The sequence below is a fragment of the Arachis hypogaea genome, chromosome 18 (genome assembly GCF_003086295.3).
Source record: "Arachis hypogaea cultivar Tifrunner chromosome 18, arahy.Tifrunner.gnm2.J5K5, whole genome shotgun sequence".
Taxonomy (NCBI): domain Eukaryota; kingdom Viridiplantae; phylum Streptophyta; class Magnoliopsida; order Fabales; family Fabaceae; genus Arachis; species Arachis hypogaea.
In genome coordinates, this window is record NC_092053.1 from 40,184,677 (window position 1) to 40,256,765 (window position 72,089).

The following is a 72,089-nucleotide window of genomic DNA, read 5'->3' on the forward strand; positions in this document are numbered from 1 at the left end:
ACCACTATTTCATGGTTTATCTTGTGCTCAATTGAGTGATTTTTATCAACTCTTTACCCACTTATTCATACTATTTGCATGGTTTTACATTTGCCTTCCTAATTATGTGCTTTGATTGAAAACATGCTTCTTTGAGCTTTAAATTGATAATTATTAATCCTCTCTTATTACCATTAGATGCCTTGATATGTGTGTTAAGTGATTTCAGATATTATAGGGAAGGAAAGGTTCATAGGATGGAAAGGAAGCATGCAAAAGTGGAAGGAATACAAGAAGTTGGAGAAATGGCTAAGTTGTCCAACCTGACCTCTTCGCACTCAAACGGCTATAACTTTAGCTACAGAGGTCCAAATGACGCGGTTTCAGTTGCGTTGAAAAGCTAACGTCCAGGGCTTCGATTTGATATATAATATGCTATGGTTCCCCTGACGCTAGGCTACGCGACCGCGTGATCCATGCGGCCGCGTCGCAGTGACGGAAATCCAGCGTGGCAAAATTCGAAACCAGCGAATTCTGGACTGTTTTTGACCCAGTTTGCGGCCCAGAAAACACAGATTAGAGGCTATAAAGTGGGGGAATACATCCATTCATAATAAAGCTTTCATATTCACAATTTTAGGAGTAGATGTAGTTTTTAGAGAGAGAGGTTCTCTCCTCTCTCTTAGGATTTAGAATTAGGATTCTTTTCACTTCATGATTATTTCATCTTTTGCGATCACAGGTTCAATGTTCCTTTTATTTATTTTTCTAATTTAATTTATGAACTCTTCCATGTTACATTTGATGTCTTCATTAGTGCTAATTTGAGGTATTTTAAGATCTATGATTGCTTTCCTTTATTTAAATAATTTAGATTTTTCCCTTTTGGCTTTGGTTGATTTATTAGTAACGCTTGAGCGCTTGAGCTGTCAAATAAAGCAGTGGTTGAAATTGGGAGTTGCTCCAATAACTCTAGTCTTTCCATAGGAATTGACTAGGACCTGAGGATTAAGCTAATTAATCCACTTGATTTACCTTCATAGTTAGAGGTTAACAAAGTGGGATTAAAACCTAATTCTCATCGCAATTGATAAGGATTGGACTTCCGGTTCTCATACATTGCCAAGAGATTTTATTTTTATTATTATTATTTTATTTTACTTGTCATATAACATATTCCCACCTTACTTCCTAAACCCCAATTTACAAACTCATAACCAATAATAAGAACATACTTCCCTGCAATTCCTTGAGAAGACGACCCGAGGTTTAATACTCGGTTATCAATTTAAAAAGGGGTTTGTTACTTGTGACAACCACAACTTTTGTAAGAAAGGTTGATTGCTTGGTTTAGTAACTATACTTACAACGAGAGTTTCAATAACCTCTAAACCATCAATCTTCAATTCTTCAACGCTACAATGGAAATGGAAATGGAAATAAAAATGAAACCCTAAGAGAGCAAAGCTACACTACTCCTACTTCTACTCCTAATTACTCTCTAAAATTCTCTAAGTGAGCTCTCCAATCTCTCCCCTTCATAAGTGTTGAATTATACTTCATATAGCACTCCAAAACAGCATTCCAACCTTTCAAAATGGGCCAAGAGGCCTCCAAATTCGCGCAGCACATATTTCATTAATGCAATCACGTGCAGGGACCTGTGCAGACGCACAGACGTGTGCGTCCGCACATTCGACTGAAAGTTGACCCGTGCGTACGCACAGGTGCTCGTGCGCACGCACACTTCGCTGTGTGTGCTTTTTCTTGTTTTCTTCATGTTTTCTCCCTTGTACGTGCTTTCTTCTACTTTTAGCCATCCATTCTTGCCTCTAAGGCCTGAAATCACTCACAAACCATATCACGGAATCGAATGACATAAAAGTGGGATTAAAAATCACTAATCTAAGCATTAAAATGCATGTTTTTACATTTAGAATCAAATTAGGGATCAAACACAAAAGTATGCTATTTTGGTGCTTAAGTGTGAGTTCATATGCTACAATCCATCCCAATCAAGCCAAAATACATCGAAAAATATGGACTCATCAATATGACCACCGATGTATTTGTCTAAATGGCCATGCCAAGCTAATCGCTCAAGTAGGTCTTTGGCGATGACACATTTATCGGTGGTTTGCCCGTATTTCTGGTGGAAGGCACAGTATTTTAATTTATCAACATTCTTTATATCCTGATAAGAGCCCGCTTTCCAAGGAGGTTTAATTAACTTTGAGTTCAGTATTTCCTTGATGATGTCTTCTCGTTTGGCATTGAATTGTGTATAGGATTTATAACGTGATACTAATCGGGAAGTCTTCTTGCTATCCCGGCCTTTGTCCTCCTCTTTACCGTACGATGTTCTCTCCAATTTCTGTGCTTGCCTTAATTCCTCAATTTCCATTTGGCCCTTGGCCTTCTCGCAAAATTCATCTAGGGTTTTCGGCTTCGCTATTGTGATGGTTTTCTGAAACTTTTTAGGACGGAGGCTGCTTTTTATGGCGTGTAGGTGTACTTCTGGGTGGAGATCTGGAATGCTCATCACGACCTTGTTGAAACGAGTGATGTAATCTTTCAAGCTTTCGTGTTGTCCTTGCTTTATAGTGTTTAGATATTCGGAATCGTGGAGGTAGATTAAGAAAGTAGCAAACTGATCTTCAAACTGCTTGGCGAGTTCTTGAAAGCGAGAGATGGAATCTGCAGACAAAGAAGAAAATCAGTCAAGTGCTGGACCATCTAAAAAAGCAAAAAAACATCGGCATAAAATAGAATCAGAAGCACCGTTAACGATCATCATATATCAAAATTTCTTGATGTGTTTTTTCGAATCTCCCATGCCATCATCGGGGGTCAGTGTGAGTGGTAGAGTAAAATTTTTGGGTAACTTGAAGTTCATAACATCAGACGTAAAAGGTCTCACAATGTTGTCCAATTTATCTTCGTCATTATTTTGTTGGTCCTCTTCCAGCCTTTTAGTCTCAGAAAAAATGAGTTGGGTTAGAATTGCCCTCCTCATCTCCTATTCTCTTTGTTGTCTGCTGTTACTGTGGTTATTTTCGATCCGAGCGTTGGTTAGCATGGCTATTTGGTTTGCCATGATCTTAGAAGAATAATATCGGGGCCTACAAAAAGAAGGGTTTTATCTTCGGGATTTCACGGTGGGTGCCAATTGTTCTTGCGGAATTTTACTGAAGTATAGCTCGTCCGATGATGTACACTCGCGAACTCTGGATGAGGTATACATCGGTAGTAAAAGAAACAGGAGTAGGTACCTGCAAAGGCACTCCGACGCTCAAGTAAAAAGTAAGTGAATAGTAAAAAGTAAGTGAATATGTAAGGGATTACTGAAGAGAATGTCATACCTTCAATGTTTTCCTTGTCGTTCTTTTATACTCGATTGATGAAGTTAACGGTTGTTTCTTCGAGCAGTGATGCTCCGACTGAGGAGGAATTGTATATCTGGCGTTATGATATTTTGGTCGAATATTAGTTATGATCGGATGTCGGTTACGATTGGCCGATCTTTATGGTCTTTATGCGAGTTATAGCTGGTAACCGACGTGTACTAGGCATATCAGTCCTAAATGGAAGATGGAGGTGACAAAGCTTATTGATAGGTTCAAAGAGGGAGTATTTATCAACGCAGAAGACATGAATTGAGCACGCAAAATGATGAATTTTACACTTGCAGGGAGAAGATGGAAGGACATAGAACAACGAACACACTCTGTTCGTAGTTAGTCTTCCAGGAAACATCAACAGGAAAACTTTATTTAGCTATTTGGTGGGCAGGGGACGTGGTTGATGTATATGTCTCAAGAAAGAAACGAAATAATAGCAAATAGACCTTTTGCCTTTGTCAATTTCGACAACAACAAGGAGGCGCGAAGAGAGCAATCAGAGATATGAATGGAACAGTGATGAATGGTAGGAGGGTGATGGTCACAGTAGCGAAGTTCAGGAGAGACATTTCCCATATTCAAGACGATCATAATAGGAATCAGAGGGAGTGGAGGCAAAAGGAAATTCAGAAGCAAGTTCAGATTGATAACGAGGTGAAAGAGCCGCTTGTATGGGATCCCGTGGCAGATGAATTAATGTCAAAAGAATGGGGAGGAGTGAAGTATGATTTTGACTATAGTGCATGGGGCGAATACACTTAATTTTTCCGAGAATGATCGAGTGAAAATATTATTTAATAGAACTTATAGCGTGGAGGACGTTAATCATGGGAAAGATTTGAACTTGGAGTGGATAATGATTAGAGACATTGGGTCTGGGATTCATTTGGCCGAACAAGAATTTATGGGGGGAAGGAGGAAGTTTACGGATAGAATGGGCTTGAGGAAAGATGCTTTTGTTTGTTAGTTGTCAAGTGGGTCGACTAATTCTTGCTCCTATCCACTTAGGTTTGGGCCATGTACATGATAAAATCATGTACACAACTTGGGAGATGAGAAAAATAAGAAAGCAAGGATTGAAGAATATGAAACTGATAACACGTAGAAAGTGAGAGTCTTTTGAATACACAACAACAGAGGTTGAGTGGATGACATTTGGTTGTGGAGTAGCAGCGTACACTGATCCTGCGAGTGCAGAAGCGGAGAAGTTTGACGCATCTTTTGTTGCCAGGGTCGTCGGAAAGGCGGATTTAGACGCGGAGATAGTTTCGGAGACTGCCGAGAATTGCGATTATGTAGATCCGGTGACTGGAAGGCTGGTGGCAGGGAGTGGGAGTCACGAGTGCAGGGAGACGGAACTGGGGACGTTGAGGGGTTAGGTAATGACGCTGCAAATGACAGGGATCAGGTCAGGGAGCTTGTGGAGGAAGGGAATGATACCATTGAGTTTTTATGATATAAGGAAAAGGAGACAGCTGAAAATAGAGTACTTTGGGATCTTGCTGTTGAGTGTGGGGCCGCGGCTTATGATGATGAGGAAGATATTATGTCAATTTTACAAGAGCAGAATGAGGCTCAAGCATTGAGAAGAAGACAAGCGAAACAAAAGAAGAAGGCGCTAGGAACAGATCGAAAGGAACATGACAGAGATACAATAAGGTGGGGTAATGATTCTTGACATGGAATGTAAGGAGGTTGAGGGGAGTGGGAAGAAAAGCATGATAAAGAGCTTAAAGTTAATAATAAAGTTGAAATATTGGGCGTAGAAGGAAACGATCACGAAGTTTGATGTGGTGAGGTTATAGGAAAATGGTAGTGTTGGTTGGGCTTTTTGTAGGATCAGCACTTGGATTATTGATTGGTTAGCTCAAGTTTGTGTGCTGGATAGGACACACAATGAACATGTATTGTGTGATACACCGTGAATTCATGTTTCAACTTTTATTCTGTTTTTTGTTGTGTTTTGTTTGTGATTGTTTCTTGCAACACACTCCACGTATTGTGTTAATCTCTCGCTTTGAAAAAAAATTTTCATATCTCAAAAATAGTAATACCCTTTACCTCATTGAACTTGCCTTTGAGGTTAAATTAGACCCTCAATCTTAATTCTACACGATGAAAAAAAGACTCATTGGGTGAAATTGCAGCTAAAATTTTAACAAAGCATATTCCATTAATGATTTTAATATATTACGTTAGAAATAAAAGTAAAACTAATTTTAAATATTATAGATAAAATTAGGTTAAATTAAATATTAAGAATAATTTTAAAATATTTCACAAATATTAATAACAGTTACACTTTACCTGTTTTAAATTTCACAATCCTTATAGTATTTCTTATTACCAAATCTAGGGTTTTTTTCTTTTAAGTTCGTCTTATTTATCAAATCTGTAATAATGAAAAAGATTATTTAACAATCCTTATATATATTTTTTATGATCGTCGGGGCCAAAGAACCATAGTGTTGACTGTTGATATATTTTGTATGTATGTAAAGGGAGAAAAAAGAAAATGAAAACCCACATAACATGTTAAAAGAGTACTGAACTACTGATATATGTACATCAAAGTCTGAAACATGCACATGGTCCATTACGAACATTCCATCGCATTGGAGCTGTTTGTGAATAAGAGCCACTGCTGCATCCCAAACCCTATTCACAATCGAAAATCAGAAACACTTAGTAAAGGAACAACTATTTAGACAATAGTTTGCATAAGAATCAAGTCAAATAATATTCAATCAAGAGGATGAATTTTAATTGGAAGATAAGAGAGCAAGGATAGTATTAGCATTGGTGTCTAGAGCTGGATTTCTAAACACACAACACTTGGTGGCCCTTGACAAAATACCAATCTAACAGGTGTGCAAAACAGTTGAACCAGTCACAAGATAAAACTACTTTAACCGTTATAACTGACAATCACTTCAACTGCTAGCCCATGTGATAGTCATCGGTCCATGCTGGCATTCTCCTGTTTCTGCTCCCATGCTGCCTCGGGTTTGTATCAACTAGTGAAGGAAAAACATGAAATATTAACCCACATTTGAGAAAATATAGGGAACCAACTTTTAGTTAGCCAAAATTAGTTTTTAGTATTTAGATTTATAATTTAGTATTTAGGGTTAAGAGTTTATGATTTAGGATCTAGAATTTAAGATAAACAAAAAAAATTAAAAAAAGTTGGCTGATGTTGGCCAAAACAAGTTGGTTTCCTAGCATTACTCAACGAGTTTACATGCAACAAGAGTTATTGTCCTCCGAAGAGATCAATTACCTGGATTGGCAGGTTCATTGTTAAGGCCAAGCTGATTTGATAGTTGTCCATGGCGTCCCTGGGATGTAGTCTCCATTGTAAGCATCTTTAAAGATATTTTTCTAAGGTAATCACTCTGAAATAAGGCGATACCACAGCCAATCAATCTTCCATCATCAATATCTGTGTTTGCATAGGTAACGATAAACAAAAACAGGCAACTTATGAGGCCACTGATACTTGTAAGTATATACCTGGCTGGTTGCAGCTATAAAAATCTTCTCCTCAAACCTTCGGGCAATCCTCCAAAGTTCTTGTGATCCCTCCGGGCCACTAACAGGAAGATGTCTTCTTAATGTTTCCGTTCTGAAAGAAAACCAGAGTAGCTTCAGAGTTAGATCAAAGTGACTTATACTTTAAGATCCACAAAGGAGAGAACATGATTGTCAAAAAATCAATGAAACATGCTCGTCATCCACTATAGACTAGGAGCAGCACTAGCTTGCTAAAGCTCATATAGAGATTATGAATGAATTGGTAAGATTGTTACCCTCAACGGTCAGTATAGGTTACAAAAATATAGAATATTGGTATGTCAAAACTCAAACGAGAATGAAGATTTAACAATACTTTGTGATCTATCAAACTAGAATTTTATATAGTTTATCAGTGTTACAGTTTTCACTAGAAGACATCTATTCAGGCAAAGGGAAGAAAAATACAAAGGGAACAGAGGATAATAAATCCTCCTAAAAGTTAAATAAAAGAAAACGCATATAAGGAACAGAATAAATTGATGTAACAAAGCCACCCAAACCATAACCATTAAAGAAAGAGGAATGCTAGAGGACCATCAAAATTTGTTATTTTTGGCCATCACTTAGCCATCAATGTTTAAAAGTATGGGATAAAATATGTTGTTAGATTACTAGACTAAAGAAACCAGACTGAAGGAATTGAATTGATGACTAAGTGATGGCCAAAAACAATAAATTTTTATGGCCCCCTAGCATTTCTCTTAAAGGAATAATGGACATCTCTTTTAAAAGATCAAGTGCTTTAGACCAAATAGAAGCCGAATGCATAATCTTATCCTAAAGTAGCTGCTTATTTCATGCAATATCTACAGGATTGCAGAAGCAAACCTTCAGCAAAACAATCCAAAGTTAAGGAAATATTGTATATTTTAGCAAATATTTGTCTTCCTTATTGTTTATCAGCTGGTTGATTATAATCTATAGTGCTTTATAACTTCTTCACTTCCTCAACTAAAGTGCATGCTTTGTGATCAAGTAGTTCCACATAACAAACCTCATGGAAATATGATTTATGACTACTTTTTCTTTTGAAGTGCAAATGCAGGCAAAACAAAAGCAATTGGATTACTGGATACAACATAAGATGAAATTTACATTTTGTTGACAATTCTTTGTCGGCAATCAGGGCGAAGCTGATATCTCCATTCTCTTTCTCTTGCTTCTGTAAAGGGATGACCAACATGAATAGATTCCAGTTCATGGTATAAGTAAATTTACAATATCTGAGGTACAAATTATACATGTAAATCATTCCAAACTGTAAGGGAGGAGGGATGGGAGGGCCGGGGGGGGGGGGGGGGGGGGGATTTAAACCACTAGAACCATGTGAACGAAACAGTATCCAGATAATCAACAGACTCATGTATTTGCCATGGACATGAAGTAAAGACTCACTATTTTGTAAATTAATCTATGCACAAACGAACAAAATTTAGCATACCAGTCAAATCTTTGTGCAAAAGATGATGATGGTCAAAACGGGTATGCAGCATTTACACGATACGTTATGAAATAGAATAAAACAATAAAAATTGAAGATGGAGAATCCTCCCAAAAACTGATATGGGCTAGTGCTAGTGCCTAGTAACTGAAGAGAATTTCTTTCGTGAAGACTGAAATAGGATGAAGGGCTAAGATTATACTTAAAATTTTTAGGAAATGTGCATGACTGACTACATGCACATAATATCTTTATTTTTCAATATTTTTTCCTATAATAAAAGGAACAGTCTTCGCTCTTCACCCAACTTCACTATTCTCCATAGTATTACCCGTAATTGAACTCGACATAGAAGTAGAAAGCAATGTTCTGAAACTTACTCTCCAACAAAAGAATCTTGGAAGCTATTTTCTCAAAATAATCAGCCTGAAGTTAAGCAGAACAAAAGAAATTAGAGTAAAAGATAAAGGGTGAATAAAAAGGGGCAACCAAATTATGAGCCTACCGGGGTTGTAGCACCACCATAACTTTTCTGCTCAATACTATGAGCAATTTTTTGAAGTTCAAGGTCTTCATCAACATCCCCAGGAAGATGACAGAACTTTAACTTGCCCATTCTGTGAAATTGAAGGATAGCAGCATGAATTGAAGAGAAGACACAAAAAAGCATTGCAACATAGAAAAGAAAACAAACCCTAAAGCTCACATATTGTTGAGAATGATTTGGCGGGTTTCAGGCTGCAGTTGATCCCTCCAGTTAGTCGTTGTTGTTGTGTCCATCACTGATGAATGAAGGGTTCGCTCTTCAAAATTAAAGCATGCAAATCAAAAAAGACTTCTAATGAAAGAATTTCATAGCTACAAACACCTCCAAAGCTTTGATCATCAAACGGAAAAGGGGGATGATCTATGCTGGAAAGTAAACTAATGGGTAGCAGTAACTAAAAGGGAAATAGAATGAATGGTAAATCAAACCTGAAATAGTAGCCGATGATGATAATGAAAATGATTATGGATGGTGCAAGCTGAGCTGCCACGAGAATAGAATTTTGTAAATTGTAAACCCAAAACCAAAGCCTGATTTCTACGGCACACACGCTTGGGCATTTGGTATGCACCTTTTCTCTTTTTATTTTTGGGTAACTACCCAAATCCGTCCTAAGATTTTAAAAATCGAACATTTTACTCTTCAAGAAAACTTAATATACAGATCAATTTTTAATAATTACTTAGATCAGTCCCCAAAAATTTTAAAAATGGACATTTTAGTCCCCAAGAAAAATTAATGTACAAATCAATCCTAACGTTTCTCTCTATTAGACATAACAGTTCTCCGTCCAAAAATAAAATAAAATAAAATTATTATTATTATTATTAATTGTACAATAATACTATACTATATTTTTTACATTTTTTAGACAAAAATAATAATAAATTTATTCATTAGATTCTTATTTATATATATATATATATATATATATATATATATATATATATATATATATTCACTCAATAATAATAATAATAACATTAATAATAATAATTAAAATTATTAGAGATTATTCTACAAAAAATTTAAGGTTAAAACCATTTGATATTTTTGTATTTAATATAATTAAAAGATGTGCTATGTAAAAAAAATATGTTTGTATTAAAAAATATGTATTAAAAGAAAATATTTTAATTTAGATTTATATTAAATACATTTTTTTTAATATAAACATATTTTTTAAAATAGTACATCTTTTGATTATATTAAATACAAAAATATCAAATGGTTTTAATCTTGAATTTCTTGTAAAATAATCTCTAATAATTTTATTTATTTATTTATTTATTTATTTATTTATTTATTTATTTATTATTATTATTATTATTATTATTATTATTATTATTATTATTATTATTATTGAGTGACTATATACACACACACATATATATATATATAAAAGAATGAATAAATTTATCATTATTTTTATCTAAAAAATACAAAAAATTATGGTACAATATTATTATGTAATAATAATAATAATAATAATAATAATAATAATAATAATAATAATAATAATAATAATAATAATAATAATAATAATAATAATAATAATAATAATAATAATAAAATTATTAGAGATTATTTTACAAGAAATTCAAGGTTAAAATCATTTGATATTTTTGTATTTAATATAATCAAAAGATGTACTATTTTAAAAAAATATGTTTGTATTAAAAAAATATGTATTTAATATATATCCAAATTAAAATATTTTCTTTTAATACATATTTTTTAATACAAACATATATTTTTTTTTACATAGGACATCTTTTAATTATATTAAATACAAAAATATCAAATGATTTTAACCTTAAATTTCTTGTAAAATAATTTCTAATAAATTTATTATTATTATTATTATTATTATTATTGAATGACTATATATATATATATATATATATATATATATATATATAAGAATTTAATGAATACATTTATTATTATTTTTGTCCAAAAAATACGAAAAATATATTACAACATTATTGTGCAATTAATGATAATAATTATTTTATTTTATTTTATTTTTAGACGTAGGACTATTATGTCTAACAGAGAAAAATGTTGGAGATTGATTTGTACATTAGTTTTTCTTGGGGACTAAAATGTCCGTTTTTAAAATCTTTGGGGACTGATCTGGGTAATTACTTTGCCAAAAAATGAACTGGGACTGATTTATCTACCAGAATAAAACCTTGGGGATTGATCTGTGTGTTAATTTTCCTTGGGGGACTAGAATGTCCAATTCTAAAATCCTTAGGGACTGATTTGGGTAATTACTCTTTATTTTTTTTTTAGTAAATTATTTTTTTTTCTAAAATTTTGTAAAAATTTTAAAAATATTATTGACATTTAATTTAATTTAATTTTATCTTTTAACACTTAAAATGAATTTTAATTTTAAATTTTTAACTATGTAAATCCAAATCCAAATTTATATTCTAATGGAACTAATAAATAACACCCACATCCATCATTAGGCTAATTTTTTTTAGATTAAATGATAAATAGGTTATTGATTTTTTATTTTCAAGATAAATAAGTTCTCGATTAATTAAAAATAGAGTGAACTATTAATTCGGTTCTTGTCCATTTTTTAGAATGATAACACGACTCCTCAAGATAAAAACGATCAACTTTGATCCTTATCCTCTACTTTCGTGACACAACGCGGTTCTTATGAGTGTTTTTCCATCAACTCTGAACAAAAAATGCTGACATATTAAGTTCAGGGAGTTAAACCCCAAAGTGGTCCATGACATGGAACGGCGTCATTTTTTATAAGTTTAGAAACAAAACCCAAATAACCCAAGGTCTGTGATCATTTCATCTTCCTCTTCGTCTTCTGAAAATCAAAACAACGCACCATGAATTCCTGAGTTCTGGCTACTGTATAGGGTTTGAAGGTTGAAAACGTTTGCCTCCGTGGAGTTCGCTGCCATTGTGATAGTGTTGTACGATCGTTGTTGCTGAGGAAAGGAGAAGGAGTTCATCGCGAGCACACTAAGGTACGTCTGAACTCGCAAAAAAAAATGCTTTTCAACAAAAAGATATGCATCAATGTCTATGTTTGTTGAGAATTTGATTTTGGTTGATGAAAGTTTAAAGTTTTTCATTATCTGTTAGGGTTTATGTGGGTAGTGTAGAAAATTTTTCCATGCTTTGTTTTGAATGCAATCTTAGTTGGGTTGGTTGATGGGTGTTTCTGGTGTTTTATTAGTGGTTGAATGTCAAGTTTTGTTTTTGCATGTGTAAATCTAATTGTTTGATTCCTCAATTTGATTTTTTGCATAATGTAGATGGAGACTTTGATGGATATCATGTTTCATCATGGGAAACATTTAAAAAAAATGATGATAGAATACTAGTGTACTCACCAGATAACAGAAATTGCTTAGAAAATTTAGATGAGGACACATTGGATGTGTTCTTTGTAAGGAACTATTACAAGGAACTTGAGTATGACAACATACTTCAGTGTTGGTGGCTGCCTCCGGGGAGGAGCTTAGACGGTGGACTGAGGGCTCTTACATGTGATGGTGAATTAAGAGAGATATGTTTTGCTACACAGAATAATGATGGAGTTGTTGATGTGTATTTTGAGCATGGGGTGTCCACACGAGAGGTGATTGCAGGGAAGGAAGTTGTAGTATGGCTTGATGATACTTGTGAGGGAGACTTGGTGAGCAAGAAGAACACAAGTGAGGGTCCCAAAGATGATGGTAACACGTCAAACCCAACTACAGAATCGAATCCTATCCCAAATACAAACCCAAGCCCCATAAACAATCCTATTCCAACCCCTTGAAACCAACCCTGTCACTATCCCAAACCCCATTGATGATAACACAACCCCTAATTCAATGCCTGCTAGGGCTCATGAGAAACCCATTCTGAAGTTCAATTCTAATCCAAAGCCCAAGCCTAAGTCAAAGCCCAATCCAACATCCATCTCCAAACCCAAATTCACTGAAAAGCCCATTCCAAAGCCCAACCCAAGCCTGAAAACCAAGCTGAGAGAGACTACCAAGGCTGGCTCCACAGCAAAAGGCAAAGGCAAATAAAAAATGAAGTCCAAATTCCAGTTCTTACCTAGAAGAATTACAAGATCTCAGGTTGCTAGAACACATAGAAGGTTTGCTAATAAGGGCAAGGGAGCTCTTTATGTTGACTTAACTGTAAATGATGACTCTAGTGATGATGATAGTTCCTTTAAGCCAATCCAAGAAGACAGCTCTAGTAGTGAAGACAATGCAAGTATGTCCAAACCAAGAAATAAGAAACTAAAGGACATCAAGAGAGGTGCATATGCTGCTGCTAAGACAAAAGAGAACATAATGCAACCAGATGATGCATTGGTTGAAGATGTATCGGATGGAGAGGTGGACTTGGGGTTTGTGGGAACTCCAGGGATTGTTGATGTGTATGAAGCACTAGACCTAGGTGCAGAGTCTGATGATGCTGATTCAAAGTCGCCTAGATAAAATCAGAAAAGAATCAAAGAACTGGATGCCTATCTGGACCGGTGATGAAGACTATGAAAAATTTTGAGGTTCATGGCCATCCAACAAACATGGTGGTAGATCTTGGGAAAAGACTATGCACCTGCCAATTCTGGATGTTGACCGGTGACCTTTATCAATCTCTTTAACTTAATTATATATTTGTGTACTTTGATGACTATAATTGTCTTACTCTGCATTTGTGTTACTAACTGTAGGCATTTCATGTGTTCATGCCTGTGCTACCCTTGCAAGGGTAAATAAGAGGCCGGAAGACTTTTGTCACCAACTGTGTACTATAGAGGCATACAACAAGACTTATGTCCATCACATTAACCCTCTTCCTGGCCAATCATTGTGAGAGAAATCCATGTACACTCAATCACAGGCCCTAACATTAGGAGGAGGCCTGGAGCTCTGACAAAGAAAAGGAGAAAAGATGTTGATGAGGGCAACAATGATAATAAGAAAGCCAAACCAAGTGGAAGTTTGAAAAGGCATTTGAAGCCATTCACATGTAGGTATTGTGGGGGGGTAAAAAGACATACTAAGAGAGGGCGCTCAAAGAAGAGGCTGGATGAAGTAGCTGCTGCTGTTGCAGCTGCAAAGGCTGCTGCTACTTCTGCTTCTGAGGCTGGCCCTCAACCTTATACTGCTGTTGCACCAGTTGATAAATCTCCTGTTGTGGAGATTGACATATCACAACCAAACTACGAAGGATCACAGGTAATACACTTCTCGACGTCACAACATAACAAAATATAATTTTTTTGTTATCTGGCCTCATGTGTTGAACTATTTTTCTGCTGTAGGACATAGCAGAATCTGCTGCACCTGCACCATCAAGGCCACAGAAGTTGTCCACCAAAAGGAGGAGCTCACCACCACCTCAATCCATTGGTGTGGATCCAATGCAAGGAGCCAGTGTGGCAACATCTTTCAGATTGGCCAATTTTATGAAGTTTGTTCCAACTCCCGGTTTCAAAGCACCAATAAAAAAAACAATTCATAACTTTGACATTGGAATGTTTAGGATAGTACTTCGTTGTTTTGTTAAAGTCAGTTAATAGATAGTTGCTTTGTTTAAGACAATTCTCAAAACTTTTATATTGCCAGCATTGATAACTAAGTTGTGGCACTTCTTTTGTTCCTTTAGTGTTTGCAACTCAAACATGTTAATGTTTGCTACTCAAATATGTTTATCTTTGATACATTTGTAATTATGCATTATACATTATGCTATTATGATGTCAGCTGATCTGTAATTATTTCTCTTTATGATAACTAGTCTATCAAAAACAGGGCATATAACTAAAGATAAAAAACCAACTCTTACTTTCATTCATCCATGAATGCATTACATACAACATTGTCAGAACTTCAAAGTCATAACCAATACAAAAACTACACTGAAAAATACCACTATGCCTAAGAATTGTATCATACATTTTTGGGTCCTCACTTCAGTTTCTAATTTTTCAATTCTCCAGGCTAAATTGACTCTCACTTGCTCATTGTCAATTGCAGTTGCATCCACTCTTCCTTCTTGTTCCTCTTCTTCTTCTACATCATCAGCCCAGAGAAAAAATGCACACCATGTTTTGCCCCTAGTCTGAATATGAGATATGATAAGAAGTAAAGAATAGAAATGCACTAAACAATTTTTCATACCAAAAGCTCACATTGTAATTCGGACAACCGAAGAAGGGCTTATCTGGGTTGGTATTTGTTCCAACCAACGAAGCACGGGCCGGCAGCCGTATCCACAGTGCTCTGGCACCTGCGACGGTCTAGTTTGACTCTGCGTTCTCGTCGTCGATTGTGTAGAGCTTCCTTGACCCTGGCTCGCACACCCAATCATGGTTTTCGTTTCAGTTCAACGAGTAACAACAATGAACCAAGAGAAGAACGTTGCTGGGAAGAGAGAAGAAGATGAAGAGGGATAACGATGTCTGATAAACCACTATTTTATGGTTTATATTGTGCTTACTTGTGCGGTTTTATCAAATATTTACCCACTTATTCATATGATTAGCATGCATTTATAATTCCTTCCTAAAAATACTTCATGGTTGAAAACTTGCTTCCTAGAGACTTTTAATTTTGTATTTTAATTCTCCTTTATTCCATTCGATGCCGTGATCTGTGTGTTAAGTGTTTCAGGCTTTATAGGGCATGAATGACTTGGAGATTAGAAAGGAAGCTTGCAAAAATGGGAGGAACACAAGAAATTGAGGAGATGACCAGCGAGAAGTGACGCGGACGCATGGCTCACGCGACCGCGCGGATTGGAAACCGCACAAGTGACGCGAAGGCGTGGACGACGCGCACGCGTGGCAAGGCAAAACGCTGGATAACGCGAATGCCTGGATGACGCGATCGCGTGACGTGCGCGAACTGCAGAATCTGCAGAATTCGCTGGGGGCGATTTTGGGCCCTGTTTTGACCCAGTTTTCGGCCCAGAAAAGCAGATTAGAGCCAGGGAACATGCAGAGACCAGAACACAACATTCATTCCGCATAATTTTAGTTTTAGATCTGATTTTACTCCTCCTCTAGGTTTTCTCTCTACACATTTATAGTTCTTAGGATTTTGATTTTATTGCTTTTTTGGACTGGAATATTGAGAAGAGTTATTACCTCCGTCAAGATTTCGTCATTCTAGTTTGTTTCCTTACCTGTCACTTACTCTTCCATGTCCTTTATTTACTCAGAGTTACTCTTGGATTATTTCTAGAATTTATTTATACAAGAACTATTTTTATTTTTAATTGATCTTTTTGATTATTATTTATCATGTCTTTCAATATTTCCCTTTCTTATTTCGTGGATTTTACAATCATAATGAGTGAGTAGTTCCATAACTTGATTGGGAGTTGATTGACAGGAAGACCTTGAGTTGGATGCTCAAGAGTAAAATTATAGTTGGGTTTCGCGTTAGGTCGCCCTCTAATCACTGACACTTGTCCTTCCCATGGGAGAGGATTAGAACTTGTGAATAGAAATTGACTTCCAACTTGCTTAACTTTCCTTTACCTGGTAAAGGATAACTGAGCAGGCAACCTTTAATTATCACTTTTATCTTGAGAGAACTCCATCAAGGATAGGGCTTCCAACTAATCTACTCCCAGTCAAGCTTTTTATTTAAATTACATAAATTCTCTGATTTAATTTCCTGTTTATCAACTCAAACCATTTTTAGAAAATATCTGATTAATAAAATAGTACATCTTCTTGTAACTCGTTGGGAGACGACCTGGGATTCATACTCCCAGTATTTTAATTTTAATTTTGTGACAACCCTTTCTAAATTGATAAGCGGATTTTCGGTTGATTAAGAACTGTACTTGCAACGTATCTCTTATAACAATTTCTTAACTCTTCAATTTTCGCCACGTCAATGTCATGGTAGAAATTAGGGTTAAAACTAGGTACAGGGACCACATTGGGTCAGACAGTTTCAATTGCCACCTCAACTAGTCGTTATCAACACCAGTGTGGCATCTCAGCGCCATATCACTGCCGACGGCAGTTAATTTGCCCGGAGATGTGGGGAGGGACGACCCTGGTGCAATTTTAACAAAGTCGGGGACATAAACGGTGCAATTGGTAAGTCAGGGACTAAATTGGTGCAAATCGTGAATCTCAGGGACCACTTTAGAGTTTAACTCTAAGTTCAGGACAAGAGCTTAATTGTCTCTAAATTTAAATTAGTTAAGAGTTTGTTTGTCCTTATTCTTTAAATAATATTTTTTTAAAAATATTTTTTATTCATTATATTAACATTTTTCAATAAATTATTGAATTTATGGTATAATAAGTACAAACTAATTAATAAATTATTCAAATTTAAAAATATCATTTACTATGAAATTAAATAAATAATTCTCAAATATAATTTTTAAATATATAAATAATAGATATTAAAATACGGTTAATAATAATAATAATAATAATAATAATAATAATAATAATAATAATAATAATAATAATAATCCTATGATATACTATTAGTATTATGATCTAGATAAATTTCACAATATAGTGAAAACTAATGAACACATTATTTGATATATAGTAAATTTTTTCTGAGTAATAACAAATTTAATTTTTTATCTCTTTAAACTAAATTAATAATTCTATTTGATATTTTTGCACCAAAATATATTGAGTAGGCTACTAACACTAAATGAAATAAAACATTATATATATTATGGAGACCATTTATAAACTCAACAAACTCAAAGCATCAATAATATTATTAATCTGTTAATAATACATATTGTCATAAGGTTACAGATCGGTAAAGATTTATCAATATAAGAATAATGTAGATTAAATAAAATTTTAAGTATATTAAAATTTCATTAAATTTACATATATTTTACCCAAAATTTACGTAAAATTTTAATTGATTTTGAGTGAAATATATGTAAATTTAATTGAATTTTAATATACGTAAAATTTCAATAAATTCACATTATTCTTATATTGATAAATCTCTATCGATCTGTAATCTTATAACAATGTCAATATGTATTATTAATAAACTAATAATATTATTGATACTTTGAGTTTATTGAGTTTTGTTCTGAGGGTTACTTGAAACGTTGATTTGAGCCTAGACGTGAGGTCCATGATCCTTCTTAGGCAGCGTCCGACTTGTTTGGAGTCAAGGTGCCATCATCCGAGTTTCCTATGAGGTGGTGGGCGTGGTACTTGCAAGAGACTCTGATGCTTAAGTTAGCAAGAGATTTAGGCAGGTTTTAGTAGATTAGAACATAAATATACCTGTGGGGTGTCAGTGTATTTATAGTAGAGTCGATAACCATCTTTTGGAGTAGTTCCATTTTTGTTGGTGGATAACCGCTCTCTTTTATCATGGGAGTTTGTTAGGATCTATCTTTTAGTGGAGATAGAGATAATAGGATAGATTCATGGATGCAGTTACTCATTTGGAAAAGTAAAGCTGAACCGGTTTTGTCGTGCCCGATCTTTTAAAAGGTCGGGTAAGCTAGGATAGGCCATCTTCTTGGATGGGTCTTTTATCTTTATTGGGTCTAGCTTTATTTTTGGGCAGAGTATGAACAGTGACCCTGCTTGAGTCTGAGCTTTCATGAGGTCAAACCCAAGCATTCGTGGCTTCAGTTTCCATCGTCGGGGTATGCCTCCTTTAGGAGGTCGGGTACTTGACGCATTTCAAAATTTTAAACGTTGCCTCTTTAATGAACGTTGCACGGCAATTTTCTGAGAATCCGCGTTTGACTTTAAAGAGAGGTGCAAAATGTCCCTTTTGCCCCTTCTCTCTTATAAAAGCCTCTTTCCTTCCTTCTTCCCTCCTTTCCATTTCTAAAACACTTTTCATTTTACCATTCCTATGAAATACTCCTTTGTTCTTGCTTTGTAACCATTTTTTTGGTTTTAAGATTTCTCTGTCTTGATTCGTTTGAAGATTTTTTGGCGTCTTGAAGAGGAACATTCGAGTTTTCTTGCTGCTTGAAGTACGCTTCCTTTTTTGCATCTGGTACGGATTTCTAAAACCACAAACTAACCGGCAAGTGTATCGGGTAGTACCAAGTAATACCTAATATGTGAGCATCTTTTCTTTATTTTTTATTATTTTACATATAAATTTATTAAGTTTTAATTAATTTTTAGTGTTTGAAGCCTCTTTGGATACTACTTTGAGTTGCTTTAGTATTTTAATTATTTCAGGTGAAGTTTGGATCGGTTTGGTGGAGTTCATGCGCAAGAAAAGAGAAGAATTGGAACCTGCCAAGCCGACGCTAAACGTGGACCTGGGCATTTGGCGCTGATAAACCACTATTTTATGGTATATTTTGGATTGAATTGAGTGGATTTTGTCAATTATTCTCCCACTTATTCATGTAAATTGCATGTTTTTAAGTTTCCTTCCTAATTTTGTGCTATGATTGAAAACATGCTTCTTAAGCCTTAAAATGGCTAATTTTTAATCCTCTCTTATTACCATCGATGCCGTGATATGTGTGTTAAGTGTTTTCAGAGTTTATAGGGAAGGAATGGCTTAGAGGATGGAAAGGAAGCATGCAAAAGTGGAAGGAACACAAGAATTTGGAGATTTGAGAAGCTGGTCTCGACGCGTATGCATGGATGACGTGTACGCGTGACCAGGCCATAGTCCAAATGACGCGCATGCGTGGCTGACGCCTACGCGTGGCCAGTGCAGAGTTCAGACGATGCGTACGCGTGATTGAAGCGTATGCGTGGCGAGTGTCACGTGCCTTAGTAAAGGGAATTCGCTGGGGGCGATTTCTGGGCTGCTTTTGACCCAATTTCAGGCCCAAAAATGAAGACAAGAGGCTGCATAGTGGAGTTGGAAGGAATCATTCGAATTATTCATTCACTTTTAAACACTTTAGGTTTTAGATGTAGAATTCTAGAGAGAGATGCTCTCTCCTCTCTCTAGGTTTTAGGGTTTCTTCTTTCAATTTCTTCTTAGATTTAGATTTAATTCTTGTTTCATTTACATTTCCTTGCAACCTATTATTCCTGCACCTTTGTCTTTTAATTCTACTTGTTATTTCCTTCACTGTGTTGCCTTTATGTTATGCACTCTTGCTACTCTTGATCTTTATTAATACAATTTATATTTTCATGTTATTAATGCTTTCTTTAATTTGTGTTATTATTTTCTTGCAATTGTTAGTCTTGGATTTTACTATTTCTTGTTAGTTTTTCATGTTTTTATTTTGTGCCTTCCAAGTGTTTGATAAAATTTTTGATCGAATTTTAAAATAGATTTTTGTGTTCTTGGCTTTGGTTGATGATTTGGAGACTCTTGAATTGTCAAAGTCTCTTGTTGATTGGTAATTGAAGATTGTCGGTTAGCTTGAACTTCACTAAATCTAGTCTCTCACTATGAGTTGACTAGGACTTGTGAACTCAAGTTGATTGTATGCACTTGACTTTCCTTTATTGGTTAGATGTTAACTAAGTGAAGGCAATTTACATTTACCTTCGGTTAATTTTATTGGGTTTGCTTAAATGACAAACAAATTAAACGTTGACCAAGGATAAATTGTCGGTTTAGATCTATACTTGCAATGCGATTTTATTGAGAAATTCTTTACCGACATTTTTCTTCTGTCAAGTTTTTGGCGCCGTTGTCGGAGAATTACAAATGTGTGCCTCATTATTGGTTATTGTATATGTTGCGAATATGTTTGCCTTTTACTTCTTTGTTAGTATTTGTTAGTTTTACGACTTTGTTTGCTTATTTCTTGTTGGTTTTTATTCTATTATGAATTCTCACCACTTTGGCTATGAGTGTGGTTACAACTATGTTGTAGGAAATAAGAACTACAATGAAGGCTTGCATCAAGGATGGGACAATCAAAGGTGGGAGGAGCCTCAAGCATTTGATCAACCTCCGTGGCAACAACCTCCACCAATGTACTATGAGCAATAGTCATTCCAAGATGCATGCCAATCCAATGGTTATGGTGCACCTCTATATGATTATCATCAACCACCACCATATGCCTATGAATCTCCTCCTCAACATAGCCCTCAACCATACTCACAAGCCCCACACCACCAAACATTTTCATATGACCCTAATCTATATCCACCAAACCAACCACCATATGAACCATCTGAACCATACATAGAACCTCTCCAATTCTAACACAATTACTCCTAAGAACAACCACCTCAATATACACCATCTCCATATCCTTATCAAGATAAACCACCTTCCTATTATGAGCCATTTCTCCCACCCAATAAACCCTCCTATCCACCCCAAGCCCTAATAGATGATTCTCTCACTTTACTACTTCAAGGGCAAAGAGAGATGCAAAGGACGATATTAGAATTCGCGGCTGCCTTGACCGAGGTAGTAAACACTCTAGCCTCGCAACGCTTGGACACTCAAAGTACTCCCATGGCCACATGTGGAGAATCAATCAAAGAGCATAGCATGAAGGAGAGATTAGAAACTCCGGTGGAGAATGAGGAATGTGACTTTGTATTAGAACAATTAGGGGAAGCCATAATTGTTGAAGAGGAAGAAGTGGTTGAAGACTTAGGAGATGCTAAACCTCCATGGGAATCTAGAGTTGTAGAGTATTGGTGCACGAAATTGTGATCTCTGGTAATGGCTCCAAAAACTTGGTGCTCTAATCTCAATTCATAATTTGTCACAACTTCGATACAACTAACCAGCAAGTGCACTGGGTCGTCTAAGTAATAAACCTTACGTGAGTAAGGGTCGATCCCACGGAGATTGTTGGTATGAAGCAAGCTATGGTCACCTTGTAAATCTCAGTCAGGCAGATATAAAATAGTTATGGAGTTTTCGAAAATAAATAATAAACTAAGGATAGAAACACTTATGTAATTCATTGGTGAGAATTTCAGATAAGCGTGTAGAGATGCTTCCGGTCCTCTGAATCTCTGCTTTCCTGCTGTCTTCATCCAATCAGTCTTACTCCTTTCCATGGCTGGCTTTATGCAAGGGCATCACCGTTGTCAATGGTTACATCCCCTCCTCTTGTGAAAATGGTCCAAATGCTCTGTCACAGCACGGCTAATCATCTGAGGTTCCCGATCATGCTGGAATAAAATTCACCCTCCTTTTGCGTCTGTCACTACGCCCAGCACTCGCGAGTTTGAAGTTCGTCACAGTCATTCAATCCCGGAATCCTACTCGGAATACCACAGACAAGGTTTAGACTTTCCAGATTCTTATGAATGCCGCCATCAATCTAGCTTACACCACGAAGATTCTGATTAAGAGATCTAAGAGATACTCATTCAATCTAAGGTAGAACGGAAGTGGTTGTCAGGCACGCATTCATAAGGAATGATGATGATTGTCACGTTCATCACATTCAGGTTGAAGTGCAAATGAATATCTTAGAAGCGGAACAAGTTGAATTGAATAGAAAAATAGTAGTACTTTGCATTAATCTTTGAGGAACAGCAGAGCTCCACACCTTAGTCTATGGAGTGTAGAAACTCTACCGTTGAAAATACATAAGTGAAAGGTCCAGGCATGGCCGAATGGCCAGCCCCCATGATTTAAGAACCACGCGTCCAAAGATGTTCAAAGATGACCCAAAGATGTCTAATACAGTAGTAAAAAGTCCTATTTATAATAAACTAGCTACTAGGGTTTACAGAAGTAAGTAAATGATGCATAAATCCACTTCCGGGGCCTACTTGGTGTGTGCTTGAGCTGAGCTTGAATTCTACACGTGGAAAGGTCATTCTTGGAGTTGAACACCACCTTTTGTGCCATTTTGGGCGTTGAACTCCACTTTGCAACTTGTTTCTGGCGCTGGACGCCAGAATTCGGCAGAGAGCTGGCGTTGAACGGCAGTTTATGTCATCAAAACCTGGGCAAAGTATGGACTATTATATATTGCTGGAAAGCCCTAGATGTCTACTTTCCAACGCAATCGGAAGCACGCCATTTTGAGTTCTTTAGCTCCAGAAAATCCATTTTGAGTGCAGGGAGGTCAGAATCCAACAGCATCAGCAGTCCTTCTTCAACCTCTGAATCTGATTTTTGCTCAAGTCCCTCAATTTCAGCCAGAAAATACCTAAAATCACAGAAAAATATACAAACTCATAGTAAAGTCCAGAAATGTGAATTTAACATAAAAACTAATGAAAACATCCCTAAAAGTAACTAGATTCTACTAAAAACATACTAAAAACAATGCCAAAAAGCGTATAAATTATCCGCTCATCACAACACCAAACTTAAATTGTTGCTTGTCCCCAAGCAACTGAAAATCAAATAGGATAAAAAGAAGAGAATATACTATAAATTCCAAACTATCAATGAAACATAGCTCCAATTAGATGAGTGGGACTTGTAGCTTTTTTGCCTCTTGAATAGTTTTGGCATCTCACTTTATCCATTGAAGTTCAGAATGATTGGCTTCTATAGGAACTCAGAGTTCAGATAGTGTTATTGATTCTCCTAGTTCAGTATGATGATTCTTGAACACAGCTTCTTTATGAGTCTTGGCCGTGGCCCTAAGCACTTTGTTTTCCAGTATTACCACCGGATACATAAATGCCACAGACACATAATTGGGTGAACCTTTTCAGATTGTGACTTAGCTTTGCTAAAGTCCCCAATTAGAGGTGTCCAGGGTTCTTAAGCACACTCTCTTTTTTTTGCTTTGGACCTTGACTTTAACCACTCAGTCTCAAGTTTTCACTTGACACCTACACGCCACAAGCACATGGTTAGGGACAGCTTGGTTTAGCCGCTTAGACCAGGATTTTATTCCTTTGGGCCCTCCTATCCACTGATGCTCAAAGCCTTGGGATCCTTTTTATTTGCCCTTGCCTTTTGGTTTTAAGGGTTATTGGCTTTTTGCTCTTGCCTCTTGGTTTTAAGAGCTTTTGGCTTTTTCTGCTTGCTTTTTCTTTTTCTTTCTATATTTTTTTTTCGCCTATTTTTTTTTCTGCAAGCTTTGTTCTTTGCTGCTTTTTCTTGCTTCAAGAATCATTTTTATGATTTTTTCAGATTATCAAATAACATGTCTCCTTGTCATCATTCTTTCAAGAGCCAACATATTTAACATTCATAAACAACAACTTCAAAAGATATATGCACTGTTCAAGCATTCATTCAGAAAATAAGAAGCATTGTCACCACATCAATATAATTAAACTAAGTTCAAGGATAAATTTGAAACTCATGTACTTCTTGTTCTTTTGAATTAAAACATTTTTCATTTAAGAGAGGTGATGGATTCATAGGACATTTATAACTTTAAGACATAGTTACTAAATACTAATGATCATGTAATGAAGACACAAACATGGATAAGCACTTAACACAGAGAAAACGAAAACAGAGAATAAGAACAAGGAATGAGTCCACCTTAGTGATGGTGGCGTTTCCTTCTTGAGGAACCAATGATGTCCTTGAGTTCTTCTATGTCTCTTCCTTGTCTTTGTTGCTCCTCCCTTATTGCTTTTTGATCTTCTCTAATTTCATGAAGGATGATGGAGTGCTCTTGATGTTCCACCCTTAGTTGTCCCATGTTGGAACTTAATTCTCCTAGGGAGGTGTTGATTTGCTCCCAATAGTTTTGTGGAGGAAAATGCATTTGAGGCATCTCCGGGATCTCATGATGATGAGCTTCATACGCCTCTTGAGCTCCATGAATGGGCTCTCTTGCTTGCTCCATCTTTTTCTTAGTGATGGGCTTCTCTTCCTCAATGTGAATGTCTCCTTCTATGAAAGCTCCAGCTGAGTAACATAGATGGCAAATAAGATGAGGAAAAGCTAGCCTTGCCCCAGGAGAGGGCTTTTCGGCTATTTTGTAGAGTTCAAGGGAGATGACTTCATGAACTTCTACTTCCTCTCCAATCATGATGATATGGATCATGATGGCCCGATCCACAGTAACTTCAGATCGGTTGCTAGTGGGGATGATGGAGCGTTGGATGAACTCCAACCATCCTCTAGCCACAGGCTTGAGGTCCAGTCTTCTTAGTTGAACCGGCTTGCCTTTGGAGTCAATCTTCCATTGAGCTCCTTCCACACATATGTCCATAAGGACTTGGTCCAACCTTTGATTAAAGTTGACCCTTCTAGTGTAGGGGCGTTCATCTCCTTGCATCATGGGCAAGTTAAACGCCAACCTCACATTTTCCAGACTAAAATCTAAGTATTTCCCCCGAACCATTGTAATATAATTCTTTGGATTCGGGTTCTTACTTTGATCATGGTTCTTAGTGATCCATGCATTGGCATAGAACTCTTGAACCATTAAGATGCCAAGTTGTTGGATGGGGTTTGTTAGAACTTCCCAACCTCTTCTTTGGATTTCATGTCGAATCTCCGGATACTCATTCTTCTTGAGTTTGAAAGGGACCTCGGGGATCACCTTCTTCTTGGCCACAACATCATAGAAGTGGTCTTGATGAGCTTTGGAGATGAACCTTTCCATCTCCCATGACTCGGAGGTGGAAGCTTTTGTCTTCTCTTTCCCTTTTCTAGAGAATTCTCCGGTCTTAGGTGCCATCAATGGTAATGGAAAAACAAAAAGCTTATACTTTTACCACACCAAACTTAGAATTTTGCTCGCCCTCGAGCAAGAGAAGAAAGAATAGATGAAGAAGAAGAAGAAAATATGGAGGAGAGGGGGTTATTTTGTGTGAAAATGAAGAAGAATGGAGGGCTATATATAGTAGGGGAAGAGGGTGTTAGGTTCGGCCATTTAGGGTGGGTTGGGTGGGAAATTGATTTTGAATTTTCGAAGGTAGGTGGGGTTTATGAGGTAGGTTTATGGGGAAGAGTGGATGGATGTGAGTGGTGAAGGGTTAATAGGGAAGAGGGATGGAGGTGATAGGTGAAGGGTTTTGGGGAAGAGTGTTTATTGGGAATAGAGGATGATTGAGAAGAGAGAAAAGAGTGAGTGGAGGTAGGTGGGAATCCTGTGGGGTTCACAGATCCTGAGATGATCCTGTGGGGTCCACAGATCCTGAGGTGTTCAAGGATTTACAACCTTGCACCAAATTAGGCATGTAAAATGCCCTTGCACACAACTCTGGGCGTTCAGCACCAGGTTGGTGCCCATTTTGGGCGTTCAACGCCCATTTACTGCCCATTTCTGGCGTTGAACGCCAGAACCATGCTTGTTCTGGGCGTTCAGCGCCAGCTCTTCTCCAGGGTGCAATTCTGGCGTTCAGCGCCCAGATGCTGCCCATTTTGGGCGTTCAGCGCTAGAACCATGCTCTGTTCTAGCGTTGAACGCCAGACAGGTGCTTCCTCCAGGGTGTGATTTTTCTTCCGCTGTTTTTGATTCTGTTTCTAAATTTTTCGTTTATTTTGTGACTTCCACATGATCATGAACCTAAGAAAACACAAAAATAAAATTAGATAAATAAACATTGGGTTGCCTCCCAACAAGCGCTTCTTTAATGTCAATAGCTTGACAGTGGGCTCTCATGGAGCCTCACAGATGTGCAGAACTTTGTTGAGACCTCCCAACACCAAACTTAGAGTCTGGATATGGGGGTTTGACACCAAACTTAGAGTTTGGTTGTGGCCTCCCAACACCAAACTTAGAGTTTGACTGTGGGGGCTTTGGTTGACTCTGCTTTGAGAGAAGCTTTTTCTGCTTCCTCTCCATGGATGCAGAGAGAGATCCTTGAGTTGTAAACACAAGGTTGTCCTTATTTAATTGAAGGATCAATTCTCCTCTGTCCACATCAATCACAGCTCTTGTTGTGGCTAGAAAAGGCCTTCCTAGGATGATGGATTCATCCTCTTCCTTTCTAGTGTCTAGGACTATGAAATCAGCAGGGATGTAAAGGCCTTCAACCTTTACTAACACGTCCTCTACTTGTCCATAAGCCTGTTTTCTTGAATTGTCTGCCATTTCTAATGAGATTTTAGCAGCTTGCACCCCATAAATTCCCAGTTTCTCTATTACAGAGAGGGGCATGAGGTTTATCCCTGAACCAAGGTCACACAGAGCCTTTTCAAAGAGCATGGTGCCTATGGTACAAGGTATTATGAACTTTCCAGGATCCTGTTTCTTCTGAGGTAATGTCAGTTGATCCAGATCACTTAGTTCATTGGTGAACAAGGGAGGTTCATCTTCCCAAGTCTCAATACCAAATAATTTGGCATTCAGCTTCATGATTGCACCAAGGAACTTGGCAGCTTGCTCTTCAGTGACATCTTCATTCTCTTCAGAAGAAGAATACTCATCAGAGCTCATGAAGGGCATAAGGAGGTTCAATGGAATCTCTATGGTCTCTAGATGAGCCTCAGATTCCTTTGGTTCCTTAGAGGAAAACTCCTTATTGATCACTGGACGTCCCAGGAGGTCTTCCTCACTGGGATTCATGTCCTCCTCTCCCTCTTTGGGTTCAGCCATTTTGGTAATATCAATGGCCTTGCACTCTCTCTTTGGATTTTCTTCTGTATTGCTTGGGAGAGTACTGGGAGGGATTTCAGTGATCTTCTTACTCAGCTGGCCCACTTGTGCCTCCAAATTTCTAATGGAAGACCTTGTTTCATTCATGAAACTCACAGTGGCCTTAGATAGATCAGAGACTAAGTTTGCTAAGCTAGATGGATTCTGCTCAGAATTCTCTATCTGTTGCTGAGTGGATGATGGAAAAGGTTTACTATTGTTAAACCTATTTCTTCCACCATTATTAAAGCCTTATTGAGGCTTTTGATCCTTCCATGAGAAATTTGGGTGATTTCTCCATGATGAGTTATAGGTGTTTCCATAAGGTTCACCTAAGTAATTCACCTCTGCTATTGCAGGGTTCTCAGGATCATAAGCTTCTTCTTCAGAAGATGCCTCTTGAGTACTGTTGGATGCAGCTTGCATTCCATTCAGACTCTGAGAAATCATATTGACTTGCTGAGTCAATATTTTGTTCTGAGCCAATATGGCATTCAGAGTATCAATTTCAAGAACTCCCTTCTTCATAGGCATCCCATTATTCACAGGATTCCTCTCAGAAGTGTACATGAACTGGTTATTAGCAACCATGTCATGAGTTCTTGAGCTTCTGCAGGCATTTTCTTTAGGTGAATGGATCCACCTGCAGAAGTATCCAATGACATCTTTGATAGCTCAGATAAACCATCATAGAATATATCCAGGATGGTCCATTCTGAAAGCATGTCAGAAGGACACTTTTTGGTCAACTGCTTGTATCTTTCCCAAGCTTCATAGAGGGATTCACCTTCTTTCTGTCTGAAGGTTTGAACATCCACTCTAAGCTTGCTCAGCTTTTGAGGAGGAAAGAACTTGGCTAAGAAAGTCGTGACCAGCTTATCCCAAGAGTTCAGGCTATCTTTAGGTTGAGAGTCTAACCACACTCTAGCTCTGTCTCTTACAGCAAAAGGGAAAAGCATGAGCCTGTAGACTTCAGGATCTACTCCATTAGTCTTAACAGTATCACAGATTTGCAAGAATTCAGTTAAGAACTGAAAAGGATCTTCAGATGGAAGTCCATGAAACTTGCAGTTCTGTTGCATCAGAGAAACTAGCTGAGGTTTCAGCTCAAAATTGTTTGCTCCAATGGTAGGGATGGAGATGCTTCTTCCATGTAAATTGGAATTTGGTGCAGTAAAGTCACCAAGCATTCTCCTTGCATTATTGTTGTTGGGTTCGGCTGCCATCTCCTTTACTTGTTCAAAATTTTCAATAAGGTTGTCTCTGGATTGTTGTAATTTAGCTTCTCTTAGTTTTCTCTTCAGAGTCCTTTCAGGTTCTGGATCAGCTTCAACAAGAATGCCTTTTTCTTTGTTCCTGCTCATAAGAAAGAGAAGAGAACAAGAAAAGAAGAGGAATCCTCTATGTCACAGTAAAGAGGTTCCTTAATGTTAGTAAAAAAAGAAAAGGAATAGGGGTGAAGAAGAATGAAGAATCCAAACACAAGGGTAAGGATAGGAGCAGTGAATTGAGATGAGGAGATGTTAGTAGATAAATAAATAAATATAATAAGATGGGAGGGGGAGAATTTTCGAAAATAATTTTTGAAAAAGAGTTAGTGATTTTCGAAGATAGTTTTTGAAAAAGGTTAGTAATTTTCGAAAATTAAAATCCAAAATTAAAATAATTAGTTAATTAAAAAGAAATTTTGAAAAAGAGGGAAGATATTTTCGAAAATTAGAGAGAGAGGGAGTTAGTTAGGTAGTTTTGAAAAATATAAGAAACAAACAAAAAGTTAGTTAGTTAGTTGAAACAAATTTGAAAATCAATTTTGAAAAGATAAGAAGATAAGAAGTTAGAAGGGATATTTTAAGATCAAATTTTGAAAAAGATAAGATAAGAAGATATTTTTGAAAAGATATGATTGAAATTAGTTTTGAAAAAGATTTGATTTTTAAAATCACAATTAATGACTTGATTCACAAGAAATCACAAGATATGATTCTAGAACTTAAAGTTTGAATCTTTCTTAACAAGTAAGTAACAAACTTGAAATTTTTGAATCAAAACATTAATTGTTATCGTTATTTTCGAAAATTTGATATAAAATAAGAAAAAGATTTTTGAAAAATATTTTTATAATTTTCGAAAATAACTAAGAAGAGTGAAAAAGATTTAATTTTTGAAAAAGATTTTGAAAAAGATAAAATTTTCAAATTGAAAATTTGATTTGACTCATAAGAAACAACTTAATTTTAAAAATTTTTGAAAAAGTCAACTCAAATTTTCGAATTTGATGAGAGAAAAAGGGGAAGATATTTTTTTGATTTTTGAATTTTTTATGATGAGAGAGAAAAACAAGAAAAATGATGCAATGCATGAAAATATTGGATCAAAGTATGTGATGAATGCAAGAACACAATGAATGTCAAGATGAACACCAAGAAAACTTTGAATGTCAAGATGAACATCAAGAACTTATTTCTGAAGATTTTATTATGCAAAGAAAACATGCAAGACACCAAACTTAGAAATCTTTCATGTTTAGACTCTATGGATGCAAAAATGCACATGAAAAATAAGAAAAGATGCAAAACAAGAAGACTTACCAAGAACAACTTGAAGATCATGAAGAACACCATGAATGCATGAATTTTTTGAAAAATGCAAGATGAGCATGCAATTGACACCAAACTTAAAATTTGACTCAAGACTCAAACAAGAAACACAAAATATTTTTGATTTTTATGATTTTATGAATTTTTTTGTATTTTCTTTTAATTTTTTTCGAAAATCATTTTGAAAAAGAAAAATAAGGATTCCAAAACTTTTAATATGAATTCCAGGAATCTTATGCTCTTTAGTCTAAAGCTCCAATCAAAGGGTCAGGCATGTCTTAATAGCCAGCCAAGCTTTAGTAAAAATATGAGTGTAATTCATTCAATTTTAAGCCAAAACCTCTGCCCAAAAGAATTTAGACATGGTTTTATAGCCAGTATGCTTCAACATGCTTCATGAAACTCTAGAATTCATTCTTAAAAATTCTGAAGAAAAAATATATTTTTGAAAACATTTTTATTTTAAAATTTTTTTTTTCGAAAACAAAGGAAAAATTTTTGAAATATTTTTGAAAAATTTTTTTGAAAAGAAAACAAAAAGAAAATTACCTATTCTGAGCAACAAGATGAACCGTCAGTTGTCCAAACTCGAACAATCCCCGGCAACGGCGCCAAAAACTTGGTGCACAAAATTGTGATCTCTGGTAATGGCTCCAAAAACTTGGTGCTCTAATCTCAATTCATAATTTGTAACAACTTCGATACAACTAACCAGCAAGTGCACTGGGTCATCCAAGTAATAAACCTTACGTGAGTAAGGGTCGATCCCACGGAGATTGTTGGTATGAAGCAAGCTATGGTCACCTTGTAAATCTCAGTCAGGCGGATATAAAATAGTTATGGAGTTTTTGAAAATAAATAATAAACTAAGGATAGAAACACTTATGTAATTCATTGGTGAGAATTTCAGATAAGCGTGTAGAGATGCTTCCGTTCCTCTGAATCTCTGCTTTCCTGCTGTCTTCATCCAATCAGTCTTACTCCTTTCCATGGCTGGCTTTATGCAAGGGCATCACCGTTGTCAATGGTTATATCTCCTCCTCTTGTGAAAATGGTCCAAATGCTCTGTCACAGCACGGCTAATCATCTGAGGTTCTCGATCATGCTGGAATAGGATTCACCCTCCTTTTGCGTCTGTCACTACGCCCAGCACTCGCGAGTTTGAAGTTCGTCACAGTCATTCAATCCCGGAATCCTACTCGGAATACCACAGACAAGGTTTAGACTTTCCAGATTCTCATGAATGCCGCCATCAATCTAGCTTACACCACGAAGATTCTGATTAAGAGATCTAAGAGATACTCATTCAATCTAAGGTAGAACGGAAGTGGTTGTCAGGCACGCGTTCATAAGGAATGATGATGATTGTCATGTTCATCACATTCAGGTTGAAGTGCAAATGAATATCTTAGAAGCGGAACAAGTTGAATTGAATAGAAAAACAGTAGTACTTTGCATTAATCTTTGAGGAACAGTAGAGCTCCACACCTTAATCTATGGAGTGTAGAAACTCTACCGTTGAAAATACATAAGTGAAAGGTCCAGGCATGGCCGAATGGCCAGCCCCCATGATCTAAGAACCAGGTGTCCAAAGATGTTCAAAGATGATCCAAAGATGTCTAATACAGTAGTAAAAAGTCCTATTTATAATAAACTAGCTACTAGGGTTTACAGAAGTAAGTAAATGATGCATAAATCCACTTCCGGGGCCCACTTGGTGTGTGCTTGGGCTGAGCTTGAAGTCTACACGTGGAAAGGTCATTCTTGGAGTTGAACGCTACCTTTTGTGCCATTTTGGGCGTTGAACTCCACTTTGCAACTTGTTTCTGGCGCTGGACGCCAGAATTGGGCAGAGAGCTGGCGTTGAACACCAGTTTGCGTCGTCAAAACTTGGGCAAAGTATAGACTATTATATATTGCTGGAAAGCTCTGGATGTCTAATTTCCAACGAAATTGGAAGCACGCCATTTTGAGTTCTGTAGCTCCATAAAATCCATTTTGAGTGCAGGGAGATCAGAATCCAACAGCATCAGCAGTCCTTCTTCAACCTCTGAATCTGATTTTTGCTCAAGTCCCTCAATTTCAGCCAGAAAATACCTGAAATCACAGAAAAACACACAAACCCATAGTAAAGTCCAGAAATGTGAATTTAACATAAAAACTAATGAAAACATCCCTAAAAGTAACTAGATTCTACTAAAAACATACTAAAAATAATGCCAAAAAGCGTATAAATTATTCGCTCATCAAGTATTCCTCCAAGAAGCTTGAAATTGATATTGAGGAGGATAGTGCACAACCTCCAAGGCATGTTCCCTATGAAGAATTGGAGGGAATAGAGCAAGAAGCAAGTTCCCTTGGTGATGATGATCATGAATCAAGTCCTCCTAGTGATGAATTTGCATCCGCAAGTGAACTCCTTGAGTTTGAAGAACCTTCTCCCGATGGAATTATAAGCAACGTTGAGGTAGACTTTTCTCAACCTCCAACTTATGACTTGAGTGATGGGGAAGAATTAGAAGAACTTGATAAGGAAGAGGTTGCAATGAAGGAAGCGTGTCAAGAGGTGAAAATTATCAAGGAAGGGCACAAGGGAATGGAGCTTGCAACATCATCGGAAACACCTCTCCCCAAGCCATCACTATACAGCACAACATTCAAGGAGATGGTCAGTATTTGGAGTTGTCATGCAATGTTTAATATGGTTGCATGCTCAAAGTTGAAGTGCAAAGATTGGTGTAGAGCTAGATTGAATGGGTCTAGGAAGTTGTTTGGATTCGTAATTGAGAATTCAGATTGCTTACCACCCGGACGAAATAATGATGATCAACTTGAAGACGGGTGTAGAAACAAGATTTGGGATCCCAACATACAAGAGGATCAACTTTGGGAGCTCAAAGCTGGTGAAGAACTTCATCAAGGCTTGGTGAATTTATTTAGAAATGTTGGAGCTTATTGGAAGTCCAAGCATTGGTGGAAGTTTCAAGATGAGTTCAAGCACCAGCCACCATGACAAAGAGCTCACCAAATGTCCAACTTAAAGACTTTAATTAAAAGTATTAGGTGGGAGACACCCCACCATGGTAAATTCTTCCTGTTTTCCCTTTTGTTTATATTGGTAATAAGTTGAACTTTCATTTTTAGTTAGGTTTATTTAGTTTAAGCTGTGATTTAGCTCGTTTAATAAAATTTGGCATTGCTTTGGTAGCTTGTTAGTTTCTTAGAAAAAAAAAGGGCCTCTCACATTTACGCCTTGCTGACGCGTACGTGTCACCCACAAATTTTCCCTATCCACGCGTGTGCGTGACCGACGCGCCCGCATCGCATGCTAATGCTGTGATCCCTGGTACAAAAACTAGATACTTGCGTTGGAACTCTACGGGTGGGGTGCTAGGCGCACAAGCCAACCCACGCGTGCGCCTCGTTGACGCGTACGCGTCACTTCATTTTTCGGCCACCCACGCGTGAGCGTGACCGACACGTACGCGCGGTCTCTTCATGCTGCCTCTGGTACAAAAACGAGAGAGTTGTGATGGCACTGTGCAGGATTCATGCATCCAGCATGAATGGTTACGCGTACGCGTGACCGACGCATACGCATCACCTTCTGCTTTTTACTTTCCACGCGTACGCGTCACTCCCTTCTACTGCACACCACGCATACGCGTGGTCGACGTATCTGCGTCGCATCCCTGTCTCTTCTTTCTTTATTTCTTTCCTACTTCTTCTTCTTTGTTTCTTCCTTTCTTCTCCATCTCTTCTTTCATTTCTTTCTTCTTTCTTCTCTCCTTCTTGTTTCTTTCTACCTTTCTTCTTCTTCATTCCTTTCACTTCTCATCTTTATTTTATTTTATTCTCTTTTATTTATTAATTTGCATACTTTCATTTATTGCATTTTATCTTTGTTGCTAGTTCTTATTTTCCTTCTTAGGTTTACTATTTTACTATTGGTGTTGAATTTTCTCACGCAACTGTTGATAATTCTTGAATTATTTTGGTGCTTATTGACTAGTTTGATATTTGGTTGACAATGCCCTTTGCTTATATTGTTTTCTCGCTTACATGTTGTAGCTACCATTTAGTCGAGAATCCCACTCTTATTTGGCATTAGCCCCACTTATGTTCTACTTGCTTTCATATTTTTATTTTTGGGCTTAATCTTCTTTCTTTTTCTCTCATTTTAGGATGGCCACTAGGAAGGGAAAGAAAAACTTCTTAATGGGGCGATAAACAAGTTCCTCTTCACAATCTTTTGAAGAAACTCATCAGTTATAGCAACCCACCCTAATCCACCTTGCTCATCATTGCATGCACCGAGGACGGTGCAATCTTTAAGTGTGGGGAGGTCGAGACCGACTTTCGTGGGTGACTACTTCCTTTTCCAACACCAATTCTTATTCTTCTTTGTTAGTTAGTTGTTGTATTGCATAATAGATTGCATGTGTAGTTAGTTGCTTGCATTTATGTACTACTTGGTTGAAGATGAATTCCTTTTCAAGAAACTGTGTTAGGGCATTTCACTAATTTGAATTAAAATTTTTGTTGAACTTGCCTGAAGAAATTTAATTTGGAACATGGTTTTAGAGCTCGAACACACGAGCCTAGTGAGCTTTTTGAAACTATTTGATTGGTTGCATCTTATCAACCAATGTTTTGTTTTGGTGTGTGTTGTTGACGGGAGGTACCTTTAAGTGGTCTAGAAAATTGCGGATAAATCCTCGTTGCAAGTATAGTTTCTAAACCTTCAAAAATCCCTTCGTACAAACGTTTTGGTTGTCACAAGTAACAAACCCCTTTAAAATTAATAACCGAATATTTAAACATCGGGTCGTCTTCTCAAGGAATTGCAGGGAAGTATGTTCTTATTATTGGTTATAAAGATTGTAGATCGGGGTTTTGAAGTTTGGGCAATGGGCACATGTATATTTAAATGACAAGTAAAATAAATTAATAATAGTAAAATCTCTTGGCAAGGTATGAAGAACTGGAAGTCCTATTCTAGTTATCCTTATCAATTGTGATGAGAATTGGATTTTTCTCCCACTTTGTTAACCTCTAACTATGAAGGTAAGTTAAGTGGACGAATTAATTCGAATCCTCAAGTCCCAGTCTTTCCTTGGGAAAAGTTAGAGTTATTGGATCTTGAATTAATTCTTGAAGAATTCCAATTTTCAATCAACAATGAGTTTGATAACTCAAGAGTCACCAATTAATCAACCAAAGCCAAAAGGGAAAAATCTAAATTATTTATATAAATAAAAGAAAGCAGTCATAATTCTAAAATACCTCAATTATATTAAATAAAATATTCAAATCATAACATGAAAAAGTTCATAAATTTAATTGGAAAAATAAATAAAAAGGAACATTGAACCAGTGATTGCAAAAGATGAAATAATTATAAAGTGAAATGAATGAAATCACTTAACACACATATCAAGGCATCTAATGGTAATAAGAGAGGATTAAACATAGGGAACTTGAGACCAAAGAAGCATGTTTTCAATCAAAGCACATAATTAGGAAGGCAAATGTAAAACCATGCAAATAGTATGAATAAGTGGGTAAAGAGTTGATAAAATCCACTCAATTGAGCACAAGATAAACCATAAGATAGTGGTTTATCAGTTGTTCTCTCGAAAATTGTGATCTTTGTCTTGCTTAATTCTATATTTCCATTGTTTGATATATGCATGCACTTATGTGATTGAGGTCTTTGTTTCACTATAGCTCACATACCCATATGGCCTTACCCTTTCATTATCCTTTGTAACCCAATGTTGAGCCTATGTTACTCCATTTGTTCTTTATTTTAGCACATCACTAACTCTAAGCGGAAAATAATAAATGTCCCTAATTTGAAGCCTTAGTTAGCTTAGACTAGTGAGAGTGTACATGAATTAAGTTTGGGAAATTTGGGTTTGGGGAATACTTGGTTTGAAAATTGGGTATTTTATATTCTTATATGAAAATGTGAAAATAGTTTGGGCACTTGTTCATGCATCCAACACTTTAATCATATGCATTAAATCCTTGTGTATATATATATTCCCTACCATATATGCATATAAAAAAAAAGAGAAAAAGAAACGAAAAAGAGAAAGCAATAAAAAGGGGATAAAATGCCCCAAGGTAAATAATGATATCAATGCATATGATTTGTATTAAAAAATGTCAAGGTGCATGAATTTGTGTAAAGATAGTCAATGGATAGTTAGGTTTTGCATTATAATGACATGGAGTGCCTTAGGTTAGGTGGGAAGTATAGGTTAATCAAGGATTCGGATTTTAGTCCACTTAACCAGATACATTCCTACCTTGACCCTAACCCCATTACAACCCTTGAAAAGACCTCTTGATATGTGTATTTGAGCATTAAATTTTTGTTGATTGGTAGAAGAAGAGCAAGTCTTAGAAAGCAAGATTAGTAGAGAATTGAGAGAATCGAACCTTAAATACTTGAGTGATTAGACTGTATACACTTCCGGTGAGGGTTTAGTATTTTAATTATTTCAGGTGAAGTTTAGATCGGTTTGGCGGAGTTCGTGCGCAAGAAAAGAGAAGAATTGGAACCTGCCAAGCCGGGGCTAAACGTGGACCTGGATATTTGGCGCTGATAAACCACTTTTTTTATGGTATATTTTGGATTGAATTGAGAGGATTTTATCAATTATTCTCCCACTTTTCATGTAAATTGCATGTTTTTAATTTTTCTTCCTAATTTTGTGCTATAATTGAAAACATGCTTCTTAGGCCATAAAATTGCTAATTTTTAATCCTCTCTTATTACCATTCGATGCTATGATATGTGTGTTAAGTGTTTTCAAAGTTTATAGGGCAGGAATGGCTTAGAGGATGGAAAGGAAGCATGCAAAAGTGGAAGGAACACAAGAATTTGGAGATTTGAGAAGCCGGTCTCGACGCGTATGCATGGATGACGCATACGCATGACCAAGCCATAGTCCAAATGATCTGCACGCGTGGCTGACGCCTACGCGTGGCCAGTGCAGAGTTCAAACGACGCGTACGCGTGATTGAAGTGTACGCGTGTCGAGTGTCACGTGCCTTAGTAAAGGAAATTCGCTGGGATGATTTCTGGGCTGCTTTTGACCCAGTTTCAGGCCCAAAAATGAAGACAAGAGGCTGCAGAGTGGAGTTGGAAGGAATCATTCGAATCATTACTACAACAAATATAGGCTTTATTAATGCCAAAATCTTCAACGCCTTAAAATCGTTCTCTTAGATAGTTTTAGACAACGGTTTTTTACAATGTTACTGTTGAAGTTCAGTTTTCATTATTTTATAACAACAAAATAAAACCGTTCTCTTTGACTATTTTAAAGAATGGTTTTATAACCATTACTAGAATTTTTTTTAAGCAACGATTTTTTAATGTTGTTTAAATAATTATACAAAAGATACGCTTAAAAATTGTTGCCAAAGTTGCTACACTTTAAAACTGTTCTCTTAGTTGATTTTAGACAATGATTTTTATAGTGTTGCTGTTGAAGTTTAATTTTTCATTAAGTTATAGCAATAAAATAAAACTATTCTCTTTGACTATTTAAATGAACGGTTTCATAACTATTACAATAACTTTTTTATTAAGAAATAATTTTTTAATATTTAAATAATTATAAAAATTAAAAGATACATATAAAAATAGTTCTATGTAAATATTAAATTAGTAGAATACTCAAAAATTATTGTTATAAATAAATAAAAAATATTATGAGCTAATTTTTAAAAAATTCATATTATGAACTAATTTTAGTTTATTTATTTATTAGAGACTTTAATTTCAGAAATTATTTTATTAAAGATAATTAAAGTAAGTTTTGATAAATTAAATTTAAAATAAATTAAGATTTTTACCTAACTTTAACATTATTGAATATTTTTTTATTTATAATTTAAAATTTTAAAAATTTAAAAATAATAAAATTTTGACTATTTGAATTAAAATTTTTATATAATTTATAATTGTTGAATAATTTTTTATATTTAAATTATAAAATTTAATAATTATATAATAATAAAAATTTTATATAATTTAATTTAAATAATTGATATTCTTATAATTTAATACTTTATTTTTTATAAATAAAAAATTAATTATATCATTTTATTATTTTAAATAAGAATACATAATTAAAAATCAATTAATAAATTGATACAACAAATTCCTTAACTCTAAATTTCCAATTTCATTGTACCCTAAATTTTCACCTTAAACAAAGAAACCCAAAATTTTCCCTTTTTCCAGCCTCTGAAACACGCAACCCTTCACCTTCCTTTCTCTTTCAACCCACGCACACACAGCAGAGGAAGAGAAGAGAGGTCACGTCACCGTCAGATCTGAAGCCGCCAAGGAGCCGAACGCCGTCGAAGCCGCACCGTCACGTCACCGTCGCTGTGCCTCTGTTGAACCCGTCACACCGCCGCTGCCGTGATGTCATTGTTGTCGCGAGGGAGAAGAGATGCGTGAGGAAGGAAGCTCGTGGGGGAGAAAAAAGACGCCGCCTGTGCTGCCAGCTCCGTCGTGTCTGATCTCCACTGTTGCCGTCGAAGGTCCGTCGCCGTGGCCGTGGAGAGGAGCCGCCGTTCATGCTTGTCGCCACCAAAAGAGGAGCCGCTGCCGCCGTCGATTGTCACTGGAGAACACACCGTACCGCCGTGCCTCTGGTCGCCAGAATCACGGACCGGAGAGAAGGGGGCTGCCTCTCCTATTGCTGTTGCTTCGTTCTTTTATTGTAAGCCGTCTCTGTTTTGAATTCCATTGAATTCATTTCTGTTTTCGATTCCATTGAGTTTGAATTCTCCATTTTGCTGCAACCATGGTCACTGTTGTTGGAGTTTAATTGATTTGGTTTCTGTTTTGATTTGAATTTTGATTTGGTATAATGCTGCCTATTTTGGTCACTGGTTCTCTGAGTTTAAATGATGGGTTCTCTCAGTGATAATATTCTAGGTGATTGAGTGATGCAACTTTTATGTAAATTAAGATTTATGACACTCCCTATAAACATAGAGATGGATTATCACACTTCACTACCCTAAAGATACTGTAAACATGGAGATGGATTATAACTGGTGACTATTTCCTTATGAGGAGTAGCATTCTAGAGTTATTGCATGAGTTATAGAGTTCGTGAGTACATGCAATCCATCTTTTTGATTTTGTGGCATTATGCTTTTGCTACATTTCAATCTCAGACTTAATTTGATGCCCTGAACAAGCTGCTCTTACATTGTATTTTTATTGTTGCTATACTGTGTATTATTTCTACTATTATTTTTGCTTTGTATATGACTAATATATGACCTGTTTTCACATTAAGATCGGTGTATTAGTACTTCTATTGATTAGGCACATCTTATTAAAAGATGGAAATCTTTTATTCTTTCAGCTGCTTTTTGCAATTGGTGTGGAACATAGAAAGGAGATAAACTCTGCAGTAGTTGCAGACAAGTGAGGTACTGCTCTGAGAAACACTAGGTAACCGAATTGTTTAAATGCTTTATTTAGTCTTCTTTCCACAAATTTTATCCTAACATTTATCTTTCTTTTCCTCGTCCCCTCTCTATTAGTAAACATTATTAGCATTAGGCTTAGTATTATATTTAATTTGCTAACTTTTTTGTTCACTGGAAAATCATTATAAAGGTGAGGGAGAACTTAGTATTATATTTAATTCTGCTTCACTGCTTCTACCTCGCTGCTTCTGCTTCATTGCCTTGGCTGATTGTGGGTTGTCATCTGTGGTAAGTGGTCTTTTTCTCTGATTTTCTTTTGTTTAGTTAGGGCGTGTTTGGTTGTTGGCCATTTTTGTTGGAGTTAAGAAGAAGAAAGAAAAGTGGTGTGTGAGTTTCTGCTTTTCTGTTTGTTTCAGTCCTTTGAATAGTGATTAGAGTTTGGATTATGAGATGAGACGTGATTAACTGATTATGGTGTTGTGATTAGGGAGTGGAATAAAGTATGGGAATGTGGGATTTGCTAATCTTTTACTGTTGCTTTTGTTCACTAAATTATTATTTGGAAATGCTGTTGTGATTTTATTTTGATTTTAATATTGATTTAGTACGTAACTGGTTCTCTGTCAATGCTACTCTGATTTTATTTTAATTTTAATATTAATTTGTTATAATATTGTTATAATTTTGATTTGGTAATTAGGTCTCTGAAAATGTTGTTTTGGTTTTGTTTTGATTTTAATATTAATTTTTATATTGATTTAGTATAATGCTGTTTGATTTTGATTTGGAAATTGGTTCTCTGGAAATGCTATTTTGATTTTATTTTGATTTTAATATTGATTTGGTATAGTGCTATTTTGATTTTGGTCAGAATAGGATAAGAGTATTGGAAAACTGATTCATCTGTGTTTTCTTAACCTTTCTAACACTCCATTGCAGACACTACCAGATTCCATTTGTGATCTGCATAATTTGCAGATACTATTGTTAACAAACTACACTAAACTCACAAGTTTACCTAAAAGAAGATGTGATTTGATAAGCTTGCGTTACCTTGATATCAGAGGTAGCAGTGTGCAAGAGATGCCTTGGGAAATGCTATAACTAACTCTTAGTTCTTGATGAGTATTGCATAGAAACCAAACGGCATCTTTTTTCTTTTGGATTATTTACTGTGAGAAGGATATAGATACCACACTCAGGAATATATGAAAAGATGAGTACGTAATAAGTCTTGGCTTTAATAGTCATAAATTGACTTGGTATATACTTTTTATCTTCTTCAAAAACTAGTACTTCATAGCTTCTTCTAGCACTTATATTATAAGTTTTAACGTATTTATTTATTTTTTTATATTCTCTATCATAGTCTTTACTATTTGAACTTTTTTTGTTTAATCATATTGAATCACAATGAATCCAAAATTTAAATCTTCTACAATTGAGCTACACTACAGGTGAAGAGCAATTGGATGAGAATGAAGGAGATAATATAGATGAGCAGGACAAGGATTATATTAATCCAACTGAGGCTGAGGTCATAGACAATACTGTAAAAGGTAAATTTTTTGTCTCTTTAAAAATATTTTATGACATCATTTCTCTTTAAATTTACTGCTGTGAAAGATTTAGATATGATGACTTCTTTGTATAATAGGGATATATTTTAATAAATAATTTATTGGATCTATTAATTGGTGGGGGCGGCAGGGCGGGGGTTGAGAAAGAGTGTTCGGTGAGCATGATGATGAGAATGGTTGTATGTGAGGACATGGCTTTTTGTTATTTTCATTAATAAGTACGATTAATTTACTTGAATTGATTAATTTGAGCTAGGCTTTCAATAAAATCAAGACTCAAGTTAAATAGCAAAACCCGAACAAGAAAATCAAGACTCAAGTGTTAAGTAGTTAGTTTTCTTATAGCAGTTGTGAGAGTCTGTGACTTTTACTTGGTGCACTAGGCTATAAATAACTCGCTATGTAATTGAGATGTAATTGCTATCATTTTTCTAAATAATAGTTCAGTTTACTTTCACTGCAAGCTATCTGTTTTTTTAGCTTCTGCATCTTTTCTATTTAGTCCTAGTTCATTCTTTCTTCTTTCTTCTTTGGGAAAGTTTTTAATTGCTTGTCATTCATTGAATTAAGAGAGAAAGCTTTCACGAATAAGGCCGGTATCAATTTAAGCAAAATAGATATTGCTCATAACTTATTATAATATTTTTAAGTTTTCTTTATTTCAATTTCACACTTCAGTTAACGTAAAATTATTATGTTTGTGTAGCTGCATATGGTGGGCTAGTTCCCCACACACGCACAAGTTCACACTTCAGTTCACACACACACACACACACACACACACACACACACACACAATTTCAACATATATTGCTGCATATGTTGTTGGGCTATTTTTATATTACAATTTATATTTTATCAAGTGATAAATTTGTCACTGAAATGAGATCAATATCTGAATAGGATTTGAATAGGAACAATATCTGAATAGAATCTGTACTTATTAATTGTACAAGAAGTACTCATTAATTGTACAAGAAAAGGTACATGTATATACTATGATTTGATATAAGAAAAGGATCTATTTGACTCTTTTTACACTTTGACTTTAGTTTTAGAAGCAAATTCTAGTTTCCTAGGTAGCTGGAATAAATCATTAGCAATAGTGAAATTATGGAATTTTATTCATTTAGCTAAATGGATGAAGCTGTTTTTTTTTTAATTAAACATATATAAATCAATAAGAGGGATGGTATATAATGCTAAAAATATTAATGTTTTAGTCTCTTTGAAAAACACGAGGACCTACACAATGCTTGAAGATTCATGCAAGACAGTTGGAAGATAGAGAAGAAATTACTCTAGATATTGAAGGAGAGGCAATTGGTCCTACTCATGAAGCTGTAAACAACTTGAGCAAATTGGGCACAGTGGCAAGGAATTCAGATGTTTGTCCATTAATTTTCATAAACTGGAGGGGATTAAAGATAAAGAAGCTATTTGGGAATATGTTCAAGTGAGAATATTAGTCTTGTTTCTTTTAGAAACATAAGGAAATGTACACATATCTTATTCTTACTAGCAAATAATATGTGATTGTGGATCTGACAACAATTTTTATAAGTCAAATTTGATGGGAAATGTTCAATTGTTTTTCTTTAGTGATTTTATTCAAATAGTTTAGATTATTTATTGATACTAAATAATTAAAAAAAATTGAAATTAAAACCGTTGCCAAAATACAACACCAATGGTAACATTTTAAAATCGTCGTCTTAGACGACTATAAAATGGTAATGGTATTAAAACCGTTGCCAAAAATGAACCAACGGTAACTATTTAAAATCGTTGGCTTTGTGAATAATAAAACTACAACAGTTTAAAATCGTTGCTTATCCAGTTATGGTTTTAAACTGTTGGATTATGAAAGAGAATGGTTTAAAACCGTTGTTTATCGAATAACGATTCAAAACCGTTGTTTAAAATTTTCTTTCAAAATCGTTGTCTATGCTAGTAATTTTGGCAATGGTTTTTTTGTCACCATTGCCTTAGGTAAAAAACCGTTGCCTTTGACCATTGGCAACGGCCGTATATACCACATGTCAAAAACCGTTGCCAAAGCGTTGCCTAAAGTTTTAGGAACGTTTTTTCAATCTACGGCAACGGTTTTTGACCGTTGCGAAAACCTTTATTTTTTGTAGTCATTCATTCACTTTTACACACTTTAGATTTTAGATGTAGAATTCTAGAGAGAGAGAGAGGCTCTCTCCTCTCTCTAGGTTTTAGGGTTTCTTCTTTCAATTTCTTCTTAGATTTAGATTTAATTCTTGTTTTCATTTACATTTCCTTGTAACCTATTATTCGTGCACCTTTGTCCTTTAATTCTACTTGTTATTTCCTTCACTTTGTTGCCTTTATGTTTTACACTCTTGCTACTCTTGATCTTTATTAATGCAATTTATATTTTCATATTAATGCTTTCTTTAATTTGTCTTATTGTTTTCTTGCAATTGTTAGTCTTGGGTTTTACTATTTCTTGTTAGTTTTTCATGTTTTTATTTTGTGCCTTTCAAGTATTTGATAAAATGTTTAGTCGGATTTTAAAATAGATTTTTGTGTTCTTGGCTTGGGTTGATGATTTGGAGACTCTTGAATTGTCAAAGTCTCTTGTTGATTGGTAATTGAAGATTGCTGGTTAGCTTGAACTTCACTAAAACTAGTCTCTCACTATGAGTTGACTAGGACTTGTGAACTCAAGTTGATTGTATGCACTTGACTTTTCTTCATTCGTTAGATGTTAACTAAGTGAAGGCAATTTATATTTACCATCATAATTGATGATGATAATGAGGATAGGACTTCTAATTCTCTTTCTTTGCTAAGAGCTTTCTTAGTTATTAGTTTATTTTCTTATCATTTTACTTTCTTGTTTCTTCTTACAAAACCCCCAAAATATACCTCAGAGCCAATAATAAACTACACTTTCCTACAATTCCTTTGAGAGACGACCCGAGGTTTAAATAATTTGGTTAATTTTATTGGGTTTGCTTAAGTGACAAACAAATTAAACGTTGACCAAGGATAAATTGTCGGTTTAGATCTATACTTACAACGTGATTTTATTTAGAAATTCTTTACCGACATTTTTCCTCCGTCAAGCACCAGCAAGCCATAATTGAAAGGAGACTTTTTGCCCCCTAGGGTGCTAAACACTAAATCTGGCTTTTAGCACCAGCAATACGAATCAAGTTTCACCAAAGAGCATCTTTAGTTGGATTTGGATTTTAATTGTTATATTTTATTTTATTTACAAACAAAATATTTTAGCTTCAGAATTTATTATTTTATTTTAGTTTCAAATCAAATTAGGTTAGATATAAAAGGAAAAAGATTTAGCCCTTCGGGGGATTAACACTAAACCTCATTGGTTAAGGTTAGGAGCTCTGTTTATTTTTATGGATTAACACTATTATCATTCTATTTTAATTAATGTATTGATTTAGTTTTGAGGAGTACTTTCGTTCTTCGTCTTATAAATCTGGGTATATCGGAAGAACATCCCTTGTTCTATATAAATTCTTGTGATTCTTAGAAAAGTTATCTCACTTGAATATTAGTTTGAAAGTAAATTCCTTCTAAACTGCTTATTGCTTGGACTTAACATGATACATGACATATAATCCTCTTATATCTGGGTAATTAGGGTTTTTGTGCCTAATAAACTAAAATTGAACCTAACCCTCTAATCTATATTAAGTGACCAAGGAATTGGCGGTTGATTAGTTTAGAGGAGACTAAATTACTAAGGAATTAGGGTTCAGTCAATTACAGTTTTCTATGAAATGAATCTTGCATGATTAAAATAGTTGGTAAAAAAACTTAATCTGGACGAATAAACAACTCTAAAACCTTAACTATTTTCGCATATACATTTCTCACCAATTCTACTGCTTTCTTTCTTACTCTTTGAAGTAATGTTTAATGTGATTTACAACCCTCAAAATACCATTTTCTACTTGCCTGACTAAGTAAGTCATTCGACTATTGTTGCTCAGTCCATTAATCCTCGTGGGATTGACCCTCACTCACCTGAGATATTACTTGGTATGACCCAGTGCACTTGCCGATTAGTTTGTGGACTTTGAATTCCGCATCAATTTTTGGTGCTGTTGCCAGGAATTGACTGTGATTGACAACTAACTGTTGTTCGATTGCTTGGATTAGGTGTTTGTTTTAGTTTAGTTTGATTTATCTCCTTAATATTTTCAAATTTAAGCTAGTTATTTTTCCTTAATTTCAGAAATTAAGTTTGGTGTCCCCTTAGTAATCTTATTTTATTTTTGATTATATTTCTTTTCATTATTTCTTATTTTTGTGGTCTATTTTTCTTTGTTGGTTTTCGAAATTTTTGTGTTATTTATTTCTTGTACACAGGATACCTCACTGGAAATTCTCTGTACTTGATGCACCACTATTTTGTGGTACATTTTGTGCTTAATTTAGGTGGATTTTATCCATTTTTTCCACATTTATTCAATGAAATAGCATGGTTTCATAATTTTCTCCTAAATTGTGCTTAAGTATAAAAACATGCTTTTTAGGCCCTTAAATTGCTAATTTTGATTCGCCTTTGATTCCACTAGATGTCTTGATGTGTTTGTTAGTGATTTCAGGATGAAAAGGCTAAGAATGGATCAAAGGAGTGAAAAGAAAAGCATGCAAAGTGGAGAAATCATGGAAAATCAAGAATTTGGGATGCATTCATCGACGCGTACGTGTGGATAGTAAAAATGCCAAGCGACGCGTACGAGTGACCCACGCGTACGCGTTGATGCTCGCACGTGACTTCTTTAGTGAAATCGTGGTTGGCGAATTCAGAAGTGCTCCTGGCCTAGTTTTGAGCTGAATTTTGGCGGGAAAAGACTAAAAGGACCAAGGATTGAGGGGGAGTTACAATTCATACACTAGAGTTTAGTTTAGAGGTAGTTTCTAGAGAGAGAAGCTCTTTCTTCTCTCTATAATTGGGATTAGGATTAGGTTTAATTCTTCTCTAGATCTGGGTTCAATTTCTTACTTCATCTTGTTTCCATTTCAATTTCTTGTTGTTACATCTTTTCTCTCTTAGTTTTCTTGCTAATTTTCCTTTGATGTCTCTTTTATGTTGATGCACTATTGTTGGATTTGGATCACATTTTAATGTAATTCATGTTTTATATTCTATTGTTGTTTAATTGAGTTGTTGTTATTGTTTTCTCACAATTGGATAGTTATAGATTTTATATTTCTTGCAATCTTATTTTACTTTTCTTATATGCCTTCCAAGTGTTTGACAAAATGCTTGGAAAGATGCTTGATGAGCGGATAATTTATACCCTTTTTGGCATTGTTTTTACATAGTTTTTAGTATGATTTAATTACTTTTTATTATATTTTTATTAGTTTTTATTCAAAAATCACATTTCTGGACTTTACTATGAGTTTGTGTGTTTTTCTGTGATTTCAGGTATTTTCTGGCTGAAATTGAGGGACCTGAGCAAAAATCTGATTTAGAGGCTGAAAAAGGACTGCAGATGCTGTTGGATTCTGACCCTCCTGCACTCGAAGTAGATTTTTTGGAGTTAAAGAAGCCCAATTGGCGCGCTCTCTATTGCACTGGAAAGTAGACATCTTGGGCTTTCCAGAAATATATAATAGTCCATACTTTGCTCGAGATTTGATGGCCCAAACTGATGTTCAAAGCCATCCTAAAACTTTCTGGCGTAAAATGCCAGAACTGACATAATTCTTGGCGTTAAACTCCCATTTTGGCACCCAGGGTGGCGTTTAACTCCAACCTTGGGCATATGCACGTGAAAGCTTGAAATCTCAGGCCAGACACGCACCAAGTGGGTCCCGGAAGTGGATTTTTGCACTATTTGCACTTAGTTACTCATTTTCTGTAAACCTAAGTTACTAGTTTAGTATAAAAACTACTTTTAGAGATTTATTTTAGCACCTTATGACAATTTACACTTCATATTGTATCTTCTACGGCATGAGTCTCTAAACCCCATAGGTGGGGGTGAGGAGCTCTGCTGTGTTTCAATGGATTAATGCAATTACTACTATTTTCTATTCATTCATGCTTGATTCTATTCTAAGATACTCACTCACACTTCAATATGGAGAATATGATGATCCGTGACACTCATCATTATCCTCAACCCTATGAACGCGTGCCTGACAACCACTCCATTCTATCTGAGCTCAACGTAGTCATTGGACGACAGCTTGAGTGCGTATCTCTTGGGTTTCTGATCCACGGACCGAGTCTGGAGGTTAGAACCTTCGTGGTATAGGCTTGAACTAATTGGTAACATTCCTGGGATCCAGAAAGTCTAAACCTTTTCTGTGGTATTCCGAGTAGGATCTGGGAAGGGATGACTGTGACAAGCTTCAAACCTGCGAATGTTGGGCATAGTGACAGTGTGCAAAAGGACAAGGGTCCTATTCCGACGCTAGTAGGAACCGACAGATGATTAGCTGTGCGGTAGCTGTACATGGTATTTTTCATCCGAGACGAGAAATCCGACAGTTGATTAGCCGTGCAGAGATCGTACCTGGTATTTTTCATCCGAGAGGATCATAAAGCTTGCCATTGAAGGAAGCCATGCGTACTTGGAGAAGAAGACAGTAGGAAAGCAGGGGTTCAAACGACAGAGCATCTCCGGAACCTCAACCTGTTTCTCATTACTGAATCACAAGTACTATTTATTTCATGTTATTTATTTTTCATAAATACAATCACTCTTATCATTAATCTCCTGACTAAGATTTACAAAATAACCATAGTTAGCTTCAAGCCAACAATCTCCGTAGGATCGACCCTTACTCACGAAAGGTATTACTTGGACGACCCAGTGCACTTGCTGGTTAGTTGTGCGGAATTGTGAAAAGTGTAATCACAATTTCGTGCATCATGTTTTTGGCGCCGTTGTCGGAGATTGCTCGAGTTTGGACAATTGACGGTTCATTTTGTTGCTTAGATTAGGAAGAATTTACCTTTTTGGTTGGTTTAGAGTCACTAAGTTTGAGTCTTTTATTTTCTTTTAAAAAATCTTTCAAAAATTTTTACTTTTCTTTATTAATCTGTGATTTGTCTTTGAGTCTTTTATTATTGTTCTTGTTAAAATTTTTAAAATCCTTGTTTTATTTTTCTAAATTTCTTTTCAAAATTTTTAATAAATAAATAAAAACCAATAACCTCATAATTTAATCTTCTGTTTGAGTTTAGTTTCATGTTTTAAGTTTGGTGTCAATTGTATGTTTTTATTTTCCTTTAATTTTTCGAATTGCATGTTATTATTTTTCTTCATATTTTTGAGTTTTATATGTCTTGTTTTTTCTTGATCTTCAAGTTGTTCTTGTTTATTTTCCTTGTTTGATCTTTAGTTTTTCTTGTTTTATGTCTTTCCTTGTATTTCTTGTGCATTTTCGAATTATTAGTGTCCAAAGTATAAAAATTTTTAAGTTTGGTGTCCTTTGTGTTTTTATTTTCTTAAAGATTTCCAAAATTTGTTATTGGTGTTCATCTTGATCTTCAAAGTGTTCTTGGTGTTCATCTTGACATTCAAAGTTTTCTTGTTTGTTTTCTTTGTTTTGATCTAAAAATTCTAAGTTTGGTGTCATTTTATTGTTTTTCTCTTTCCTCATTAAATTCAAAAGTATCTTTTCTTTTTATTTAATTGAATTTTCGAAAATTTCATTTAAAAATTCAGATTTTTATTTTAAAATTTTTATTTTATCTTATCTTAGTTTTAAAAATCTCAAAATTCAAATCTTTTTCAAAAATCATATCTTTTTAAAAATCTTATCTTATTTCAAATTCAAATCTCAAATTTCAAATAAATTCCAAAATTCAAAAATTCAAATTTCAAAATCAAACCTTTTCAAAATTTAAATCTTTTTCAAATCTTATCTTATATTGTTGACTTTTTCAAAATTCAAAATTTAAAATTCAAAATTCAAATTTCAAATTTCAAATTTCAAAATTTAATTTTCAAATTTAAAATTTAAATTTCAAAACTTTTTAATTTAAATTCCTTATCTTCTCTTATCTAACTTATCTTATCTTTTCTAATCTCAAATCTTTTTCAAATCTTTTCTTTTTTTATTTTCTTACAAGTATCTTTAATTTTAAGACATATCTTTTTCAAAACTTCCTAACCAATTTCTCTCTCTTCATTTTTTAAAAATCATCACCCACATCTTTTTCAAATCTTTTTAATTAATTAATTAATTTAGTTTTCAATTTTCTTTTATTTTCTTTTTCTTCTAATTTTCGAACTGATATTCAACTTGTTATTTTATTTTATTTTATTTTCTTTTAATTTCGGTATTCAAAAAAAAAAAAATTTCTACAATCCACATCATCTCCCTTTCTCCATCATGGACCTAAGTGGAAATGAACAGTCCAGATGGACTCTGGGGTCATATGCTAACCCCACTACTGCTGCATATGGGAGTAGTATCTGTATACCCCCATAAAAGCCAGCAGTTTTGAGCTAAACCCTTAGCTCATTATCATGGTACAGCAAAATTGGCAGTATTCCAGTCTTCCACAAGAAGAACCTACTGAGTTTCTGGCACAGTTCTTACAAATTGCTGACACAGTACGTGATAAGGAAGTAGATTAGGATGTCTACAGATTATTACTGTTTCTATTTGCTGTAAAAGATCAAGCTAAGAGGTGGTTAAATAACCAACCCACAGCAAGCATAAGAACATGGAAACAGTTATCAAACAAATTCCTGAATCAATATTTCCCTCCAAAAAGGATGACACAGCTAAGGCTGGACATCCAAGGCTTTAAACAAGAGGATAATAAATCTCTTTACAATGTCTGGGAGAGGTACAGAGGGATGCTAAGGAAATGCCCCTCTGAAATATTTTCAGAGTGGGTGTAGTTAGACATCTTCTACTACGAGCTTACAGAAAAGGCCTAGATATCTCTAGACCACTCAGCTGGTAGATCTATACACATGAGAAAGACAATTGAAGAGGCTCAAGAACTTATTGATACAGTTGCCAGAAATCAGAATCTGTACTTAAGTAGTGAGTCCTCCCTGAAAGAAGAGGCTAAAGCAGTATCCCCTGAACTTAGTCCTCAAGAACAAGTTGTTGAACTCAATCAGCAATTACTCATCATAACAAAACAGTTAGCAGAATTTAAAGAGATGCTCCAAGACACTAAAAATGCTAACAAGAATATGGAAGCACAATTGAATTAGACAAGACAGCAGCTATCTAAACAGATAACAGAGGAATGCCAAGCTGTTCAATTAAGGAGTAGGAAGACATTGAATGTATCAACTCAAGGCAGCAGAAAACCAAGAAAGGAACAACTGACAGAGGATAACCAAACCACTGCCCAAAATTCCTCTGAGGACAGTAAGAGCCCAGAGAGGAATTCTGGCGTTCAAATGCCAGAAAGGGTGGACAGTTGGCGTTAAACGCCCAAGGGATGGCCAATTCTGGCGTCCAAATACCAGAAAAGGGTGGCAATCTGGTGCCTAGGCAGCCCCCAATTCTGGCGTTCAAACGCCAATAAGGGGTCAGACACCTGCAAGTGCTGATAACAACCCCCTTAAGCTGGCTTCTCCAACCACTTCTGTAGGAAATAAACCTACAGCAACTAAGGTTGAAGAATATAAAGCCAATATGCCTTATCCTCAGAAACTCCGCCAAGCGGAACAGGATAAACAATTTTCCCGCTTTGCAGACTATCTCAGGACTCTTGAAATAAAGATTCCATTTGCAGAGGCACTTGAGCAAATACCCTCTTATGCTAAGTTCATGAAAGAAATCTTAAGTAATAAGAAGGATTGGAGAGAAGCTGAAAAGTTTTTCCTCACTGAAGAATGCAGTGCATTGATTCTAAAAAGCTTACTAGAGAAGCTTAAAGATCCCGGAAGCTTTATGATACCATGCACATTAGAGGATGCTTGTACCAAGACAGCTCTATGTGATCTTGGGGCAAGTATCAACCTAATACCTTCATCCACTATCAAAAAGCTTGGTTTGACTGATGAAGTTAAACCAACCCGGATATGCCTCCAACTTGTTGATGGCTCCATTAAAATCCAATCAGGCATAATTGAGGACATGATTGTCAAGGTTGGGCCATTTGCCTTTCCTACTGACTTTGTAGTGCTGGAAATAGAGGAGCACAAGAGTGCAACTCTCATTCTAGGAAGACCTTTCCTAGCAACTGGACGAACCCTCATTGACGTCCAAAAAGGGGAGATAACCCTGAGAGTCAATGAGGATGAGTTTAAGTTGAATGCTGTCAAAGCTATGCAGCATCTAGACACATCAAAAGACTGCATGAGCACTAATATTATTAACTCCCTGGTGGAAGAGGTCAATATGACTGAGAGTCTCAAATCAGAGCTAGATGACATCTTTAAAGATGTTCAGCCTGATCTGGAGGAACCGGAGAAAATAGAAGAACCTCTGAAAACCCCTCAGGAAGAAGAGAAGCCTCCTAAACCCGAGCTCAAACCACTACCACCATCCCTGAAATATGCATTTCTGGGAGAAGATGACACTTTTCCCATGATCATAAGCTCTGCTTTAGAGCCACAGGAAGAGAAAGCACTAATTCAGTTGCTAAGGACACACAAGACAGCTCTTGGGTGGTCCATCAGTGATCTTAAGGGCATTAGCCCAGCCAAATGCATGCACAAAATCCTATTGGAGGATGATGCTAAGCCAGTGGTTCAACCACAGAGGCGATTGAATCCAGCCATGAAGGAGGTGGTGCAAAAAGAGGTCACTAAGTTACTAGAGGCTGGGATTATTTATCCTATTTCTGATAGCCCCTGGGTGAGCCCTTTCCATGTTGTCCCCAAGAAGGGAGGAATGACTGTGGTTCATAATGAAAAGAATGAACTGGTTCCTACAAGAATAGTGACAGGGTGGCATATGTGTATTGACTATAGAAGGCTCAATACAGCCACCAAGAAGGATCATTTTCCTTTACCATTCATAGACCAGATGCTAGAGAGACTAGCAGGCCATGAATACTACTGCTTTTTGGATGCCTATTCAGGTTATAACCAAATTATAGTAGATCCTCAGGACCAAGAGAAGACAGCATTCACATGTCCATCTGGAGTATTTGCCTACAGAAGGATGCCATTTGGTCTGTGCAATGCACTTGCAACCTTTCAGAGGTGCATGCTCTCTATCTTCTCTGATATGGTAGAAAAATTTTTGGAAGTCTTCATGGATGACTTCTCAGTATTTGGAGACTCATTTAGCTCCTGTCTTGACCATCTAACACTTGTTCTGAAAAGGTGCCAAGAGACTAACCTGGTTTTAAACTGGGAGAAATGTCACTTTATGGTGACTGAAGGAATTGTCCTTGGGCACAAAATTTCAAACAAAGAAATAGAGGTGGATCAAGCTAAGGTAGAGGTAATTGAAAAATTACCACCACCTGCCAATGTTAAGGCAATCAGAAGCTTTCTAGGGCATGCAGGATTCTATAGAAAGTTTATAAAGGATTTTTCAAAAATTGCAAAACCTCTGTGCAATCTGCTAGCTGCTGACACGCCATTTGTCTTTGACACAGAGTGTCTGCAGGCATTTAAAACTCTGAAAGCTAAGCTGGTCACAACACCAGTCATTTCTGCACCAGACTGGACATTACCATTTGAAGTAATGTGTGATGCCAGTGACCATGCCATTGGTGCAGTATTGGGGCAGAGGCACAACAAGCTTCTGCACGTCATTTACTATGCTAGCCGTGTTTTGAATGATGCACAGAAGAATTACACAACCACAGAAAAAGAGTTGCTTGCAGTGGTTTATGCCATTGACAAGTTCATATCTTATTTAGTGGGATCAAAAGTGATTGTGTACACTGACCATGCTGCTCTAAAATATCTCCTCACAAAGCAGGATTCAAAACCCAGACTCATCAGATGGGTATTGCTTCTGCAAGAGTTTGATATAGAAATAAGAGACAGAAAAGGGACAGAGAACCAGGTAGCAGATCACCTGTCCCGGATGGAACCAGTAGCAGGGGCGTCGCTTCCTCCTACTGAGATCTCTGAAACCTTTTCGGATGAGCAACTCTTTGCCATTCAGGAATTACCATGGTTTGCATACATTGCAAACTATAAAGCTGTGAGATTCATACCCAAAGAGTACAGCAAGCAACAAATGAAAAAATTGATTTCTGATGCAAAGTACTACTTGTGGGATGAACCATATCTCTTTAAGAGGTGTGCAGACGGAGTAATTCGCAAATGTGTGCCTAGAGAAGAGGCACAAAAGATCCTATGGCATTACCATAGATCACAATATGGAGGACACTTTGGAGGTGAGCAAACAACCACAAAGGTTCTCCAATGTGGTTTCTACTGGCCTACTCTCTATAGAGACTCCCGAGAGTTTGTACGTAACTGTGACAGTTTCCAGAGAGCTGGTAATCTGCCTCACGGTTACGCCATGCCTCAGCAAGGGATCTTAGAGATTGAGTTGTTTGATGTATGGGGTATTGACTTCATGGGACCTTTTCCACCATCATATTCAAACACTTATATTCTGGTGGCAGTAGACTATGTATCTAAATGGGTAGAGGCAATTGTAACACCACTAATGATACTAAGACAGTAATGAAGTTCCTCCAGAAGCATATCTTCAGCAGGTTCGATGTCCCTAGGATACTGATAAGTGATGGAGGCACTCATTTCTGTAATAAACAGCTTGACTCTGCTATGGTCAGATATGGAATTAACCATAAAGTGGCAACTCCATATCATCCACAGACAAATGGGTAGGCTGAAGTCTCGAATAGAGAACTCAAACAAATCCTGGAAAGGACTGTGAGCACCCGTAGAAAGGATTGGGCAAGAAGTCTGGATGATGCTCTGTGGGCATACAGAACAGCATTCAAGACTCCTATAGGAACCTCTCTATACCAGCTTGTGTATGGAAAAGCTTGTCATCTGCCAGTGGAACTGGAACACAAGGCCTACTGGGCAACCAGGTTCCTAAACCTTGATGCTAAGGTAGCTAGAGAGAAAAGATTACTCCAGTTGAATGAGCTGGAAGAGTTCAGACTCAATGCTTTTGAAAATGCTAAAATTTATAAAGAGAAAGCAAAAAGATGGCATGACAAAAGGCTGTCATCTAGAGTCTTTGAGAAAGGACAGAAGGTCCTGCTATTTAACTCTAGGCTCAGATTGTTCCCTGGGAAATTGAAATCCCGGTGGAGGGGACCGTATGTGATTACAAGTGTGTCACCATATGGCTGTGTAGAGCTTCAAGATATTGATTCTGACAAAATGTTCATTGTCAATGGACAGAGAATCAATCATTATCTTGAAGGCAATGTTGAGCAAGAATGCTCAAAACTGAGACTAAATTAAAAAGCTCAGTAAAGTCCAGCTAAAGACAGTAAAGAAGCACTTGCTGGGAGGCAACCCAGCCATTATCAAAGAATTAAATGTTTATAACAATTATATAAGTCCATTTAATTTTGTTGTTCGTGTTTATTAATGATTTTCAGTGAACAAGTCAAGGATATGAAGGTTCAGAACATAAAGCAGAAGAATCATAGAGAAAAAGAGCTCACTGGCATCAAAACGCCAGTAAAGATATCATTCTAGGTGTTAAACGCCAAAATGGGCAGCGTTCTGGGCGTTTAACGCCAGAATTGGCAGCATTCTGGGCGTTTAGAAAAACGCCCAGTAAGAAAGGATTTCTGGTATTTAACGCCAGCCAGGGTATCTGGCTGGGCATTAAATGCCCAAAATGGCCACCAGATGGGCGTTAAACGCCAGAATGGCTATCATTCTGGGCGTTTAACGGTAGCACTGCTAAGGGAGAGGTAATTTCATTTCCAATTCAATTTTTTTCGAATTTTCATGTTTTAAATCAAAATTTTCTGCATCCAAACATTACAAACATTCTTTTTTTAATTTCCATTCACAAGAATTTATAATCTTATAAACTCATTTTAATTCTTTTTCAATTCTTTTCAATTCCTTTTCAAAAACTCATTAATATTTCCAATTTCTTTTCAAATCTTTTTAACTCATTCATATTATATTTTATTTCTTAGATGCATGAACAAAAATTCAAGATCTAACTTCCTCATATCTTTTTCATATCTCTTAAATTTTGAAAACAATCTTCTCTTTTTCATATCATGTTTATCTTTTATCAATCATATCTTTCAAATCATATCTTTTTCTAAAAATTTCGAACCCCTTCCCTACCTCCCCTTTATTTATAAATTCGGCTATCCCCTTTACTCCATAATTCAAATCCTTCTCTCCCTCTATTCATCTTCTTTCTTTTTATTTTGCTTGAGGGCAAGCAAATCTCTAAGTTTGGTGTGATTTCTGTGATCCCTGAGATAAAACAAACCAATCTCATGGCATCCAAAGGAAGACAAATTGCTTCAAGAGAGAAGAAAGAAAGCAATCCAAAACCATGTTGGATGCATGAGAACTTCTGCACCAAAGAACATGCAGACCATTATTTCAAAATTGTGTGCAGAAGATCAGTGATCCCGGAAGTTAGGTTCAATATGAAAGAAGATGAATATCCGGAGATCCAAGAGCAGATTCAAAACAGGGGCTGGAAAGTCCTGGCTAATCCTGAGATACATGTTGGAAGAAACATGGTCCAGGAATTCTATGCAAATCTGTGGATGACAGAAAAGCAAAGACTAGAGGGAACTTCTTTATACTCCTTTCGGACTATGGTCAGATGGAAGGTTATTTACTTCCACTTTGACAAAGTGAGAGAGGTTCTTAAACTTCCTCAACTACAAGATGATCCAGAGTCCTTTAACAGGATAATGGCCAAGGATAAAAGGCTAGATCAAGTTCTAGAGGACATATGCATCCTTGGAACCAAGTGGATTACCAATTCAAAAGGTGTCCCAAACCAGTTAAAGAGAGGAGATCTCAAACCAGTTGCTAGAGGGTGGCTGGATTTCATAGGGTGTTCTATACTCCCAACCAGCAACCGATCTGAAGTCACTGTCAAGAGGACAGTGATGATTCACTGTATTATGCTGGGGAAGGAGGTAGAGATTCATCAGCTGATCCCTGTTGAAATTTACATGTTTGTAAACAAGGAATCCACTGAGGCCAAATTAGCCTACCCAAGCTTGATTAGTCTGTTATGCAAAGATGCGGGGGTATAGATGGGTGTGGATGAATATATCACAGTTGAACGACTAATCACCAAAAAAGTGATGGATGGACCTCAAATTCAAGATAACCTCATCAAGAGGGGGGCGCATGAGCTCTTCCCAGAAATTCTTCAATTTGATTATTGGGCCCGCTTAGAAGCATCTGTCACCAAGCTGCAAGAAGCTGTGAATCAACTCAAAGAAGAACAACAGAATTAAAACAGCATGCTCTGCAAAATGCTCATAGAACAAGAGAGACAAGGGCGTGAGATATAGGAGCTAAAGCGTCAGAAGCTGTCCTTTGAAGAGTTGGATGTCCCACAGATTGAAGGAGCATCTACCCCTCAAAATCAAGGTTGTTGAGTCCTAACTCTGTGATAACTTTTATTATTAGAAACCTATTTTAAGAATTACATAAGCATTAGTATTAGAGTCATTTATTTTTATGTCATTTATTTGTCTACTTTTATGTTTATTTTATGTCTTATTTTTATTCCATGATCAATAAAGTTTAGAGTCTATGTCTTAAAGTTATGAATGATTCCATGAATTCCTCACCTTTCTTAAATGAAAAATGTTATTATTTGCAAAAGAACAAAAAGTGCATAGTTTCGAAATTTATCTTGAAATTAGTCTAATTATTTTGATGTGGTGATAATACTTTTTATTTTCTGAATGAATGCTTGAACAGTGCATATTTTTGAATTTGTTGTTTATGAATGTTAAAAAATTGTTGGCTCTTGAAAAAATAATGAAAAAAGAAAAAATGTTATTGATAATCTGAAAAACCACAAAAATTGATTCTTGAAGCAAGAAAAAGTAGTGAAAAACAAAGCTTGTGAAAAAAAAGAGAAAAAAAAGAGAGGCAAAAAATAAGAAAAAAAGAAAAAAAAGAAAAAGCAAGCAAAAAAAGCCAATAACCCTTAAAACCAAAAGGCAAGGGTAAAAAGGATCCAAGGCTTTGAGTATTAATGGATAGAAGGGCCCAAAGGAATAAAATCCTGGCCTAAGCGGCTAAATCAAGCTGTCCCTAACCATGTGCTTGTGGCATGAAGGTCCTAGTGAAAAGCTTGAGACTGAGTAGTTAAAGTCGTGGTCCAAAGCAAAAGAGTATGCTTAAGAGCTCTGGGACTGGGGACTCTAGCAAAGCTGAGTCACAATCTGAAGAGGTTCACCCAGTCATGTGTCTGTGGCATTTATGTATCCGGTGGTAATACTGGAAAAGAAAATGCTTAGGGTCACAGCCAAGACTCATAAAGTAGCTGTGTTCAAGAATCAACATACTTAATTAGGAGAATCAATAACACCATCTGAATTCTGAGTTCCTATGGATGCCAATCATTCTGAACTTCAAGGGATAAAGAGAGATGCCAAAACTATTCAGAAGCAAAAAGGCTACTAGTCCCGCTCATCTAATTGGAACTAAGCTTCATTGATATTTTGGAATTTATTATATATTCTCTTCTTTTCATCCTATTTTGTTTTTAGTTACTTGGGGACAAGCAACAATTTAAGTTTGGTGTTGTGATGAGCAGATAATTTATACCCTTTTTGGCATTGTTTTTACATAGTTTTTAGTATGATTTAATTACTTTTTATTATATTTTATTAGTTTTTATTCAAAAATCACATTTTTGGACTTTACTATGAGTTTGTGTGTTTTTCTGTGATTTCAAGTATTTTCTGGCTGAAATTGAGGGACCTGAGCAAAAATTTGATTCAGAGGCTGAAAAAGGACTGCAGATGCTATTGGATTCTGACCCTCCTGCACTCGAAGTGAATTTTCTGGAGTTACAGAAGTCCAATTGGTGCATTCTCAATTTCGCTGAAAAGTAGAAATCTTGGGCTTTCCAGCAATATATAATAGTTCATACTTTGCTCGATATTTGATGGCCCAAACTGATGTTCAAAGACAGCCTAAAACTTTCTAGCGTAAAATGCCAGAACTGGCATAATTCTTGGCGTTAAACGCCCATTTTGGCACCCAGGGTGGCATTTAACTCCAACCTTGGGCATATGCATGTAAAAGCTTGAAAGCTCAGCCCAGACATGCACCAAGTGGGTCTCGGAAGTAGATTTTTGCACTATCTGCACTTAGTTACTCATTTTCTGTAAACCTAATTACTAGTTTAGTATAAAAACTACTTTTAGAGATTCATTTTGGCACCTTATGACAATTTACACTTCATACTGTATCTTCTACGGCATGAGTCTCTAAACCCCATAGGGGGGGTGAGGAGCTCTGCTGTGTTTCAATGGATTAATGCAATTACTACTGTTTTCTATTCAATCACGCTTAATTCTATTCTAAGATACTCACTCGTACTTCAATATGGAGAATATGATGATCCGTGACACTCATCATTATCCTCAACCCTATGAACGCGTGCCTGACAACCATTCCGTTCTATCTGAGCTCAGCGTAGTCATTGGGCGACAGCTTGAGTGTGTATCTCTTGGGTTTCTGATCCACGGACCGAGTTCGGAGGTTAGAACCTTCGTGGTATAGGCTAGAACCAATTGGTAGCATTCCTAGGATCTGGAAAGTCTAAACCTTGTCTGTGGTATTCCGAGTAGGATTTGGGAAGGGAAAACTGTGACGAGCTTCAAACCTGCGAATGTTGGGCGCAGTGACAGTGTGCAAAAGGACAAGGGTCCTATTCCGACGCTAGTAGGAACCGACAGATGATTAGCCGTGCGGTAGCTGTACATGGTATTTTTCATCCGAGACGAGAAATCCGACAGTTGATTAGCCGTGCAGAGATCGTACCTGGTATTTTTCATCCGAGAGGATCATAAAGCTTGCCATTGAAGGAAGCCATGCGTACTTGGAGAAGAAGACAGTAGGAAAGCAGGGGTTCAGACGACAGAGCATCTCCGGAACCTCAGCCTGTTTCTCATTACTGAATCACAAGTACTATTTATTTCATGTTATTTATTTTTCATAAATACAATCACTCTTATCATTAATCTCCTAACTAAGATTTACAAAATAAGCATAGTTAGCTTCAAGCCAACAATCTCCGTAGGATCGACCCTTACTCACGAAAGGTATTACTTGGACGACCCAGTGCACTTTCTGGTTAGTTGTGCGGAGTTGTAAAAAGTGTAATCACAATTTCGTGCATCAATGCTAGAGTAGATTTTTGTGTCCTTGGCTTGGGATGATAATTTAGGTGAAATTGAGTTGCTAATGTCCAAGTGTTGATAATTGGTGTCCATTGACTTTACCCTTCCCTAGATTAATTAGTGAGAAGGTTAGGTCTTATGGATTAGGATTAGTGTAGCTCATTTAACTTTTCTTTACTCGTTAGGGGATGACTTAATGGGATTAATCCTTGCAATTATCATGTTGTGGTTAGTGACAAGGATATAGATCCTTGACCATCATTCCTTGCCAAGACCTTTTTATCATTTGAGTTTTCCATTTACTTTCTTGCCATTTACTTTTCATGTTCCTTGTTCCAAAACCCCAAACACTTGTCCCATAACCAATAGCAAGAACACTTCCTTGCAATTCCTTTGAGAGACGACCCGAGATTTGAATACTTCGGTTATTTTTATTGGGGTTTGTTACTTGTGACAACCAAATTTTTGCATGAGAGGATTATTTATTGGTTTAGAAACTATACTTGCAACGAGATTTTATTTGTGAAATTATTTACCAACAAATTTTCCGTTCATCATGCATTTAGAATCACAGATAATACCACCACATTTAAGTGAATAAGACTACTCTTAAATATAGACTTAATTTCTCATGCAATACATCACTTCTTCTTCTATTTTTTTTATTTTTCAAGCTTAGTGAGAAATACATGAGACATCTCTTTTTTTTAAGCTAAAACAAACAACAAAAATAAAAATAATAGAATTAAACTAGAACCTAGGAATTGAAATTACTAATGATCATGTAAACACTCAAACAAAACAGCAGAAAACAGGAATATAACATAATAAGAATGGAAGGAAATAGGAAGTGAAAAAGGAACTGAACCACCTCTGTTATCACGGTAGCCATCTCATTCCTCAAGCTGTACTCCTCCGTGAAGATGATTCACATCCCTTTGGTGTCATTGATGATAAGATAAACAGAGAGCACTCTACAATACCAAACTTAAAAGTTTGCTTGTCCCCAAGTAAAGAAAAACTGAAAACAGGGAGGGATATAAAAAAATTGCACGGATGAGTAAAAACAAAAATTATTGCAGAAGAAGAAGAAAACGATAAAAGGGCAAGAGAGGTTGAAATTTTTTTTGGATTTTTTTAGATAAAGTGGCGCCAAACTCCAGGGAGCCAAGTTTGGTACCACTCTGGAGTGAAAATTAGCCTTGTTTTATTATTGGTGGCGCCAAACTTCCAGAAATCCAAGTTTGGCGCCACCCCTTCCACAATTTCTTCACATGTTACGTCCACTGTGGCGCCAAACTTGGAAATCCCAAGTGTGGCGCCACCTCTCTAGGGTGATTCCATAAATTTACACGCATTATGTGGCACCAAACTTGGACTTGCCAAGTTTGTTGCCACCCTGGCCGTATCTCTGATGCACAGAAACTTGTCCCTTAACAAATCTCCCTCGGCAAGTATACCGAATTGTCGTCAAGTAAAAACTCACAGTAGAGTGAGGTCGAATCCCACAGGGATTGATTGGTCAAGCAACTTTAATTGGAAGAATGTTCTAGTTGAGCTAAGCAGAAAGTGAGTTGAGAATTGCAGGAAATTAAATGGCGGGAAAGTAAATAGCAAAAAATAAATGACGGGAAGTAAATTGCAGAATCTTAAATGAGGAAGGGAAGTTTAGCATGAAAGTAAATGGCATAAAGTAAAGAGAATGGGTAAGATCAGAAATGGGTAATTCATTGGGCTTAGGAGATGTTGCATTCTCTGGATCAAGTTCATTTTCATCTCTTCCTCAATCAATGCATTCATTGATCTCCTTGGCAATCTTAAGTGATTGAATTCCAATTCCTTGGTAATTCAATCTCTCAAATCAGATCAATAGCCAATTCCTTGGTCTAATTGCTCATGAGAAGAGATGAAGTATGGTCACTGATTATACCACATGTATTTCCAAATCAAAGTATTCGGAGAATTATATGTCACCATATCCGCCTAAACCCCAATTTGGTCCAACATGAGAAAATATTTATAGCATGATCTCTTCATCCCTTTTCCAAGGTTCAGAAGAGATCCAAGTATGAATAGCTTCTTTTCCAAGATAACTACTCAATTGGATAAAGATTGAAAGCTTTCTAGTAAATCAAGAGAAAAGAAAGAAGAAGAATAATGAAAACTATTATTGATCCATCAAATTACAACAGAGCTCCCTAACCCAATGAAAGGGGTTTAGTTGTTCATAGCTCTGGGAATGGAAAGCAAAGATGGAGAGTACATTCTAAAAGTTAAACTAGAAGTGCAGAGAAAGTAAAATATAGAGAGTAATTCTAATAATGCCAAAAGCTTCTTTCTAGTTCAAAGCTCTCCCTATTTATACTATTCTTCTGATCTTCTAGTTGGCTCTTCAAGTCTTGGATATGGGCCTTTGGATCTTGAGTTGAAGCAGTTATCTTCCTCAGTGGGCTCAGCTTTACTTGCAGAGAAAGTGTGAAGTAGGCAGGGACTTTAGCTTAGGGCGTTAGTGGTGTTAACGTTAAGTGAAAATGTGGGGTTGAGAACGTTAGTGACAATCACCTTTTTCACTAACGTTCCTAACCCAAAGTGGTCCACGTTAACTTCAACGTTAGTGGCACTAACGTGACCACTAACGTTGACCCTTGGCCCTTCGCAAATGTTACTGGGGTTTACCTTTTTCAATAACGTTGAAAGTACCCCTTTCTCCCTATGTTAGAGTTCACGTTAGAATAGTTAACGTGGCCTTTAACGTAGGCTTGCCAAATCTTCGAGAGTGTTAGTGACACTTACCTTTGTCACTAACGCTTCAGAACGCCCCTACTTCCCACGTTAGAGTTCACGTTAACTAGGTTAACGTGACTTCTAACGTGGTATTGATAGCCATCTCCAATGTTAGTGACAAAGGTGAGTGTCACGAACGTTGGCTTATCATCCCTCTTCTCCACGTTAGCTTCCACGTTAATGTAATTAACGTGACAACTAACGTGGCTCATAGTGGCTCAATCCAACGTTAGTGACAAAGGTGAGTGTCACTAACGTTGGTGATTCTTGCTCCCTCCACGTTAGAGTCCACGTTAACTAGGTTAACGTGGCTTTTAACGTAGCCAATATGGGCTTAGTCCAACGTTAGTGACAAAGGCGAGTGTCACTAACGTTGGCATCATCTTCTTCTTCCACGTTAGAGCTCACGTTAACTAAGTTAACGTGGCTCTTAACGTGGCCAATTGCCCCTTTTGGAACGTTAGTGGCACTTACTTTTACCACTAACGTTGGAGTTCTACTTCTCTTCCACGTTAGCGTGGCAACTGACGTGGGCTATGATGGCTCACGAGGGCGTTATTGGCAATCACTTTTCTCATTAACGTTACAAGCTAGCCTTCATTCCACGTTAGTGGTCACGTTAGCTAGACTAACGTGGCTACTAACGTGGTTCTTTCTTGCTTCCTTTATCCTGAAATCAAGCAATAAAGTGCATCAAAGCTCTAATCCAAGTTATGAGACCTGCATCATTCAATTTGTCCTTTACTTCATGCATAATTCTCATGAAATCATGTAAAATTCACAATGTTTGCTTGAATCAAGATGTAAGTGATTATTTACCCAAAACTTGCTTATTTCCTAAGAAAATGCATGAAACTACCTTAAAACCATAAAGAAAAGGTCAGTGAAACTGGCCAAAATGCCCTGGCATCACAACACCAAACTTAAAGCTTGCTTGTCCCTAAGCAAGTACTGGAACAAGAGAATGATGAATGAAATGACAAGATGAATGAATCATTATTGTGGAAGTCTTGTTCTTGGTTTTATGGGGTTTCATGCATAGCAACTTAGGTTCATTCCTTTACTGGCTTTCAGACCTTTATCATGCCTTGGAATACTCACTTGATTGCACCCTTTGAGACTTTTATTTATTGATCCATTTGTCTTTCCAAGGTTTATTTCATCCTTAGGCTAAGTGTTCTGTGAGGGGGCGACTCTTTAAGATAAGCTTTCAGCCAACACTCCTGAACCAGTTGGTTCAAGGTGCTAGGTGTTGAAACACCCCTAAGGACTTACTCCCTCAAGTCTCTCTCCCCCATACATGCACACCACAGGCACATGGTTTGTTATTTTCTTTCCTTGAGGTCCTGGTGTCCAACACCTCTTTGGGTTACTAAATGTTTTGTAGCAAGGTTGCTCTTGATAGTGGATTTTCAGTTGATAATCCCGGGTTAGTTAACCCAAGTTACCAAGTGATGAAGCACTCCTAAGAACTTATTCATCCAAGCAGATCCTTGGTACAAGAGCACCACAGACACATCCCTCAAGTTTCAAGCCCTTGGTGCCTAGCCTTATTCTTTATTAACTTTTCTTTCTTTTTCAACTCTTATTGTTCTTTTTCTTTTTCTTATTAGGATCTTATTATTTAGCTAGTCTCATGGAGTGTGTTTCAAGTATATGATTCAGGACAGATAGTTGCGTTCCCACCTTGTTGGTGAACCAACTTAGCTAAGTGATTACTACACCACAAATTTAAGAACCTACTCCACAACTTGAACATCACTATGGTCTTTCATAACATCTCTTTTTTTATTTAGCTTAAAAGGACAAGCATATAATAAGCAAGATGAAAATGAAAACAGGCAACTTGACTAGCAAGCATAGACCTAAGCAAAAACAAACATCAAATTCTAGTGAATTACGCTTAATGAGTGACTATTAATCAAGGGCACATTCAGACTTCCAAATTGATTATTTCCAAGAATATGGAATCAAGTAACAATATAACCTTTTGGTGATGCCTTCCAGCTACCCATTTGTTGTCATCCTCCATAGCTTCTGCATCCTTCCTCGCTTCCTTGGATGATAGTGCACTGTTTTTCCAAAAGATTGATTGAATCCCTGCAAAGTTATTGGAAGTTGCTTGTCCCCAAAGCACTTGAGAGATAGTTAGTATGCATGTATGCTTGTGCATTTCGGAACTTAACTTGGTGTGTGAACACCAAACTTAGTTCCTTGCCTAATACAACAGGTTGAATGCATGCAGAAAATCTCATGTGTTGTTATCAGCAAGACAACTAGAAACTAACTACTGTTAAGTGGTTCCCCTGATTGGTTGGATCTAGCAATTTGCCCTTGAAGGAGTGTAGTGTGATTCTAACTGAAATCTTTGGTGGAACACCAAACTTAGAATTACACACTCACTCTTGTATTGTTTTGGTGTATAACACCAAACTTAGCTCCTCACAATACGGGGGAAACTACTTGTGATTTTTATTAAAATGCAAATGAAAAGAGAACTAGCTTAGGTTGGGTTGCTGGTGCACGAAATTGTGATGTCCAGGCTCAAACAATCCCTGGCAACGTGAGCAACTTGGTGCTCTGATCTCAATACATAATTGTCACAACTTCGATACAACTAACCAGCAAGTGCACTGGGTCGTCCAAGTAATACCTTACGTGAGTAAGGGTCGAATCCCACGGAGATTGTTGGTATGAAGCAAGCTATGGTCACCTTGTAAATCTCAGTCAGGCGGATATAAAATAATCATGGTGTTTTCGAATATTATATAATAAAATAGGGATAGAGATACTTATGTAAATCATTGGTAGGAATTTCAGATAAGCGAATGGAGATGCTTTTCGTTCCTCTGAACCTCTGCTTTCCTGCTATCTTCCTCCAATCAGTCTTACTCCTTTCCATGGCTGGCTTTATGCAAGGGCATCACCGTTGTCAGTGGCTACATCCCCTCCTCTCAGTGAATAATATGCTCACGCACCCTGTCACGGCACGGCTATTCATCTGTCGGTTCCCGATCATGCTGGAATAGGATTCACCCTCCTTTTGCGTCTGTCACTAATGCCCAGCACTCGCGAGTTTGAAGCTCGTCATAGTCATTCAATCATTGAATCCTACTCAGAATACCACAGACAAGGTTTAGACCTTCTGGATTCTCTTGAATGCCGCCATCATTCTAGCTTACGCCACGAAGATTCCGGTTAGGAGATCTAAGAGATACTCATTCTAGCTTATTTCATGTAGAACGGAAGTGTTTGTCAGGCACATGTTCATAGGGGAGATGGTGATGAGCGTCACACATAATCATCACCTTCATCACGTTCTTGGGTGCGAATGGATATCTTAGAAGCGAAATAAGAAGAATTGAATAGAAAACAGTAGTACTTTGCATTAATCTTTGAGGAACAGCAGAGCTCCACACCTTAATCTATGGAGTGTAGAAACTCTACCGTTGAAAATACATAAGTGAAGGTCCAGGCATGGCCGTGTGGCCAGCCCCCATGATCTAAGAACAATGCGTCCAAAGATGGTCAAAAAGACGTCTAATACAATAGTAAGAGGTCCTATTTATAATAAACTAGTCACTAGGGTTTACATGAGTAAGTAATTGATGCATAAATCCACTTCCTGGGCCCACTTGGTGTGTGTTTGGGCTGAGCCTGAGTGTTGCACGTGCAGAGGCCATTTGTGGAGTTGAACGCCAGTTTCTGTGCCAGTTTGGGCGTTCAACTCTGGTTTTGGATCCTTTTCTGGCGCTGGACGCCAGATTTGGGTAGAAGGCTGGCGTTGAACGCCAGTTTACGTCGTCAATTCTTGGCCAAAGTATGGACTATTATATATTGCTGAAAAGCCCTGGATGTCTACTTTCCAACACAATTGGAAGCGCGCCATTTCGAGTTCTGTAGCTCCAGAAAATCCACTTTGAGTGCAGGGAGGTCAGAATCCAACAGCATCAGCAGTCCTTCTTCAACCTCTGAATCTGATTTCTGCTCAAGTCCCTCAATTTCAGCCAGAAAATACCTGAAATCACAGAAAAACACACAAACTCATAGTAAAGTCCAGAAATGTGAATTTAACATAAAAACTTATGAAAACATCCCTAAAAGTAACTAGATCCTACTAAAAACATACTAAAAACAATGCCAAAAAGCGTATAAATTATCCGCTCATCACAACACCAAACTTAAATTGTTGCTTGTCCCCAAGCAACTGAAAATCAAATAGGATAAAAAGAAGAGAATATACTATAAATTCCAAACTATCAATGAAACATAGCTCCAATCAAATGAGCGGGACTTATAGCTTTTTGCCTCTTGAATAGTTTTGGCATCTCACTTTATCCATTGAGGTTCAGAATGATTGGCATCTATAGGAACTCAGATTTCGAATAGTGTTATTGACTCTCCTAGTTCAGTATGATGATTCTTGAACACAGCTTCTTTATGAGTCTTGGCCGTGGCCCTAAGCACTTTGTTTTCCAGTATTACCACCGGATACATAAATGCCACAGACACATAATTGGGTGAACCTTTTCAGATTGTGACTCAGCTTTGCTAAAGTCCCCAATTAGAGGTGTCCAGGGTTCTTAAGCACACTCTTCTTTTGCTTTGGACCTTGACTTTAACCGCTCAGTCTCAAGTTTTCACTTGACACCTACACGCCACAAGCACATGGTTAGGGACAGCTTGGTTTAGCCGCTTAGACTTGGATTTTATTCCTTTAGGCCCTCCTATCCACTGATGCTCAAAGCCTTGGGATCCTTTTTATTTGCCCTTGCCTTTTGGTTTTAAGGGTTATTGGCTTTTTCTGCTTGCTTTTTCTTTTTCTTTCTATTTTTTTCTATTTTTTTTCGCCCCCTTTTTTTTTTCTCTGCAACCTTTGTTCTTTGCTGCTTTTTCTTGCTTCAAGAATCATTTTTATGATTTTTCAGATTATCAAATAACATGTTTCCTAGTCATCATTCTTTTAAGAGCCAACATATTTAACATTCTTAAACAACAACTTCAAAAGACATATGCACTGTTCAAGCATACATTCAGAAAACAAGAAGCATTGTCACCACATCAATATAATTAAGCTAAGTTCAAGGATAAATTCGAAACTCATGTACTTCTTGTTCTTTTGAATTAAAACATTTTTCTTTTAAGAGAGGTGATGGATTCATAGGACATTCATATCTTTAAGACAAAGTTACTAACTACTAATGATCATGTAATGAAGACACAAACATAGATAAGCACATAACATAGAAAACGAAAAACAGAGGAAATAAGAACAAGGAATGAATCCACCTTAGTGATGGTGGCGTTTCCTTCTTGAGGAACCAATGATGTCCTTGAGCTCTTTTATGTCTCTTCCTTGTCTTTGTTGCTCCTCCCTCATTGCTCTTTGATCTTCTCTTATTTCATGGAGCATGATGGAGTGCTCTTGATGTTCCACCCTTAGTTGTCCCATATTGGAACTCAATTCTCCTAGGGAGGTGTTGATTTGCTCCCAATAATTTTGTGGAGGAAAGTGCATTTGAGGCATCTCAGGGATCTCATGGAAGTGAGCTTCTTGTGCCTCTTGAGCTCCATGACTGGGCTCTCTTGCTTGCTCCATCTTTTTCTTAGTGATGGGCTTGTCCTCTTTGATGAGGATATCTCCCTCTATGTCAATCCCAGCTGAATTGCATAGGTGGCAGGTGAGGTGAGGAAAGGCTAACCTTGCCATAGTGGAGGATTTGTCAGCCACCTTGTAGAGTTCTTGAGGTATAATCTCATGAACTTCCACCTCTTCTCCAATCATGATGCTATGGATCATGATGGCCCGGTCTATAGTAACTTCAGACCGGTTGCTAGTGGGAATGATTGAGCATTGAATAAACTCCAACCATCCTCTAGCTATAGGCTTGAGGTCCAATCTTCTTAGTTGAACCGGCTTACCTTTGGAGTCAATCTTCCATTGAGCTCCTTCTACACATATGTCCATAAGGACTTGGTCCAACCTTTGATCAAAGTTGACTCTCCTTGTGTAGGGGCGTGCATTCTCTTCCATGTATGGCAAGTTGAACGCCAACCTCACATTTTCCGGACTAAAATCTAAGTATTTCCCCCGAACCATTGTAACATAGTTCTTTGGATCCGGGTTCTTACTTTGATCACGGTTCTTGGTGATCCATGCATTGGCATAGAACTCTTGAACCATTAGGATGCCGACTTGTTGGATGGGATTTGTTAGAACTTCCCAACCTCTTCTTTGAATTTCATGTCGGATCTCCGGATACTCATTTCTTTTGAGTTTAAAAGGGACCTCAGGGATCACCTTTTTCTTGGCCACAACATCATAGAAGTGGTCTTGATGGGCTTTGGAGATGAACCTTTCCATCTCCCATGACTCGGATGTGGAAGCTTTTGTCTTCCCTTTCCCTCTTCTAGAGGATTCTCCGGTCTTAGATGCCATCAATGGTAATGGAAAAACAAAAAAGCTATGCTTTTACCACACCAAACTTAGAATATTGCTCGCCCTCGAGCAATAAACAAAAGAAATAGAAGAAGAAGAAGAAGAAATATGGAGAGGGAGAGGGAGGTGAGGTTTCGGCCAAGAGGAGTGTAGAGGGGTGTGTTGTGTGAATTTGATGAAGAATGGAGGTCTTTATATAGGGAAGGGAGGGGTGGTAAAGGTTCGGCTATATGGGTGGGTTTGGGTGGGAAATTGGTTTTGAATTTTGAAGGTAGGTGAAGTTTATGAGGTAGGTTTATGGGGAAGAGGGGATGGATGTGAGTGGTGAAGGTTTAGTGGGGAAGAGAGATTGAGGTGATTGGTGAGGGGTTTTTTTGGGAAGAGTGTTTGTGGGGTTATGTGAAAGAGAGTGGTGAGAAGAAGTGAGTGGAGGTAGGTGGGGATCCTGTGGGGTCCACAGATCCTGAGGTGTTCAAGAATTTACATCCCTGCACCATTAGGCATGTAAAAAATGCCTTTGTACCCAACTCTGGGCGTTCAGCGCCAGGTTGGTGGCCATTTTGGGCGTTCAACGCCCATCTGTGTGCCATTTCTGGCGTTGAACGCCAGAACCATGCTCTGTTCTGGCGCTGAACGCCAGACAGATGCTCCTCCAGGGTGTGATTTTTCTTCTGCTGTTTTTTATTCCATTTTCAATTTTTCTATTTATTTTGTGACTTCACATGATCATAAACCTAAGAAAATATGAAAAACAATAATAATAGAGTTAGATAAATAAACATTGGGTTGCCTCCCAACAAGCGCTTCTTTAATGTCAATAGCTTGACAGTGGGCTCTCATGGAGCCTCACAGATGTGCAGAGCTTTGTTGAGACTTTCCAACACCAAACTTAGAGTTTGGATATGGGAGTTCAACACCAAACTTAGAGTTTGGTTGTGGCTTCCCAACACCAAACTTAGAGTTTGACTGTGGGGGCTCTGGTTGACTCTGCTTTGAGAGAAGCTTTTCAAGCTTCCTCTCCATGGTTGCAGAGGGAGATCCTTGAGTTTTGAATACAAGGGAGTTCTCATTCCATTGAAGGAATATTTCACCTCTGTCAACATCAATCACAGCTCTTGCTGTGGCCAGGAAAGGTCTTCCTAGGATGATGGATTCATCCTCTTCCTTTCCAGTATCCAGGACTATGAAATCAGTAGGTATGTAAAGGCCCTCAACCTTTACTAATACATCTTCTACTTGTCCATAAGCCTGTTTTCTTGAGCTGTCTGCCATCTCTAGTGAGATTTTAGCAGCCTGCACCCCATAGATTCCCAGTTTCTCTATTACAGAGAGGGGCATGAGGTTTATCCCTGAACCAAGGTCACACAGAGCCTTAAAGATCATGGTGCCTATGGTACAAGGGATTATGAACTTTCCAGGATCCTGTCTCTTCTGAGGCAATGTCAGTTGATCCAGATCACTTAGTTCATTGATGAACAAGGGAGGTTCAACTTCCCAAGTATCAATGCCAAACAATTTGGCATTCAGCTTCATGATTGCACCAAGAAACTTGGCAGTTTGCTCTTCAGTAACATCCTCATTCTCTTCAGAAGAGAAATACTCATCAGAGCTCATGAAGGGCATAAGGAGGTTCAATGGAATCTCTATGGTCTCTAGATGAGTCTCAGATTCCTTTGGTTCCTCAGAGGGAAGCTCCTTATTGACCACTGGACGTCCCAGGAGGTCTTCCTCCTTGGGATTCACGTCCTCTCCTCTCCTCACAGGTTCGGCCATGGCACTTATGTCAATGGCCTTGCACTCTCCTTTTGGGTTCTCTTCTGTATTGCTTGGGAGAGTACTAGGAGGGATTTCAGTGATCCTTTTACTCAGCTGGCCCACTTGTGCTTCCAGATTTCTAATGGAAGACCTTGTTTCATTCATGAAACTTACAGTGGCCTTAGATAGATCAGAGACTAGATTTGCTAAATTAGAAGCATTTTGTTCAGAGTTCTCTGTCTATTGCTGAGTTGATGATGGAAAAGGCTTGCTGTTGCTAAACCTGTTTCTTCCACCATTATTAAAGCCTTGTTGGGGCTTTTGATCCTTCCATGAGAAATTTGGATGATTTCTCCATGTTGAGTTATAGGTGTTTCCATAAGGTTCACCTAAGTAATTTACCTCTGCTATTGCAGGGCTCTCAGGATCATAGGCTTCTTCTTCAGAAGAAGCCTCTTGAGTACTGTTGGATGCAGCTTGCATTCCATGCAGACTCTGAGAAATCATATTGACTTGCTGAGTCAATATTTTATTCTGAGCCAATATGGCATTCAGAGTATCAACTTCAAGAACTCCCTTCTTCATAGGCGTCCCATTACTCACAGGATTCCTTTCAGAAGTGTACATGAACTGGTTATTAGCAACCATGTCAATGAGTTCTTGAGCTTCTGCAGGCGTTTTCTTTAGGTGAATGGATCCACCTGCAGAGGTATCCAATGACATCTTAGATAACTCAGACAGACCATCATAGAATATATCCAGGATGGTCCATTCTGAGAGCATGTCAGAAGGACACTTTTTGGTCAGCTGTTTGTATCTTTCCCAAGCTTCATAGAGGGATTCACCTTCTTTCTGTCTGAAGGTTTGAACATCAGCTCTAAGCTTGCTCAGCTTTTGAGGAGGAAAGTACTTGGCTAAGAAAGCCGTGACCAGCTTATCCCAAGAGTTCAGGCTGTCTTTGGGTTGAGAATCCAACCATAATCTAGCTCTGTCTCTTACAGCAAAAGGGAAAAGCATGAGCCTGTAGACTTCAGGATCTACTCTATTAGTCTTAACAGTATCACATATCTGCAAGAATTCAGTTAAGAACTGAAAAGGATCTTCAGATGGAAGTCCATGAAACTTGCAGTTCTGCTGCATCAGAGAAACTAATTGAGGTTTCAGCTCAAAGTTGTTTGCTCCAATGGCAGGAATGGAGATGCTTCTTCCATGTAAATTGGAATTAGGTGCAGTAAAGTCACCAAGCATTCTCCTTGCATTGTTGTTGGGTTCGGCTGCCATCTCCTTTACCTGTTCGAAATTTTCAATTAAGTTGTCTCTGGATTGTTGTATTTTAGCTTCTCTTAATTTTCTCTTCAGAGTCCTTTCAGGTTCTGGATCAGCTTCAACAAGAATGCCTTTTTCTCTGTCCCTGCTCATAAGAAAGAGGGGGGAAAAAGAAAAGAAGAGGAATCCTCTATGTCACAGTAAAGAGGATCCTTATTGTTAGTAGAAGAAAAGAGGAAGAAATTCGAACACAGATAGAAGAGGGGGTTCGAATTTGGTGATGATGTGAGGAAGAGATGTTAGTTAATGAATGAATAAATAGAATAGGATGAAAGAGAAGGAGGGAATTTTCGAAAATTAATTTTGAAAAGGAGTTAGTGATTTTTGAAAATGGTTTTTGAAAAAATGTTAGTAATTTTCGAAAATTAAGATTTAAAAATTAAAATAATTAATAAATTAAAAAGAAATTTTGAAAAAGGGGGAAGATATTTTCGAAAATGAGAGAGAGAGAGTTAGTTAGGTGGTTTTG

The 72,089-nt window shown here is 36.8% G+C and overlaps 2 protein-coding genes, 1 long non-coding RNA gene and 1 other non-coding gene across 22 annotated transcripts; 2 read left to right on the forward strand and 2 right to left on the reverse strand.

Annotated features, from left to right (window-relative positions):
* Positions 1–1,978: 1,978 nt before the first annotated feature.
* LOC112769960 (uncharacterized) lies at positions 1,979–3,339 on the reverse strand. The gene is made up of 2 exons (XM_025814400.1): positions 3,252–3,339; positions 1,979–2,676 (listed from the first exon to the last, which is right to left on the reverse strand). The coding sequence occupies exons 1-2, from the start codon at positions 3,337–3,339 to the stop codon at positions 1,979–1,981; spliced, it is 786 nt and encodes a 261-aa protein (XP_025670185.1).
* Positions 3,340–5,790: 2,451 nt separating this feature from the next.
* LOC112771988 (mediator of RNA polymerase II transcription subunit 15a) lies at positions 5,791–9,575 on the reverse strand. Of its 18 annotated transcripts, none has more exons than XR_011875898.1 (9): positions 9,376–9,575; positions 9,107–9,203; positions 8,906–9,017; positions 8,781–8,826; positions 8,055–8,121; positions 6,897–7,008; positions 6,664–6,825; positions 6,307–6,397; positions 5,791–6,038 (listed from the first exon to the last, which is right to left on the reverse strand). XR_011875898.1 is itself a non-coding variant. In XM_025816861.3 (9 exons), the coding sequence occupies exons 2-8, from the start codon at positions 9,178–9,180 to the stop codon at positions 6,321–6,323; spliced, it is 603 nt and encodes a 200-aa protein (XP_025672646.1). In that variant the 5' UTR covers positions 9,181–9,203; positions 9,376–9,575; the 3' UTR covers positions 5,791–6,038; positions 6,307–6,320. The 18 variants fall into 18 exon arrangements, 10 of the variants coding, with proteins under 10 accessions (XP_025672646.1, XP_025672645.1, XP_025672644.1 ...); XR_011875899.1 differs by having other exon boundaries at positions 6,303–6,397; XR_011875896.1 differs by having other exon boundaries at positions 6,294–6,397.
* Positions 9,576–28,113: 18,538 nt separating this feature from the next.
* On the forward strand, positions 28,114–28,221 carry LOC112773567 (small nucleolar RNA R71). Its single transcript, XR_003188112.1, has one exon. It is a non-coding gene; the product is annotated as a small nucleolar RNA R71 (small nucleolar RNA).
* Positions 28,222–38,186: 9,965 nt separating this feature from the next.
* On the forward strand, positions 38,187–42,649 carry LOC112770827 (uncharacterized). 2 transcript variants are annotated; one of them, XR_011876018.1, is made up of 5 exons: positions 38,195–38,744; positions 39,402–39,490; positions 39,659–39,756; positions 40,926–41,027; positions 42,272–42,649. It is a non-coding gene; the product is annotated as an uncharacterized lncRNA (long non-coding RNA). The 2 variants fall into 2 exon arrangements; XR_011876019.1 differs by lacking the exon at positions 39,659–39,756 and having other exon boundaries at positions 38,187–38,744.
* Positions 42,650–72,089: the final 29,440 nt, after the last annotated feature.

What these genes read in the sequence shown, in the direction of transcription:
- LOC112771988 (XM_025816861.3), bottom strand. Translation starts at nt 9,180, where the DNA reads ATGGACACAACAACAACGACTAACTGGAGGGATCAACTGCAGCCTGAA. An exon ending in CAAATCATTCTCAACAATAT is followed by an intron (nt 9,018 to 9,106) that starts GTGAGCTTTAGG and finishes TCAATTTCACAG; the next exon opens with AATGGGCAAGTTAAAGTTCT. An exon ending in CAAAGAATTGTCAACAAAAT is followed by an intron (nt 7,009 to 8,054) that starts GTAAATTTCATC and finishes GTTTTCTTTCAG; the next exon opens with AACGGAAACATTAAGAAGAC.
- LOC112769960 (XM_025814400.1), bottom strand. Translation starts at nt 3,339, where the DNA reads ATGACATTCTCTTCAGTAATCCCTTACATATTCACTTACTTTTTACTA. An exon ending in GCGTCGGAGTGCCTTTGCAG is followed by an intron (nt 2,677 to 3,251) that starts GTACCTACTCCT and finishes CTTTGTCTGCAG; the next exon opens with ATTCCATCTCTCGCTTTCAA.